General features: G+C 49.1%; 3 protein-coding genes and 1 long non-coding RNA gene across 5 annotated transcripts; 1 reads left to right on the top strand and 3 right to left on the bottom strand.

Annotated features, from left to right (window-relative positions):
* Positions 1-2,128: 2,128 nt before the first annotated feature.
* LOC118726588 lies at positions 2,129-26,410 on the bottom strand. Its single transcript, XM_045586052.1, has 6 exons — positions 24,650-26,410; positions 16,369-16,565; positions 7,503-7,627; positions 5,731-5,766; positions 4,572-4,790; positions 2,129-2,366 (listed from the first exon to the last, which is right to left on the bottom strand). Exons 1-6 carry the CDS (start codon positions 24,715-24,717, stop codon positions 2,145-2,147), a joined length of 867 nt encoding a protein of 288 aa, XP_045442008.1. The 5' UTR covers positions 24,718-26,410; the 3' UTR covers positions 2,129-2,144.
* Positions 3,349-20,518, top strand: LOC118726575 (RNA-binding protein 7-like). Of its 2 annotated transcripts, XM_045586271.1 has the most exons (5): positions 3,349-3,353; positions 4,030-4,040; positions 17,511-17,521; positions 19,504-20,007; positions 20,244-20,518. In XM_045586271.1, the coding sequence occupies exon 4, from the start codon at positions 19,526-19,528 to the stop codon at positions 19,916-19,918; it is 393 nt and encodes a 130-aa protein (XP_045442227.1). In that variant the 5' UTR covers positions 3,349-3,353; positions 4,030-4,040; positions 17,511-17,521; positions 19,504-19,525; the 3' UTR covers positions 19,919-20,007; positions 20,244-20,518. The 2 variants fall into 2 exon arrangements, with proteins under 2 accessions (XP_045442227.1, XP_045442226.1); XM_045586270.1 differs by lacking the exons at positions 3,349-3,353; positions 4,030-4,040; positions 17,511-17,521 and having other exon boundaries at positions 19,162-20,007.
* Positions 26,411-43,538: 17,128 nt separating the features above from the next.
* LOC118726296 lies at positions 43,539-45,206 on the bottom strand. Its single transcript, XR_004990266.1, has 2 exons — positions 44,875-45,206; positions 43,539-44,804 (listed from the first exon to the last, which is right to left on the bottom strand). It is a non-coding gene; the product is annotated as an uncharacterized LOC118726296 (long non-coding RNA).
* Positions 45,207-48,291: 3,085 nt separating this feature from the next.
* LOC118726295 (NADH dehydrogenase [ubiquinone] 1 beta subcomplex subunit 3-like) lies at positions 48,292-48,758 on the bottom strand. Its single transcript, XM_036450825.2, has one exon. It carries the CDS (start codon positions 48,707-48,709, stop codon positions 48,407-48,409), a length of 303 nt encoding a protein of 100 aa, XP_036306718.1. The 5' UTR covers positions 48,710-48,758; the 3' UTR covers positions 48,292-48,406.
* Positions 48,759-55,165: the final 6,407 nt, after the last annotated feature.

Here is a 55,165-nt window from a genome sequence, read left to right as displayed (position 1 = left end):
CCCAGGAGGTGAGGAGAGGAAGGACAGCCACAGCAGAGGGAATCCTGGATGCAGAGGTAAGAGTGTAAGGATCCAGGACAGCCAATGGCGAAGAGAAGTTGGTGTGAGCGGAAGAGCAGGGATGTGAGGCTGGGGAGTCGGAAGAGGGTGCATGGGAGAAGCAGGGGGTGAGGCTGCTACAGGGGAAGCAGGGCCCTGAGCGACAGGCTGAGGACTTGGGCTCTTACAGCAGCAACGGGGAGCCACTCCAGGTGTGGAGAGACATCCATGTTTGTGCTTCAGAAAAATCTTTCTGAACAGGAGAATGGTTCTGAGGCCATTGTAAATGTAGAGAAAGAATAGTGAGGGCTAAGGCTAATCATGGAGGGCGGATGGAGAGGACGAGCATAATTCATAGGAAAGATGCTTAGAAGGTAGGGGCAATAAGTGGGACACACACAGGGAGAAGGAAGGAGAGAGATGGATGTGAAGATAGATCCCAAGATGTCCAGTTCCAGCCCAGCCGGCGTGGTTTGGTGGTTGAGCGTTGACCTGTGAACCAAGAGGTCTTGGTTCAATTCCAGTCAGGGCATATGCCAGGTTTCAGGCTCGATCCCCAGTGTGGGGTGTGCAGGAGGTAACCTATCAATGATTCTGTCATCATTGATGTTTCTATCTCTCTCTCCCTCTCCCTTCCTCTCTGAAATCAATTTAAAAAAAATATTTAAAAAAGAAAAAAGAAAAAAAGAAAACACCAGATCAGCCTGGGAAATGCTGCTAAGCTCGGTTCAGGGTCCACTCGGCTTACCGAGGCCTCTGTCCACACCTTCATTACTCCTGGAGGGAGGACAATGAGGCCCAAGACTCAACGCGAGCCTTCCCTTTCCTGGCATTTCCAGAAAAAGAAAAAAAAGAAAAAAAGGAAAATACCCCAAAGCTTACTGCCACACAGCAGCCCTCAGCGATTATGGCAATTGCTCAATTATATGGTTCTTCATGAAGGACAGATTACAGGGTTCCTTCGCTGAAGGCTCTGTGCCCTGACCAGATAAAACTAAATTAAAAAAAAATAAAAAAAATGCCAACGCTGGGCATTTTCGGAGCGTATGGCAACATTTGGTTCTAGTCAGCAAGAAACAGGAACAAAGCACAACAAAATGGCGGGGGGATGTTCTGTTTGATTTTGCTTCCTAAGGATATGGAAGGTCTGAGACCCAGGTATGCTTTTAGCAAGAACAAGCCTCATTTGAAAACACCTGCTGTTAATCAGATGATAAAAGTGCAGGCTGTTTGCATGCTCTCTGTGAGCCCGATTCCAGCAGTTCGTTGCTAGGTCTGTGTCTTGCCACCTGGTGCTCAGGTTTGCATAGAGATGGTGACATTTACATCTCCAGTCCAGCCCAGAAGAACAGCCCTGTTCTAGTAAACCACACGGCCCTCCACCCAGCGCCCCACTGTGGCAGATATGAATGACTTTCCCATCAGCCATTGTCCTCCTTTCCTTTCCTGAGGGTAGAGCCTGCCTCCCTGTAAAAACCCAAGATTTACCTTCCCAGCTTCCTTTGGAGCTATGGTCTGGGCAAGCCTTACCAACCTGGCCAAGGAGAATTGCCAAGAAAATCTGTTGAGTGGTTCTTGGAAGAGGTTCTCCAACTGCGTGTGTGTGTGTGTGTGTGTGTGTGTGTGTGTGTATGTATGTAGCACATTGAACACTAGAAGGCTGAAGTCTCTGGCATAGGGGAGAAACTTCAGACTTCTAGCGTTCGATGTGCGCATGTGAGGATGTGGTGTTTGGCACAGTGGCAACCATCTTGTGACCACGAGGAACTCATCCTGAGGTTATCATCCAGCTCTCTGGGGGACGGTAGACCAGAAAGATGGCCAAAGTGGAGTCCTTGACGTATTGAACTGTAACCATTCCTGCCCCCTACCTGTAGACTCTTGAGAAAAGTGTCCTTGTTGCAGACTCCATTCTAGTTGGGCATTACAGCTCCTAACTGTTCTGCCTTCCTCCAGATGTCCACACAGAGGCATGCTGGTGGGACTCTTCAATTTATCTCCACATTGGGTTTGAGAGTGTTTCAGCATTCCCAGTTCCCCGGGATTTTAGTGATTTTTTAATGCAAAGCCTTGCAGCAAAGGGCCGGAGAGGAGGTATGTAATTTTTATTTTTTCACGTTATTAAATTTTGTTGCTTTAACTATTGGGGGGAATAAAGGTGTTCTAACGTGGCTGGCTGGTTTCTCTTTCTCGTCCGCTCCCAAGCCCAGCTCTGTGGAAGACAAAGGCAAGTCTCGGAGAGTCCTTTCGTCGGTGCACGAGATGCCCATTTTGCGCATGTGCAGACTCATGGGCAGGTGTTGGGGAAAGACCAGCCTTCGCATCTCCTGTAAGGCAGAGAACAACGGCCATGAAATAACGTGTGGCGGGCGGGAGCACCTGTTCCAGCGCAGCAGGCTCATCCTGGCCCTGCTGCTGGCTGGCATGTTACTGAGCAGGCCTCATCTTTTGCTTCCTCGTGGATAAAACAATGTTAGTGGGTTAGAGGTCCCAAGGCTCAGGATCTGGGAAATCTTTGGCACTCTACCTGGCACATAGTAAGACCTTAATACACAGGGGCCATTGCTCCCAATACATGGCCGTTCTGCTCTTCCCTGGTGGCACTGGGAGTTGAGAGGGTGTCCCTACATGCAGGCTTTGCTCTTCATCATGACCTTGGGGTTGAGTTTTGCAGAAAGCAGCTCATATTTGGAGAGTTCTTGTCTGCTGAGTCTATCGATGTATGGAGCTGTTCTTATTAATGTGTCATTGTACTTGTGTCTGCGGCATGGTTTTGGCTCATGACTCGGTATCCCTAGCAGACTAGAAGCTCCTGGGGGGGAGGGGGGGGGGCGGGTGTAGGATGGAGATTTTCATGGCTAGATCTGCCGGAGTTCTCAGCTCCAGGCTGTGTACATGCCTAAGGAATGTTGGCTAGTGAATGGATAGACGGGCAGCAGCTGTGACATGAGGAATTGGGGCTGATTTCTACAGTAGAATGTTCAGAGAGCAGTCCTTCTAAACATGGCTGTGCGTTAACATCATGCCTGGATAGAATGACCCCATTATCTGGTTTGTGCAAATTCCAAGGGCTCGAGACTTTCTGTTTTAAAACAACAACTGAGGGATTTTCTGGGACTCAGGACTTTTAGGGTCAAAAGATGGGAAATTCCAGGAAAAGTGTGAGTCAGTCCTGGGGAAACTGGGCGGGTTGGTCATCGAATCAAGAGGCTTAAAAACATGCTAATGCCTGGGACCCGCCCCCAAATTTCCTGATCTCACTGGCTCTGGGTGAAGATGCACTGCCTGGGCTCCTATGCGCACCGGAGCTGTGAGTGGGTCACAGGCGGCCTGAACAATGGCCCCCTCAGACTTCGGGGTACTGACGGCGTGAACAGGGGCGAGAAGCACTGACTGAGTCATGCTCCATAAAGGTGGTGAAGAGAGAATATGTTAAAAAAGAAAATTCTAAGGCATCACCCAAGACACTCCAAACTGGGACCCTGCATTAGGACCAAGCTTCCCCAGTGATTCACTTGCACACCCAGGTTTTAGAATCCCAAGAACGTACAGCTAGAGTACATGTACAGTAGAACATATGCACAGCTAGAACATATGCACAGCTAGAGTAGATGTACAGCTAGAGTACATGTACAGTAGAACATGTGCACAGCTAGAACATATGCACAGCTAGAACATATGCCAGCTAGAGTACATGTACAGCTAGAACATATGCACAGCTAGAGTACATGTACAGCTAGAGTACATGTACAGCTAGAACATATGCACAGCTAGAACATATGCACAGCTAGATCATGTGCACAGCTAGAGTACATGTACAGTTAGAATATTTGTACAGCTAGAACATATGCACAGCTAGAACATATGCCAGCTAGAGTACATGTTCAGCTAGAACATATGCACAGCTAGAACATATGCACAGCTAGAACATATGCACAGCTAGAACATATGCACAGCTAGAGTGCATGTACAGCTAGAGTACATGTACAGCTGGAGTACATGTACAGCTGGAACATATGCACAGCTAGAACAATACTTCCAAAAAAATGCATTTGGGAATGGTCGCACTTGAATTGACTTGGGCCCAGAAGGTAACAGGTGAGATAATGGGATGGAAGGGAACCATCTTTCATCATCACAGAATCCTCCTTTCCCCAGACTTTTCTCTCCCCTGGAAACAGGTATTTCTGAGCATCACAGCTGCCTTCAGATCGTCCTCCACCGCGGGCCACCGATCTTCAAGTCGGCTAGAGTTAGCCTCTGTGGCCAATGAGGTTCTTGTTCTCCAGTCCCTGCTCCCTCCTGCCCTGGGAGCTCACAGCCAGCAGAAGCGGGATGAGCTATTTCTCTGCAGAGGAGTGAGAAGCACAGATGTTTGTGAGGGTAAGCCGCTGAGTTTGGGGGAGTTGGTTGTGCAGCATTTGCGTGGCCAGAACGGACTCACCCATCCCACAAAAGGGGAAAGATTTGGCGTAGGTCACCGGTCTCACTAAAGGACTTGGAAACCCTCCCCAGAAGAAAAGCGAGCTTACCATGGTGGCCAGGGCCCGGAAAGGGGTGAAGACCTGCCCGAGCTGGTAGCATTTGTGCACGTTGATGTCCCCATAGCGACTGCGACGCTCCTTCCAGCCAGCCAGTCTCTTCTCCGTCTTCATGTCCAGGAGGTTCCGGAAAGGGCCCTGCTGGGGGGAGAGGTGGGGGGGCGCCACAGGCACCTGCGGTGAAGAGCCCAGAGAGCGCTTCCCCCCACCTCACACAGCTAGAACATATGCCAGCTAGAGTACATGTACAGCTAGAACATATGCACAGCTAGAACATATGCACAGCTAGGGTGTGCCAGGGTGTACTGCTTAAAACAGGCACCTCCACTTCACACCTCTCCTGCTTTAGGCGGACCACCATTTGCCTTGGGAGGTACTTGGTGGTCTATAGTCTTGGCGGGTAGAGAAAAGAGCTGTCGGCTCCATGAGTTGCTGGGTCTGCACAGCAGATTGGGGGGCAGGCACCGAGTTCTATTCAGACTGTGCCACTCCCTGTGGGACCTCGACACACCACCCACCTCTATGGTGGCTCAGTGGCTGAGGTCCTTCCCGGCCTTGAAATGGCATGGTTCGTGGGACATGGTTTGTGGGACACTGGCACACCAAGAATGCCACCGACCGAGGCCATCCTTGCTGAAGGCTGGAGGCGGGCTCCGACGTGTAATTGTGTGGCGCAGGGCCCTCTCTTGTGACTCTAATCTCACTTCTACTAGACACTGAGGAGCAAGGAGCCCGTGTGCATTCCACTTGCAGAGACACTGGCACAGGGTGCCCAGGGGACCGCCCAAGCCAGAGAGCTTCCTCGCACAGCGCCGTCCCTGCTTCTACCGAAGGCTCCTCCTGCTGGGTGCCCACGGCTGCTCTGATGCTTGCTTTCAACTGATGTTCCCAGTCCCTAGCCACCTCACCCTCACCTGCCCTCTCTCCTCTGGCCTCACCTCTCTGGACTAGCCATCGAGGCCTGCAAACTGTCCATCGGTTTCTGCAGAAGAGAAGGTGCCTCTTGCTCTGCCGTGTGTGGCCAGAGGAAGAGTGAGGTCCAGCCTAATTCTTGGCCACAGGGCCCGCCCCCGACATGCTCGGCTCCCCCTTGGGTGCAGAGGAGGCACAGCAAATGCTGCCTCTCTCTGCATATTGATTCTTTTTCTTATTTTTCAATCCTCCGCAAGGATATTTTTCCATTGATCTTTAGAGAGCGAGTGGGAGAGAGGAGGGTGAGACATAAGGAGAGAAACATCTATGTGAGAGAGACACATGGACTGGTTCCTCCTGCACATGCCCTGACCGACCCCAGGGACGAATGAACAAACGAGATATGTGCCCTTGACTAGGAAATCGGACCCTCGACCCTTCGGTCCTCGGGCCAATGGTCTAACCTAGGGGTGTCGAACTCAATCAGAGAAGGGGCCAAAATCTAAAATCCAGTCTGTATCGCGGGCCGAATGGTTTACTGAACAGTCATAAACTATCATTGTGATGGAAACGCAGTGGAGTGCAGTGATGACAGCGCGGTGCGGGCCACATTGCAAGGCCTGGCGGGACGGATTTGGCCCGCGGGCCTTGTGTTTGACACATGTGGTCTAACCACTGAGCAGACCTTCCAGGCAGGGAAATGGTTGGCAAGGTGGTGGTGGAAGATGGAGACTGGCCTATGATGGCCGAGTGGACCCGCTTTCTCTCTGAGACACCTGGGGAGTGGGGGGTGTGCTGAGGCGTGGGCGGCCGGACACACCGCAGGAACCTCATCCCAATTAGAGGGTTGGACCATTTCCTGCCTCCCACACGGCAGGAAATGAATGTGTGTTGGTTTATTTCTCCCAGCACTGCCCGTAAGGATGCCAGGCGGGCACTGCGATGGCAGCTCTGGAGGCAGCGGGCACAGAGGAGCTGACCAACATCGGAGGCCGCTAGGGACTCTCTCCCACGGTCTCTGTCACCTTCTCTTGCACCCAGTTTAATTCACATGGTGCTTCAGGGTGCCAGGCCCGACCAGCCCCGTCACTCTGGACCGGGCTGGAGCCGACAGAGAGCAGAGCCGTATCCCGTGAAAGATGAGAGAGTCCTCCACCCTGGACCCTTCTGTCTGCTCCTTCCCGTCTTGTCATGGCGCCTCTCTTTAGGAAGGCCGTCATCACCATCGTCACCACCAGGACATTCCCCATAGAGGAACCAAAATCCGCAAGCACCTCCTCTCCTGCCAGAGCAGCCCTTCTCTTCCTCTGCTGCCTCCCCTCCTCATCTTTCAGAATTCTGATGTTGGCTTCCAAGGAAGTGTGTGACAACCCCCACCCCCACCCCAGTCAGAGCCAGCTCTTCCTCTGGGCTTCCAAACCATCTCCCCCGAGAGTCTGTGTCCCCCACCTGACTTACTTCAAGGTCTCTCTACCCAACCATGTCCCAGCTACACCCCAGGGTCCTCAAAAACAGAGCCTGCGTTTCACCATCTTGGATGGATGACATGTCACGTGCTAAGTGCTCAACAGAGGTTTGTCACGTGAGGAGCAATCGAAGGCCACGTCTGGGTTGTAAGCCAGCAGGGAGAGAGGATTAGATTGCCACCAAACTTCCCCCAAATGTCTCTTTCACACAAAGAGGAGCCTGTGAACCAGAGGGTGAGGCTGGGGATGAGATCTCATCTCACTCAGCGGAAACAGAGCAGCCATTGGGGGAGAACAGAGGCACCCGGGGTGGAAGAGACCATTCGGGACCTCAGAAAACTGTCCGAGGACTTCTTTCCTTCTTTCGGGGAACCCTGATGAGATTCACACCACATCATCTCTCACGCGGAGGCAGGAGGTGATGGGGGGGGGGGGGGTAAAGAGAAGCCATCGGCACCTCATTGCTCAGCGCACCCCCCTGTGGGGCACCGTCTCACCTCTGTCTGCCTGGCTGAGGGGAGCAAGGGGCCCTGGGAAGACTCACGTCGTGTATTTGGAAGTCCTTGGCCACGGGAGGAGACAGTTGCCAGCTTCGTCCCACAGCTTTGGAGCTTGGACTCGAGATTAGTGGTGGATACACAGGTCCCGGGGGCGTCGGCAGCTTCCAGTCTGTTCCGAGGAGACAAAGGCCACGTTGGAGAAGCCCACACCCAGTGCCCGCATCTTCCCCGCCTGGACCAGGGTTGACATCGCTGGATTTGACCCCAAAACATAACAAGCAAGAGCCTCATGCAGGAGGAGGCAGCCGCTCAGCCCAGGGCCAGGCGTGGAAGCGCTTGTTGGGACCCAGACAGAAGCCGCAGGACACTCTGATCTGCCCTCTGGCAGCTGAGGACGTGATGGGCAGGCTGGGCCTTGCTCGTCGCAGGTGAAGGAGGGGAAGTTGCTTTGCCAAGGCCACAAGAGTTGGGTTGATCCTGATGCCGAGGGGTTGACTGAGTAGAGAAGCTAACCAAGAGCTGACTCCACGTGGCCGTTTAATTAGGTCAATTAAAGAACGAGTCCTGCGGCCCTCTCCTTTTCCTGCTTTTGTGCAGAATTATCCTTTTACTTTTGTGCAGAGGTCAGCAAACTCTCTCTGTCCAGGGCCAGATGGTTGTTGTTTTTTTCTTGTCATTCCTGCAGCCATTTATCTTTTTTTTTTTTTAATTTATTAAGATATTATATGCGGGGGGGGGACAATGTCAAAATATGTACACAAATAATAATTTAATAAAAAATATATATATATTTTTAAAAAGATATTATATGTATACATACCTTACCAACCCCCCCCCCACTCCCAAACATGCCCTCCCTCCCCATAGTTTTTCCTCCATTGGTTATGCTTGTATGCATGCATACAAGTCCTTCGGTAGATCTCTTATCTCCCCCATCTCTCCCTATCCTCCCCGCTGTAATTTGACAGACTGTTTGTTTCTTTACTGTCTCTGTATCTTTTTGTTCATTAGTTTATAATGTTCCTTATTATCCATAAATGAGTGAGGTCATGTGGTGTTTTTCTTTCATTGACTGGCTTATTTCACTCAGCATGATGTTCTCTAATTCCATCCATGTCGCTGCAAATGATAAGAATTCCTTATTTTTTTTATAGCAGCATAGTATTCCATTGTATAGATGTACCAAATGGTAAATACTTTAGCTTCGTGGGCCATGCGGACTCTGGTGCAACTATACAACATGGCAACGATGCAACACGACGGTTGCAGCACAAAAGTAGCCATTGAGAACATGCACATGAGTGGGTGTGACTGTGTTTCAATAAAGCTTTATTTGTGGGCACTATAAAGTGTCATATAGCTTTGGTTTCCTTTTCAATCATTTAAACATGGTAAGTCCGTTCCTACTTCGCAAACCATCCAAGAACAGGTCGCAGAACGCATGTGGCCCGTGGAGTGTGCTACCCCCTGCACTGCTGATGCCACAAGACACTTCCTGTGGCCAGGAGACCAGTGCTGGCTTCCGAAGTGGAATCGTGTGTTTTGAAGTCTCTCAGCAATGCCAAGGTCCGTGTGCAAACTGGACATCTGACTCTGATCAAGCCTTAAACAAGCAAAGCCCGGGCTGGCCGGCCCAGCGCCATGACAAAACCTAGGGACCTTGAAGTCAACCAGTTCACATTCTAGACTTGATGTGTGACCACACTTAATACCAACTTAGGATACAAGGCTCTCTTCTATTAAACCAGAAAATGGAGGGAGGGAGGGAGGGAGGGAGGGAGGGAGGGAGGGAGGGAGGGAGGGAGGGAGGGAGAGAGGGAGGGAGGGAAAAGGAGGGAGGGAAGGGAAAAAAGAGGGAGGGAGGAAAGAAGGAAGGAAGGAAGGAAGGAAGGAAGGAAGGAAGGAAGGAAGGAAGGAAGGAAGGAAGGAAGGAACCCAACTCCTAGTGTAAGTGAAGTGTCCATTGTCCCTTAGTCATTCATTTCCGTGCTGGCTGACACCCATTCCACCTCAGCTCAGTGCCATCTTCTTCCTGTTGCTGCCAGACAGTCACCTCCCGCAGGTATCCGTGAAGAGCTACTTAACAGCACGTCTGCATCCCCAGGTTTCCTTTGACATTTTCCTCCTCCAGCACAACCTTCCCCCACGTTTTGGGAGCCGATGTGGGAGCCTGGGTGGGAGCCAGGGTGGTGGCTCGGGAAGCTCCAAGGCCTGAAGTGAAGCTAGTCTCTTCTCTCGGAATTTAAAAAGAGCGTGGTGAGCCTGGCTCCACCTTCCCGGGGTGTGAGAGGAGGAATAAAAACATCTCAGAATGACCGTGTGCTCCCAGCCGGCGATGTGCCTCAGTGGCTGAGCGCCAGCCTACGAACAAGGAGTCGGGTTGGATTCCCAGTCGGGGCCCAGGCCAAGGAGGTGGCTCCATCCCCAGTGTGAGGCATGAAGGAGGCAGCCAGTCAATGATTCTCTCTCAGCACTAAAGTTTCTCTCTGTCCCCCTCTCCTTTCTCTCTGAAATCAATAAAATCATATTTTTTTTAAATGGCTCTGTGGGGGCAGCCCACACACGTACTCTTTGGGGTCATCCTGGAAGGCTGACATTTTAAAACCTCCCTTGGTGGGAGGGGGGGTGGGGCAGCACAGCCTCTCACGCTGTCCTGGCCACAGTGGACGCTCAGTAAACGCGTACAAAACAGAGGCGAGGGGGGCGGAGGGGGGTGGAGAAGATTCTGTCTGAACAGGGACTTGGGTTTCCTTCCAGCTGAACTGTCTGGGGTTGTGTCTGGGGCTTTGGAGGAGCCTGTGAGGTTCGGGGGCAAAGTTCCCCTTCGGCCCGGAGGGGAGCCGAATCCCGTCTTCACGGCAGACCACACAGGCCCTCCGTCAGCAGCTGCCGCCGCCCGGCGTTACCTTCCACAGGGACGCAGCCGCCGTGGGCTTTGCCAAAGCCTCCCGGTCCATGGCGTCCGCTCAGTGCTGCCCTGGCCACCCCTTCTCCGGGGACCGGCAGGCAGGAGGAGGGACCGGCGCCCAGCCGGCTCAGGATGCGCCCCTCGGTCCCCGAAGGGTTAGAGGGGCTGGGGGAGGATGAGGCTGCTGCTTCCTGTTGCTCCTTTTCCTTTTCCTTGTGAAATAAGGATAGCGCTTGGGGGGTTTTCAGTTCTTATCTTTGGGAGTGATTTTCCTTTGGGAGGGGTGCTGGCGGGGGAGGCAGGAAGGCATGCTGAGAAGAGGCTGCTCTCTGGGAGTGATTAAACCCCGAAGGGAGATGCACGGGGTTAGAGAAGACGGAGGACGGTTCGGAAATGAGTCTTCATAACCGGAGAACGAGCTCCATGCTCTCCATCCTCCTGCATACCCTTCGGAGGCCGAGGTCCTGCAGAGCTTCGAAGGCCCGCCCCCGGCAGGAAGCTTGGCCCACAGTGGGTGCTTCCTGCGTGTAGGCGATGGAGCAAGCACTGAACGAGCAAGCAGAAAGCAAGCCGGGCACCAGCCGCTTTCTGGGCAATGTGGGCATTTTTAATCTTTTCTCAACGCTATCCCAGCTAGTAGGTGAACTGTTTGCCAAAGGGGCCCTCACCGTTTGACTCAGTGGATAGAGTGTCAGCCTGTGAAAAGTCCTGGGTTCGATTCCGGTCAAGGGCCCATGCCTGAGTTGCAGGCTCGATTCCCATTGTGGGGTGTGCAAGAGGCAGCTGATCAATGATTCTCTCTCATCATTGATGTTTCTCTCTCTCTCTCTCCCTCTCCCTCTCTGAAATCAATAAAAATATATATATTTTTTAATGTCAGAGTGGCTTGAAAAGGTGTGATGTGTGGTGAATTTCAATGTCTTTGCTGGGAGGCAATGAAAAAAATGCTTCATTGCCCTCGTGTCTCTTTGGCATGCATATTCTCAGCGGTTTCTCTTTAAGCGGATTCAGCTTCCAGAGCACATGTGTCAAACACAAGGCCCGCGGGCCAAATCCGTCCCGCCAGGCCTTGCAATGTGGCCCGCACCGCGCTGTCATCACTGCACTCCGCTGCGTTTCCATCACAATGACAGTTTATGACTGTTCAGTAAACCATTCGGCCTGCGATTTAGGCTGGATTTTAGATTTTGGCCCCTTCTCTGATTGAGTTCGACACCCCTATTCCAGAGCATTCACGCTCTCATCCCCGGGGGAGTGTTGTTGGAGACTCCGCGAGTGAGGGGCTTAAAAACAACTCCAATGCAAGGACACACCCCAGGCCAAAGGCGTCCGAGCTTTGGCGGACGGGAGCTGGCCAAGCCCTCCAGATGACCCAGACATGGGCAGCGACGGCTCAGAGCCACTGGGCGGAAGGTCGAGTCCATCCGTGCCATCAGCGGTCGGAGCCGGCAGCGCTTACGGGTGGACATGATAATCCTGTGGGCTGCAGTGTTTGAATGAAGTCAGCACTTTTTCTTTCCAACAGTGGTTTTCACAGGCCGAGAAAGCCCTGAGTCTTTGTATCCAAAAGTCATTTAGTTGGGAGGAAAGCTTTCCGGCTGCTCGCCAGCTCTCGGATGGAGTGTGGGAGAGGGAAATGCCAGGGTTGGCATCATTAAGTTCCCAATCCCCAGCTCCTGCTCTGGGGCCTGCCATGGAGCAGATGCTCAGCAATGCTAAAACAATGACTGCAGCTGCTGCCGGCTGGTCACATACGGTTACCGTCACTGCCTCATTAGTCTTCAGAGCAGCCATAGGAGACAGGAACCAGCAGCACTGGCATTCTAAGGTGCCCCGTGGTATGCTTTGCCCGTGTTATCTTCTCCGAGTGAGTGTGGGTAGGGCCTGTGAATATGATGGGGTGTCACTCCCGATTATCTTACATTATGGCAAAGAGGAAGGAATGCCGAAACCGGTTTGGCTCAGTGAATAGAGCGTTGGCCTGTGGACTGAAAGGTCCAGGGTTCGATTCCTGTCAAGGGCATGTACCTTGGTTGCGGGCACATCCCCAGTAGGAGGTATGCAGGAGGCAGCTGATTGATGATTCTCTCTCATCGATGTTTCTAACTCTCTATCCCTCTCTCTTCCTCTCTGTAAAAAATTAATAAAATACATTAATTAAAAAAAAAAAAGATGAAGGTATTCTGCAAGTGTAATTAAGGTCTCTGACCGGTTGACTTTGGATTAATAAAAAGGGACCTTCTCTTGGGTGGGCCTGAGCTCATTAGCTGAGTCCTTTAAAAGAGGAGTGAGAAGTTATACTCAAGTCTTGCTGGCCTTGCCTTTATTTATTTATTTATTTATTTATTTATAATCCTCACCTGAGAATATGTTTTTGTTCATTTTAGAGAGAGGAAGAGAGAGAGAAAGACAGAAACATCAACGTGAGTGAGAAACATCAATTGGTTGTCCCTCCCTCCCCCATGTACCTTATGGGGATTGAACCCACAGCCTAGGGATATGCCCTGACCGGAAATCGAACCCACAACTTTTCAGTGTATGGGGTGGTGCTCCAACCCACTAGACCACCCAGGCAGAGGAAGCCACTGTCAGTTCCAATGCTGCAAGTAAATGGATCCTTCCGTGACCCTGAGCCTCGGATCAGACCCTGAGCCTCGGACCCCTCATCTACAGGAAGTGAGGTAAATGCAGGTGTGGTTTTAAGCTGCTGAGTGTGTGATGGTTGGACACATGGCAATAGCACACTAACGCCCGTGAGGGAGTCCGGTACAGAGAAGCTAAGGGCTTGGCCGGGGATCCACAGTAGGTAGCAGGGGGGGGGGGGAGGTCCCATTGGGGGTGGCTATCAGTTGCATGGATTGATCTACTGTTTGCAGGCATGTTGCACAGGACTGCCAGCGTACATTCCCAGGTTGCTCCTTCTCTCAATGGCTTCACGACTGGTGGACTCAAGAATTATTTAGTGCCTACTATGTGTCTGGCTCTTCGTGGCCAGACTACAGCCTCTAAGATCTCTCCTAACGTTGTGATTCTTTTGATGCTCTGAGTCGGATGAGTTCCATCTTACAAAAGGAAAAACAAAAACCAAGGCCCTAAGACCTGGGACGAGATGCCCAGAGCCACACAGCATTCTTCCTGAGCCTTTGCTCCATCGACTCTCCTTCCTTTTTCAGACATTTGTTCTTTCCAGAAGAAAACACACACACACACACACACACAGCGTTGGGCTGGGCTCACCCATCTAGTCAGGGTGAGCATGCGCAGGCAGGATGCTCAGTCACTCGATATTGGTCTCAGTGATGTGTTTTCCTGCCTCCGGCAGATTGGAGCAAAACCTCCCTTTGATCTGCAATTCCCCAAGTCTCCCAGCTACCCCGGAGCAGAAGCGGGTTATAGGCAAGGGCTGTGGTTCACATTTCGTGCAACACGTGGCTTTCTGACTGGGGAGTGGCTGCGGGTTCTTCACATACAGTCACTCCCGCTATTCCTGCACAGAAATTCCTCACATTGCTGTGGAAGCTATTATTTTTTAAGTATTTCTGAAAATCTCTCTTTCTCTCTCACGCATGCACACACACACACACACACACACACACACACACACACACTATACTACTTCACTGCCAATCTTTACATCTGATGTGCAGGGATCTTTCCTGCCAGGATCTCTTGCCCTGCACACATTCCGTGGGTTCAGGGGTCTCCTGGGGCACAGAGGGCCATCGGCCTCCTGCAGCCAGGCATCCCACAAGCCAGCAGGCACACCCGCTCGGGCCACCTTTGACCTTGTCACGTGCCAGGCCTACAAGATGCAGTGAGTGCCACTTGGCAGCTGGGTGGGACCGCCTGACGCTGGCCAAAGCATCTGTTGGAAAACTCGCTTTGTAATTTCCTGAGCCTTTCGGGGTCAGAAGTGGGTAGGAACCCCCCAACGGAAAGAAAGTGCTGATCACTTCCAAGTGGGAGGGAAATCAGAAACACATGGGTGCAGCCTGTGGATCCGGAGCTGCCTGCTCCCCGGACACATGTTCCCCGACGGCCACAGCCCTGCCCTCTCGGGAGCCAGCATGGACATCCCGAGGTCTTTACTCAGCCCAGACGGGACCATACGTGGGCGGGGGCGGTGTTCCGGTTCACCTTCCCCCAGCAGGGCTCTCTGAGGCTGGAGCCCAGGGGGGGGCTGGAATGGGCCCCTGAATGCATTGCCTGTGCGAGTCTCTTTGATCTTCTTCATCGATGGCAGCTGCGGAGGTATTTTCAGCACCTGAAACAGTGCCTGGCACAGAGTGGGTGCTCAACAAAGTCACTGAACGGACGGACTGACGGACGATTCCATTCCTGTGTCCTCGGCACTCTCTGCAGCTCTTGTCGCTTCACTGAGTTTATATAAAAGGTTGCTTCAGGAAACTAAGGTAGCTAAGCCAAGGGAGCTTTGACCTGTCAGCACAGTGGAGAGGACTATACTTTGGCAAGGCTGGGAGAGTGAGGGGGAACCCAGGGAGCGGGGTGGGGGTGTCTGCAAAAGCTGTTGGCCATGGGCAGAGCCTCAGAGTGTCTGAGCTGGGAGGCAGTTTCACCCAAGTTCACGCTCATTCTGAACTCCGTGTGCACTGGCTTCACTAAGATAAAGGGTCTCTCTCTCTCTCTCTCACTCTCTCCCCTCGCTCTCCTACTTTTGCAGCATCTTTTCTTGCCCTGCGATTCTCCTTCATTGCTGGTTTCCGTCCTGGGGAATAAGACCAGGCTTTGCAAAAGGTTCATTTTCCAATCTTGGTCTTACCTGGCTTACATCGTCACAGCTTTCGTTGGTCTGAATGACTCCAACCAAGAAGACCATGAGGGAATTGGAACTGATTTTCAAAAAAGGTGAGCATGTGGATGTGACTAGACACCCTTTGTGTCTCTGTGAATGGTGCTCCGGAGGTCATTAGGAGAATTGGTGTAACCCCTTTGGCAACTGCAATTTGTCATTGCGTTTAGCACTTGGAGGGATAGGTCTATGCTAATGACCAGAGTTGCACCTGCTGCTGAATCAATGAGGCTTAAAGATAGCTTTCCACCTAAGAAACACCTTCTGGCTTTCCCCTCCTCGATCAGCAAGGCACACTTAGCAGATACTGTACATATGGTTTGTGTTTTTTTTGTGTTTTTTTTTTTGCAAAAAGTTTGATTTCTTTAGCTCGAGGCACAGGGGAAATGCAAGGATGTGTTGCCTCTGCTGGTCACGAACAGCAAGGCTACTTCCCAAGTCCAACTCCAGGTCGGTAAATGGGAGCTCTGGGAGCCATGGCCAAGGGTTTTTGTTCCTCCAACTCGAGATACCTCATTGGCTGGCGGCTGGTCCCGCCTTAAAGGGATGTGCCCGGCCCTCAGGTGTGTGCTTTGCTGGGCTTAGAGACTGAGCCCAATGAGGAAGGGCCCGACTCCACACAAATAAAGGCAATGAACGGGGTAAGGCTTTGTGGGCCCTTGGCCAGAAGCAAGCCATCCCCTTGGAGACAGAGCTTTCCACTGTTCCTTCCAAGAGCCAGATTCATGGAAAAGATGAGGCTGACCCTCAGGCACCCAGGACTAGTATGTGGCTTTGACATTGACATGCACAGCTTTTGGCTTCCCTGGGAGCAGTTCTCTTTGGCCCAATACCAGATGATCCCTAAATCTGAGCCTAACCAGCGGTCAAGGACAATAGGGGGGTGGGGGCATGAGTGGGGGGGGGGGAATAGAATGGAGCGTTGAAGACAAATATGTGATATCTTAATCAATAAAGAAAATAATTTTAAAAATAATAATAATAATCCTTAAATCTGGAAATGAGAGCTTCTGAGGCGGGAGTTGTCTTAGATGGCGGCAGCTCTGCAGAGCTGCTGTGTACACGTTTGTTTCCTCTCACCTCCGCTCCGCCCCAGGCCCAGGAGGCTCCTCCCCCGGGACCCCGTTTCATAAAACCGAGGGACGCTGGCAGGTGCCCCAGGACTGGGTCCCTAGCCCTGGGCTGGCCCTACCTTTGGCATCTTTCCGTGCTTCTGTTTTGCTGACGGGAGGGCCTTCCTCCGTAGGCTGGTCACCTCCTGCGTCCTCGGTTCTGTCCTCGGGGATGTGGTCGCCCTCGCCCTTCTGCAGCAGCTGGCCATGAGGCGGGGCCGGGCCTCCAGGCAGCTCCTCGTGCTTCTTGTTCTCCTTCTTCCTCTCGTGGGGAACTCTAGACATAAAACAATAAAATAGAAAACCACACCCTCAGCTGTGATGTGTTGAGGGATGCAACAGCCCCATGGGAGTGGCCCCGCAAGTGGTCGGAAGAGGAAGGAGCTGAAGTGGGACCCCCAACTTCGTGAACATGTATTTAGTCGGGAAGGAAAAGAAATGGATGCTTTCAGCTTATTTTTGCTTATTCGCATACTAGAGGCTGGTGCACAGATTCGTGCCCCGGTGGGTCCCTCGGCCTGGCCTGCACGCTCTTGCAATCTGGGACCCCTCAGGGGATGTCAGAGAGCTGGTTTTGGCCCGATCCCCGCAGGCCAGGCCGAGGGACCCCACTAGCGCACAAATACGTGAGCTGGGCCTCTGGCATGCAAATAAGATCTTTGGTTAATCTCTTCCCACCCTAGTGTGGGTTCATTTTTCTCCCCTGAAAGCCAAAGAAACTTAATCTGAAAACTAGCATCCTAAAGGTGAGAATTCAAAAAGAACAATTAAGTATTCAGAAATAACAGTGTCCCTAGTTGCTCTTCTCAGAAGATCCATCTTAAGCACTCTGTGTGCTGAGTTTTGTGTTTTGTTTTTTTTAGAAAAAACAAAACTCTCCAGCTTAGAACGTCTGCTCTGCATGTGATCACTGATATCTCCAACTCTTCTGGCAAGTTATAACACTCAAACTGGCAAGCCTGAGTGCCCCGTTCAAGGATCTTTAAGTGGGAGAATGAGGAGAGAACTGAGAGATCTGAGAAAATTGAGAGAATGAGGAGAGAAGCTAGAGATGAGAGAAAATGGAGAGGAGGAGGCTTGATCAGATCATCTTATTAGATCAAGTTGGTGGTTCGGCTGATTGGATTGGCCCTGTCCCAAAGGCCTAGGCTTGCCCCAAAGACCAAAACTCAGAGCTGAACAGAGGAACCCCAGTCAAAGGGCAGAGCCTAGGTCTGCAGAGACTTGTGCTCTGTTAGGAAAGTTTTCCTTCATTTGGTTAGTTATAGGAGTAGAGAGAGAGGCTCTGAAGAGATAGCGGAGCCCAACCTGGAAGAGCTCAGCCCCTGAGAGCCAAGCTAGCCCCAAAGGGCTGAGAAAAACCCTAAGAGCTGAAGCTAGTCCCACAGGGATGATGAAGTTTGATTAGATCAGGTGATCAGATTACGTTGATTGGGTCAGCTGACTGGTCTAAGCTGATCGATCAGCTGATCGGATTAGTGTTGGGTTGCTTGTGTATAAAGTTGTAGCTAAGAACAACCATGTGTCAGACTCAGACAGATATGCAAATGAGTGTGGTGGGCCCAAGGACTTCTTTGCTCAGGTAAGCTTTGTCTTGTCGAAACGAATAGGGGCTTCCCGTGACTGCTGGGGAGCTGGGGCGACCACCCCCAGAGCCCGTTCCGGCCCATAAAAATTACACTCAGAGAATGTCAGAGAGCCAAGAATGCTTTTCAAAGGGCCCCAAGTCAAGCAGCCAGTGGGGGACGGACCAGATTGCCACCTGTTTCAAATTAAATGTGTTTATTATCTTTGCATGCCGCTCCCCAGCTCAGCATAATGAGTTAGAAAATATCTTCTGGACTTTAACGGGAAGCATGTTTTTGTAAGTTTAGCTGTTTGCTTTCACAATCAGGCAGTGGCATTCCCCTCGCTTGGACTCCGCTGTGTGCTTTATTGGAGCGGTGGGACGGTGTTTGTGGGCTCTGCTCATTCAACACTCATTTTCTGTCCTGTTATGCCTCAGGCTCTCTGTTGGGTGCTAGAGTGGGAACAACATAGTTAGTAAATACAATATATAAGTGAAGCAACTGTTGTTTATGAAGGGAAATAAACAAGGGAGACAGAGTATCAAGGATGGAGTCGTCAGAAAGGTTCTTGGGCAAAAGAGTTAGGAGCTGAGACCTGAAGGATAAGAAGAAACCATTCAAATAGGATCCGGAAGATGAGTATTCCAGGCAGAGGGAACAGCAAGTGTAAAGGCTTTGAGACAGTGAAGGGCTTGTAATAATTAAGGAGAAAACAAGCCAGAGTGGTGAAAGGGGAGAGGAGAGAGAGAGAGAGCCATGGGAGGAGGCTGGAGAGAGGCCAGAGTCAGGTCAGGCACAGCCTCCTAAGGAACGTTCAGGATTTCAGATTTTTATTCTCAAAGCAATGGAGAGCCAGAAAGGGGTGTGAGGGAGGGGGGGACACCATGGCAGGTGAGAGGTGACAGTGGCCTGCCCTGAGACAGCATCACTGGAGATAGAGAGGGGAAGAGGGAGGATCGAGGGGGTTTGGAGGTAGGCTGGACATGACTTGCTGATGTGCTGGTGGGAGGGGATAAGGGAAAAGAAGACTCAAGAGACCGGCTGATGTTCTGACCTGAACAAGAGGGTGGATGATGGTGCTACTCAGAGTGATGGGGACTTTGGGAGAGGAAGGTGGGGAGTGAGAGTCCATGTTGAACTAGTTCATTGGGGACACCTCCTGCTTCCATGTAGAAACAAAGAAGTCCCTTGGCAATAAGCCTATTGGAGAGGCTCACTTTTATTTATTTATTGTTTTCGATTTAAATTCTTTATTGTTTCAGGACGTGGGCTTTCGAGAGCATGCAGTGAGAGCGCTGGCGGTGACCCCTTGGCCTCTCACAGGAGTGGTCAACGCCGAGATGGGCAACCTGGAAACTAAAGTGACCGAGGAGCTCCTTTTCGAGCTTTTCCACAGGCTGGGTCAGTAAGAAAAGTGAAAATTCCAAAAGAGAAGGATGGTAAACCAAAGCAGTTTGCATTTGTGAATTTCAAACATGAAGTATCTGTTCCTTATGCAATGAATCTCCTTAATGGAATAAAACTTTTTGGAAGGCCCATCAAGATTCAGTTTAGATCAGGAAGTAGCCATGCCTCACAGGATGTTAGTGTGTCAAATTCCCAGCATCATGTTGGAAAGTCAAGCCCTCCCTCCACCTCTCCTAACAGTCACGAAAGGACTGTGGATAACATGACTCCATCACAACAGACAATTCAGAGATCTTTCTCTTCTCCAGAAGATTTTCAGAAACAAGCAGTGATGAATGACGTTTTGAGACAGATGCCATATGGTGGGAAGTTTGGTCCTCCACATCTTGATCAATCAGGATTTTCGCCACCAGTTCAGTCACATAATCATAATTATAACCAGTCTTCAAGCTTCCAGTGGCGTCAAGATACACCGGCATCACTGCGTAAATCCAGGCAGAGTTCTCATCCCTACCTACTAGACAGATACCACAGTCATGAGCAGCATTACAGAGGACACAGAGACGGTTACTTCTATGAAGTCAGGAATCGCGATGGCTGGAGCCATGACCACGATAACAGAAGAGACCGAAGTAGAGCTGGAAAGTGGCATTAATCTCGAAACTAACAAGTGTCCAAAAGACATTGTTTTTAATAGGGCCCTTTGGACTAAGTTGGTCTGGAATGTTTTGTTAACTGTACAAAGTGCCGAAACTGGTTTGACCCAGTGGATAGAGCGTCGGCCTGCAGACTGAAGGGTCCAGGGTTCGATTCCGGTCAAGGGCATGTACTTGGGTTGCAGGCACATCCCCAGTGGGGGGAGTGCAAGAGGCAGCTGATTCATGACTCTCTCTCATCGATGTTTCTAACTCTATCCCTCTCCTTTCCTCTCTGTAAAAAACCAATAAAATATATATATATTTTTTAAAAACTGTACAAAGTAGTTTTATAAGTTGCCACGTTTCTTTATAAATTTTTTTTTAAAACATCGCTATAGTCTGATACAGAAATGAGAAGACTTATGATTACAGTTTTTACATTGATGACCTTTCACCTCAGGGCTTCATAAAAAGGAAAGGGTTTTATGCAAAAGAAAGTTCCACAATTCCTAATCACTTTAGAAATTGAGGAAAGCACATGTTGTATGGATTGGTTGTATCATAAAGCAAATATTTTAATGATCTGTTACCTATTGTATTGCAAGAACCTGCTTATTGGTGAATCACATTTTGTGTATATGATAGAAAACATTCAAGTTGGTAGTCTAAAATACGGTAGTATTTTGTTAACAAATGAGAAAATGTAATTTCAATGATTCGTTTTTCTAACATTTGAGGAAGATTATTGGTAAAGTTTGTGAATAACCATATCGTTTAACTTCATGGAAAATGTAAGTTCTGTGACATGCGCTTTGAGTTTTTCCCTAATTGGGTATCAAGTGTAAATCTACACTTCCTGTTTCATTCTAAAATATTAGAATTTTCTCATTAAATCGTGTTTGACTGAATAACTGAAGTCACCCAGGAAGTTAAATATCTCTGAATGTATTTTTTTTTAATTAAAATTTCAGTGTTAGTGTAAATTCTCCTTTTCAGGAAGAACAAAAATGCAAATGCAGGGTCAGATAAAAGGATTTACTGAAAGTATGTTTGTCTGGGAAAAGGTTCACAAAGCCTTTCAGTGCTGCCTCTATTACTCAAACTTTAAAAATTTTACAATGTTTTAAAGTGGCCAGGGTATGTGTGCAGGGACACATTTTATTATAGGGATTGTACATGTAGTCTTTATGTTTGAACATTTGAAAGAGTTAAGTCTTACACATTCTGATTTTTAAAATTTTTAAATCCTGTTAAAACTTTTATGTATGTTTCCCTTTAATTGTAGAACTTGTTTATACAAATTCCCTCCTTGATATATTTGGATCCTTTTTAATAACGAGCATTTTTGTACTGTTACTTTTTTATATTGAAAACTTATTAAAAATTCTTTATTGTTTAAAATAGTACATGAGTCTCCTTTTCCCCCCATTGACCTCTCCCCGGCCGCTCCCACCCCCCAGCACATGCCCTCACCCCACTACTGTCTGTGTCCGTTGGTTATGCTCATATGCATCCATACAAGTCCTCTGGTTGATCTCTTCCCACCACCCGCTCCTCTGCCTTCCCTCATAGATCGGACAGTCTGTTCAATGCTTCTGTGTCTCTGGCTCTGTTTTTGTTCACCAGTTTATGTTGTGCAGAAAAACCTTGCTTTTGATTTATTGTCTTCAGTTTAGAAGTCATGATAGAAACATTTGGGAGAACATGAGATGGAGCTAGGCACAAGCCGGGAATAAGAGATGACTTAAGGGCCGGCAATAAATCTAGTGAGTGACAGAGCCTATGGGAATACGTAAGCCTGGGTTCTCTCCTCTGCAGCATCCAGTCCGACCAGACCTCATTCCTGCGTCGGAACAAGACTGCTCGATGAGATGTGGGTGCCGGGAGTCTGAGAACCGGGTGTGCTGAGAGGGATATCAGGAACTTTAAGAAAGGAGGACGAGAATGATGATGCAAAGAGAGGAGGAAGTACATGGGACTCTCAAGGCGTGCCTAGGGGGTGATTTAATATTGTCCTGTGAGTTTCAGCAAGTGGAACCCATTTTTTAAAAAGCCACTCTAAAAATGACATGTCTCTGTAAATCAGATTTGGAAGAACAGCCTGAAATGAAAAGAGACACCTCTTAGCATTTCCTCGGCCGCGTCTCTGCCTCCCCATTCACCCTCAGCAGGTTCTGTTGACTTTTCTACCAGCCTCCCTCTTCCGAGCACCCACCATCCCTCTCTTTACTCTGCTTATCGCCTTCTGTTTGGTGTTCTAGCAGTGCCCGGGGCGCTGATGGGAAGCAAATATTTGGGCGGTGGGTGAATTCGCCTACAAAGCAAAGTGCATTGTGTCGAGGTTGTCACCGGTAACTGACCTGGAAGCACAGATTGTCCCGTGGGCTTCTGGTTTGCACGCATGGCGTCTCGGGGCTGTACCGGGGGAGCTGTCTACTTTTGATAGAAAGAGTTGACGTGTTGGGGTCGGAGATGCTGGAGCTGGCTCCGGCGCGCTGCTGTTTTCTATTTCGTGGCTTCAGGCTTAGGACTTGCCGTCCCTGAACCAGGTGACTTCACCTGAGCGTGTGGATAATGCTCTAGATCAGTGGTCAGCAAACCCCGGACCAGCTGTCCGAGTGTAGAGGTTGAAGTTCAGCTACGGAGCCACAGGGTTCCTCTTTTAAATGCTTAGGTCAGTGGTCGGCAACCTCATTCATCAACAGAGCAGGAGCCGCGACTCAGGAGCTAAAGTGCAGGCTGCTGTGGAGACGAAGCCACACGACACAGGCGAAGGTCTTCGCTTGCTACCTGCCTCGTTGACGCCGGTGCCCACGCACGGCCCGTCATGTCACTCTTCCTCACCTTACAAACATTAGGGTTGTCTGTTTGACAGGAAACACATCCGGGCTCAGTAACCCTGTGAAGGCCGGGGACACACTTCACAGCCAAGGGTAGAGGGCACTGGGGTGCTGGGTGCTGGGTGCTGGGCGCTGGGATGGGATTTAGCAAAGGTTGCAAACTGGAACCTCCTGGTGTGCTAACTTGAACTCACCCATTGTTTAAAGTGAAGGAAAACGTTAAGTTGAAACAATTAAATTAAAACCTGGAGGCCGTCCCTATGCAGTGTGGATGACAAGCCTGTCAGGTGGCACAGGGCCTCTCCATTCCGTGTGTGGCTCGGATGCAGGTCCCAGCCGCAAGGTGGCATGTTGAAGCCACAGCGAGGTGCACCTCAGGTGTTGTGAAGTGAGAGGGGGTTTTCTAAGGTTCTAGAGGTTTCCTTGAACATACAGACAGCCAGGCTAGATCAAGCAGGATCAAAACCCTGGTGCCCAGCAGGCAGAGGAAATGACCTGGAGAGATTTCTACCAGACCGGAAGAGGAAGTAGAAAGCGTTGCCATGAGAGGTGGGAGGGCACCTCTGCCAGGGCAGAGCCAGTGTTGAGCATCTCAGCTTGGTTATTGAGAAGTAACTGCCTCTCCCCTCAGGCTTCCTCTCCCGCCACCCCCCCAGGCTTAAGCAAAAGGGGGGCAGGGGCGGATGAGGCATGAGAAGCCCTCCCAGGAAGCCCAGAGGCTGGGGGAGAGTCAACACATCTTGGCTCATTCTCTGCTTCCACTGTGTGTCCCAAGGTTTGGAGGCAGCGAGACAGCCAGAGTAGCCCAGAGTCCCTTGTGTGCTCTGGTTAGAGGCCCCCAAGGTGTTGAAGGTAGACCTTTGGCCAACGCAACGAAGCCCAGGGCCTCAAAGCTCGGGGACCTGATGATTTGAGGGGTCACAGGAACTTTGGGTTTTGACAGGAGATGCCAGCAGGATGCTCAAGGACAGCAAGATTAGCCACACCTAAGTCAACAGCAGCCCGGGACCTTTAAGCACAAGACCAGTGTGTAGCTAAGGACCCCTGCCACAAGGGTAGTTCAGCTTCCTCCACGCCCAGATACCTCGTTGGGAAGGAGGAGGGAACCAGTGACCCCTGGAGAGAGGGAAGAAACAGCCTTTGCGTTGACCGGGTCTGTCCCTGAATGAGGCTGGGTTCATCTCAAAGTGAAATGTTTCCAACGAGAACAGAGGAAGTTACCCTTAACTGGTGGTTTTTACTTTTCTCTGACAGTAGAGGCACTAGAGGCTCTAGAACAAGAGGATGCTGGGAAGGGAGTGTCACTTTTTTCAACATCCCTGAGTGATCTATGGAGAGGTTGATGCCCTCTCCTTAACTTCCTTACTAGGTTGACTCTCTACGCTGGACTTTTTACCTTTGAACCACAGGGTCAAAATTTGGGGTGGTGAATGAATTTCATCTAATACAATGATTCCTTTTACCCATTACATTATTTTTAATATGATAACATGGAAGGAAATAAATACGAAAAGAAAAATATCCATAGATGCCCTCTCCCCTACGGCAGTGTTTCCCAAAGTGTGGTACGCGTACCCCCGGGGGTACGGGAAGAGTTTGGTGGGGGTACGCGTTGCACTGGAGTTTGGTGGGATATGCACTGCACTGTGCTTAGCTGCGCCTAATTCTACGTTCTCATGAGTACGAGGGGTACTCAGCATTACGAAAATTATAGAAGGGGCACACATATGTCAAAAGTTTGGGAAACTGGCAAGGACGTGCACCTATATTTTTTTTTATGGTTTCCTTATCCATGTTATTAAAATACTGGCTGACGGATTGGCCCACGACTCTGACTCAGAAAGACTGTGCTGCTACATTGAGCGTGTGTCCCAGGCCCAGAGAGGAAAAGGGAGATGAGCTGATTACCTGACATTGTCACATGGCTTCAAGGTTTTGCTTACTTGGGAGACCTTCCAATGCGTGAAGTTGGACATTCTTGGATGCTGTTCAGATTCAATAGTGTTGACAGGATTTCACTTTGTTTCCTACTTCTTAGCCTTTGCCCTTATTCAAAATCCCAGGACTCATGGGCTTGCCTCTCCATCCTTTCTCTGGTATCCTAGACCCCCATTCTGGGGCTCTGGACTTCTTTGGAACGTTGACATTGTGATATTCTCGGAAGAATGTTACAGATGGAATCCCTGGGTCTTTCTAACTGAAGTCCTAACGAAGGGACTTAAGCTGTGCTTAGCTCTGCATGCTCCTCCCCGCTGCCCGCTGTGTCCTAATGCCCGTGTCATTGTAAGAACGGGTTTTACTTGGACTAGGAAGTGAGCCGTGAAGGAAAACACATTCCCCTGCTCAGATGTGTATTGCTCTTGATTGGGACGTAGATGCTGCTCTCAGCAGGTACTTGATCCACTTGCCTGGAACTCTAAAGGGACATGGTCATACCCACCCACATCCATGAGTAGCAAGATGCCTGGTTCAACAAAACCACCTACCAGAGTTCACTTAGATGTGATGTTATGGATTGCGAAACCTACCGTGGGAGAGGAAAGAAGCTGGTGTTTTGAGGGGCCATTCTGTCGTCTCCCCACATGTTCCCAGGGTGGTTCCCTCAGTCATCCACAGGGGGCAGGTGTTTTCAGAAGAGCCTCGGATGGTGAGGGCGTGGGAACCACATGAGAAGCGCTCAACATGGGTGGTCATGCGCCTGTGGGCTTTTCAACAATGAAGAAAGAGGGGGCAGTTCTCAGATGAGCCCTGGGGAGGAAAAGGAGAGGATACTAAGTAAAACCCAGACACAAAATTTATGAGCAAATAGGTAAAATAAGACTTTATGGGTTATTTTTTTCCCCACTGAAAACTCAGCTTTTTTTTGTTTTGTTCCTGACGTCCGCAATATTGGTTTGCCTGGCATTACCAGATGTTAAATTACACTGACTGAATAATATGGGGGAAATCAGATCATGAAAAACCAGGTTGGCCTTATTTTTCATTTCTATCATGACTTATGAATGATTTATCAATAGAACCATTTTTGGTTTCCAAATATACAAAAGTATTTTGGGCTATTTGGGGGAGGATATAGAGTTCTCATAGTATTGTATTGAGGGGTCAAAGAATATAGTCCATATGTTTTGTCAGTTCTTTGCTATTTGTTGAGATATCCTTTATGGCCTAGTATGTGTTCAATTTTTGAAATGTTTCCTAAAAACTTGAAAAGAATGCAGATTATTTAAGAGTTGAGATAAAATTCTAAATATGTGGATTTTACAAAGTGTCTTAATCACGTTGCTCAACTATCAAACATCATTATTAATTATTTGATCACTTGATCAACCAGTTTGTAACAGATGCATGTTAAAATAGCACTTTACAAAATTTAATTTTTTGTAGTTTTATTGACTTTCACTTTATATGAAATTACTGCCTTTGGAGGTCAGTCAAGTATTGACAATTTTATACGGCTCAACCTAATATTTTAAGGCTATATTGCTGATATTTGTTGTCTTTAGTTTCTTATGCTTTTCTGATATACTAGTAGTATATGATAACCTTTCTTGTTCCTAAATAATAATTTTTTCTCTTCAAGTCTATTCTATTTGACACTTACATGATTAGAACATTTTTATTTTGATCAGTATTTTTCTAGTATAAACTACGTATCTTTATTTTAATATTATTTTTTCTAGTTATTATAACTTTTCTTTGCCCTGCCCCCCTGATTCCTGACTTTTTCAGTGAACTATGTCTTCTTTTATCTACTTATTCCCTCCATCTACACTTTTGGGAGCTATATATTCTATTTCTATAATCGTCCTACCGAAAGTCTCAACTCTGATGACTTCATTTTTCTCCCAAGTAATCTCACCTGAGCTCCAGGTGTGTTCTAGAATGTGTGTAAGAGACACAGAAAGAGATTTACACTAAAATTGTACATTTTTTCTTCTACTTAAAAATATCCTTTTGCATAAGATGATCAATATGTCCATTAAACATTATTACGCCCTAGTCATTAAACAAGTTTCCAAACGATTACTATTTGAAAACAACTATGAGCTCACATATGTATGGGAAATAATCATAACAGATTTCTTGAAAAAGTAATAATTCACAGATGATGTCATTCATTCAACAATATATTGAGTGCCAACCTGCACTGGGCACCGTGCCGTCCATTCCAAGTAAGGAAGTTTCATCATAGAATGGTGCAAGTAAAAGGAACTGTTTTTCTCGAATTTCTTTTTTTAAGTCACTTGATGATTTTACTGATTTAGGAGAGTAGTTTAAGTGCAAACATGAGGGCAGAAACAGAGATGATGTTCCCAGTTACCAAAGACAAAATGTTCCTTCACTGTTAAAGTCTAACAGACTTGAACTAGAAATGAATCATTTATGATGATCTTAAAAAACTCTATGGATATACATGGAAGGAAAATGCAAAGCATGAATGTGTTTATTTGACTTAGAAAAGGCCTACTGGAGAGGGGCAAATTTTATGGTGCATTCTTTTATTTAGTGATCAGAGATGAATGATTCTTTTTATGAAACCATATATAATCTCTAAGTGGCTTTCAAGGGGAAACAAAATTCACGTGAAATAATGGAGATTTGGGTCAGATTTTCCAAAGAGGTAAAGAATGTCATTGATAAAACTACTGGGACATCCTCAGTGCAATGGGGCAACTGGGCCCCAAAGAAGTAAAAAATTTGGGGAACAATAAAAGCATACATGGACTGTGGTCAATATCTTAATGCTGAAAAGGTTTGGGAAGATTTTCTTCAGATTGATCTCATCTAGAAGGGAGAAAAGGAAGTGATGTTTAATAAGCATGTGTGATGGTATTGTCATGGTATGGGTGATACACACATGCACATACTCTTACACATGCATACATGTTAGTTATATGCATTCATATTAGGTTACACACATTATATATTTATAATTAATATCTATATACATAAAAGCCCAGTGACGGAACGGCAGAATGACCAGAATGACCAGTTGACCAGTCGTTATCATGCGCACCGACCACCAGGGGGCAGACTCTCAATGCAGGAGCTGCCCCCTGGTGGTCAGTGCACTCCCACAGTGGGAGCATTACTCAGCTGACTATATGAGTGACGCTCCCATAGCAGGAGCAGCAGCACAAGGGTGGGTCCACAGTCGCTCAGCTGACCAGGATGAGTGGCCGCTCCCACAGTGGGCCGATTCCTGCAGGCCCCTACCAGTGCACGAATCTGTGCACAAGGCATCTAGTTTAATATAATAATTAAAAATATAATCATTGCAATAAACCTGTTTGTATTACTTGTCCATTTTAATGGCAAGGAGTGGAAGACTCAGAGAGTTGTCCATGTAAGATCGTACATGAGAAGAATGGTGATTTGTGCTGATGTCTATCAAATTCCAGAGACTGCTGCTTTTCTGCTCTGTATTAATGTCCAGAGATTATGCCAACTAAAAACATTAAAATCAACTGGTTTTTTTTTATATACTCCTCCGCTTACTAGGAAGGTGACATGGCTAAATTCCTTAAGCTCTCTGGACTTCATTTGACCTTTTTGTAAAATGGGGATCACAGCCATCTTACTGCGTGTCTAAAAAGCTCCCTGAAAATTCAGTGGAATGACGAAGTCCATGTACTGATTAAACTGTGCAAAGTAACATCCCAAATGTCATTGTGAAAGCACTGCGCAAAAATAAGAGCCCGCTGTTTTCATGATTGTGCAAGGAAACCAAAGGAAACTGCCTAAATTTAGCCAGTGACTTAAGCAAGATCAAAAAGAACAGCAAAAATACTTTTTTTGTTGCAACTTCAGGAAAATACAAATTAAAAACCTCTTTGTTTACAACAGTGGGATGTTGATACTGGTTGCAGCCGAGTGCTGGGTACAAGGGATTCTCACTACTTTTGTGTTTGAAAATTTCCATCATAACAAAAGCATTAAAAAAAAATACTTCCTTGTTTGACTCTGAATAAATTGGTTGGGATGGTGGTTAAGAACAAGAACTCGGTGGCCAGATACCTGCATTCAAATCTTACCTCTGCCACGGATTAGCTGTGTGACCTTGAGCAAGTGACTGTACTTGCTCTGTGATTAATGGCCTCATCTACAAAGTGAGGATCACCATCGTACCTCCATGAAAGGCTCGTTAGAATTAAATAGGTTGATTACCACTCAGTAAATTATGTACAAGTATTTCAGAAGTAAAAATCTTTCGGGTTCTGAATAGATACTATTGTTTACATGGAAGAGAGGCTCAGGAAGGTCGACCGGCTTGCTCAGGTCACAGTTAGTAAGTAGCTGTGCCTGGGTTTGATTCTGGGTCTGAGTCCAAAAGCTTGGCTGTGTGGGCTGTGCTGTCTCCAGTGGGGACCTTGCTGAAGGAAGGTCCTAACCTGGTGGATGATAGATATGATACGTGCCCGGGGACGTAAGGGTACCTTGGAGACCAGAAGGGTTCCTGAGGTGGGTCCATTTGTAGGAGGCCCAGAAACAAGTTCTTCATAGAGGCCAGCAGGAGACACCCTCTGGGGACCCCGCACTTCTCTGGAAGGGCTCTGAAGGGAGTCAGAATTCCAGAGTGAAATAAATTTTAAAAAAAGAAGTAGGCAGCCAAAACCGGTTTGGCTCAATGGATAGAGCATCAGCCTGCAGACTGAAAGGTCCCAGGTTCGATTCCGGTCAAGGGCATGTACCTTGTGGGCACATCTTCGGTGGAGGGTGTGCAGGAGGCAGCTGATCGATGTTTCTCTCTCATTGATGTTTCTAGCACTCTATCCCTCTATCTTCCTCTCTGTAAAAAAATCAATAAAATATATAGAAGAAGAGGAGGAGGAGGAAGAAGAGGAGGAGGAGGAGGAGGAGGAGGAGGAAGAGGAAGAGGAAGAGGAAGAGGAAGAGGAAGAAGAAGAAGAAGAGGAAGAAGAAGAAGAGGAAGAAGAAGGCGGCAGATCATGTAGCCTGCCTCGGGCACACATAAGGGGAAGAATGTTAAAAGTTTACCATCATCTCCTCTGGGGTAATGTTATTGTTCTGTATGAACCAGGTGGTTGTGAGGAGTTCTGCACGTAAGAAGTGTTGATTCCTCATGGTGTCAGGAGAAAAATGATCACGGGTTGGTGAACACTCACCTATTCCTCAAGGAAGCATTGAGGAAAGCTTAGCTACGTTGACGCATATAGATTACGCAGAAATCTTCAGTCCTCCTCGGTTTGATTGAAGTACATTTCTGAGGTTCCACGCTAAGCAGTTCAATGCCACACTGTGACGCTGGGATGTAAGCTGTGGGATTCTGCTGAAGCCTCGCATTGGGTTTTAATGACCCTCTGGAATCTGGTGGCCAGTCTCCTGTGATCTCTGAGAGCAGAGCTGTAATTAACATCAGTATGCCCCCTTCACAAAGGAGCTTCATGGGCATGTTCCCATGTGACCGCTCCCACAAGTCTGTCTGGGGAACTACAGTTACCTCCATCCTGGAAGCGGGAGAAACTGAAGTCCAAAGAGATTATAAGACCCAGGTACCACAGCGTATGGTAAGGTCCAGGCTATGAGCCCAGGTATTTACCTAAACACTGGAGGTACTTTCATTCTGCTCCATTGCGTCTGACCCAAAAGTAACCAATGTATGAGAGGAAAGATTGGCTCAGTTCTTTGGTCTGCTATAACACAATACCCTTGACGAGATGGCTTATAAACACTATTTTTCATAGTTCTTGGAGGCTGGGAAATCCAAGATCAAGGTGCTGGCACATTTGGTGTCTGGTGAAGACCTGTTTCTCAGATCAGAGATTGCCATCTTTTATATATATATATATATATATATATATATATATATATATATATATATATATATATATATGTGTGTGTGTGTGTGTGTGTGTGTGTGTGTGTGTGTGTGTGTGTGTATATATATTTTAATTGATTTTAGAGAGGAAGGGAGAGGGAGAGGTAGATAGAAACATCAATGATGAGAGAGAACCATTGATCAGCTGTTTCCTGCATGCCCCCTACTGGGGATTGAGGTTGCAACCCAGCATGTGCCCTTGGCTGAAATAGAACCTGGGACCCTTCAGTCCTCGGGCTGACACTCTATCCACTGAGCCAAACCAGCTAGGGCAAGACTGCCCTCTCTTTTGCTATGTCCTCAACTGGCAATGAGGGCAAGGGAGCTCTCAGGGGCCTCTTTCCTAAGGGCACTAATCCCCTTCATGAGGGCTGCACCCTCTCAGCCTAATCATCTCCCAAAGGCCCCACCTCCAAATACCACCACACTGGGTGTTAGGACTTAACGTATGAATTTGGAGGAAAACATGACCATTCAGTGTACTGTATGGATGCTCATAAAAACAGTCCTAGTGCATGGTAGGAAATATGAGTCTACAAGTAAATGCCAAAAAGATACTTAACTCGTTAAATTTTTTTAAAGAACAGCAACTCTAGATCCTTAGGGGATAATATGCAGGTCATCATTTTTCACCAGCCTGCTAATTTTCCCCCCAGGCAGGTAGGCAGCTTCGCAAAGTTGTTCAATGGAATGGTTTGATAGGTCAAGAACAGATTTTCCAGTTGGGGGGGGGGGGCCCCACTCCGAAACTACCAAGCTGTGTCATCTGACAGCTCTCAGGTCAGTCAAATACAGGAGGAGAAGCCTGCGGATTTTCGCAGTCCATTAAAATGGCATTGCAGGAAGGAGGTAATGAGAATCTTTCCTATGAAATGATAGCTCCTGAAATGTATGTAAAAATAGTGAGTATAAATGGTTATGGGAAGGACAGCACAAAGGTTCCTTTTTCACCTAATCGCCAATTAATGTCACTTGTAAGGAAGCCAGCAGTCGCTCCTGAGCTCCCTCTGTCATCGCACATCTCTCTCTCTGAGAGGGACACGCGGTGACTTTCTGAAGCAGCGACCGCCTCCACGCTCCCCATGACGATTTCTCCATCCACCTGGCGGGAGCGAGGTCAGGAAGTGAACAGTCGCCCACAGCTAAGATACACTGAGCGGCCAGATTATTATACGTTCAGAGATCATCATGGAGTGGGGGTCCAGCCAGCCTGGCCAGGGGGAGGGACATGGGCGGTTGGCCAGCCTGCCTGCCGGTCGAACTCCCGGTTCGAGGGGACAATTTGCATATTAGCCTTTTATTCTATAGGATATACTCTGAATGGCCAGATTATTATGCGTTCAGAGATCATCATCATCATCTGGCCGCTCAGTGTATTTCTCGTGTAGAGCTGTCTTTCCTTCCAAGGAGAGTGGGTCACCACCAAGGTGTTCTGGAAAGAGCCTAGAGGAAGAGACTAATCCCTGTGCCCAGAGAGGACAGGTCCCCCTGCCCGGCGGGCTGGGTGGGCACCCACAGCCCAGCACTATAATGGGGCTCTGGGGGTCCCCTCCCAGCGGAGCGCGTGCACGTGGGGGCCCTCGCCAGACTGCTTTCTGGGGTTTTCTTCTCTGGCTCCTAATGACGGGGTCCAGCAGAGACACAACAGCCAGTCTGTCCTCTCACCAGTGATTTTGTGGTTCGTTTCTCCCACCTTACCCACTCATTCTTCCCCTCCGCACACTCTGGGAATTACTGTCTTTTTCTCCTCGTGTTTACGCTGATTACAGATTGGTCGGTCTTGTCTCCCAGGCACCCCCTTTGGAAGGTGGGGGTGGGCCCGGTCACTGCCCATTATCTGGAGTGCCTACGTACAGGGCCTGGGGGCCCCGGGGGTGCCTGTTTACCCACGGCCCCGGTTCCCCTCCTGCCCCCTCTGCGCCGCTGGGAGCTCGGCTGACCAAACTTCCATCACGCCTGGCCCGGGCAGGCCAGGTTGAGGCCGCGCGTGGATGATACCTTCCTCCGTGAGGCTCTGTCAGTGAGCGGGACGCAGCCTGCGCCTCCGCAGCCTCTCCAGGCCGAGCAGGCGTGACCGCGGCCGCCTCCAGCCTCGCCATTCACGCACTCACCCTGCTGAGCCCAATTAGCTGTGAGATGTGTCATCAGCGATTCCTTACTAATAATCCAGCGCTGAATGGGGTGACTTCTTCTTTAAAAATGAATGTGTGTGAATGCAGAGTTATTTTTATAATCACCCTCTTCATCGTTTATGTAGCATTGCTTAGGAGCGTGAAACTTGGTCCTTTCCACCCTTTTTGCCTTCTGATGCACATCCTCCACCCCCCCTGGCTGCCTGCCTTTGCACTTGAAGCAGCTCTTTCCTGAGTCTCCAGCTGCCCTCCTCCCCCATCAGATTTTGATTTTGCAGTTGTCAAGCGTCCTCAGTGCACGAGCCAGCTCCTTCAAATCAGTCTCTCTCTCTCAGCTCCTTCAAATCAATCAGAGTCTCTGTCTCTCTCTCTCTCTCTCTCTCTCTCTCTCTCTCTCTCTCTCTCTCTCTCTCTCTCTCTCTCTCTGTGTGTGTGTGTATGCCTATTGGTTCTGTTTCTCTGCAGAACCCTGTCTAATATCTCTCTGCAGTCTTTTTTGTTGTTGTTAATTCTCACCCAAGGAGACATTTTTTCCCTCATTGATTTTTAGAGAGAGTGGAAGGGAGGGGGGGGCATCAATGTGAGAGAGACACATTGATTGGTAGCCCCACACACACACTCCGACAGGGTCCAGGGATCGAGGATCAAACCTGAAACCCTTCAGTGCTCGGGCCAACACTCTAACCACTGAGCAACCAGGGCTCCCTTCATTCTTCTTCCTTCTTTTTTTTTTTTTTTTTTTTAATTTATTGAATTTTTACAAAGAGGACAGGAGAGGGATAGAGAGCTAGAAACATCGACCAGCTGCCTCCTGCACACCCCCTACCGGGGATGTGCCCTCAACCAAGGTACATGCCCTTGACCGGAATCGAACCTGGGACCCTTCAGTCCGCAGGCCGACGCTCTATCCACTGAGCCAAACCTGTTTGGGCGCTCCCTTCATGCTTCGGAGCACTATTCAAGGTCACATCGCTACTCAGAGGCCGAGACCGCTCTTCCAACCAAGCCTGCCTGACTTCACACCCCATGTTCTGCTCATCAAATCTCACATCGCGGGGCCCAGGGGAGGGCTTCTGAAAAACTGGAACTAACTGGCATCGCGGACTTCCTGTTGGTGTGGAGATTCTAATGGAACCAAACAGGGGACCGAATGAAGAGTCAAGTCACTGGGCTCCCTGCCTCGCTGGGCTGCGCCACCAGCCGGCCTGGGCCGCGGGGAGAGAGAGCCCAGCCTCGGGCTCCCGCAGGCGCAGGTTGGCTGGAAGCAGTGTGACCCGGTCCCTCTGAGCCGCGTCTCCGTGGGAGGAGAGATGCTGTTTCTCTCCACCCCAGGTGCCCGGATGCTCAGCTGGGGAATCCATTGCCCCTCCCCAGACGCCCAGAGATGCTCTGCTTTCCATTCCTCCCCAGTCTTTCCTGGCAGCGGGCCCCTATCCGTCTGAATGTGGGACTCAGAAAGCAGGGGGAGGGAGGGAGTGAAGTCGGGGTCCGTGAAAGAGAGGACAATGACGATGATACAGCTCTGCCTGCTAACCTCCCCCATTGAGGATCAAGAAGCAGGAGGTGCCCTAACCGGTTTGGCTCAGTGGATAGAGCGTCGGCCTGGGGCTAAAGGGTCCCAAGTTCGATTCCAGTCAAGGGCATGTACTTTGGTTGCGGGCACATCCCCAGTAGGGGGTGTGCAAGAGGCAGCTGATCGATGATTCTCTCTCATCGATGTTTCTAACTCTCTATCCCTCTCTCTTCCTCTCTGTAAAAAATCAATAAAATATATATTTTTTTAATCAATAAAATATATGTATTTTTTAAAGGATGGTAAGAGAGTATCACAGACAACTTTACACCTATAAACTGGACAACTTATGTGAAATGGACCAATTCCTCAAGAGGCTCAAGCTACCACAAAATCTGAAACAGATCATTCGAATAGCCCTGTGACTATTAAGAAAATTTCGTTTGTACTTTAAAAACCCTATAGAGAGAAATCCTTAATTCTAGATGTTTTTGCTGGTGATGAGTAGCAACTGTCTAAAGAAGAATGAAAACCAATTCTATGCAGCCTCTCCCTGGAAAAATATAAGAGGAAACACTTTCAGATTAAAAAAAAAAAAAAGGCTGAGGTGATTCATCAGCTTTCATTTTATGAAGCCACCATACTAAAACTTGGTGAAGACATCACAAGAGAGGAACATTCTAGGCTCATCTCGCCTGCAAACAGATGTAAAAAGCTTACAGAGCATGACAGCAGAGCCAGCTCAGCAATGCGGGTCTGTGCATTTGCATCCAGGGCTGCGGCTCTGTGGTGACATTAGGTCATCGCAGTGCAGAATTCACCGTGGTAACGGAATCAAGAGTAAAACCATATGGTCCTCTGAACTGGCGCCAAGTGAATTTGATAAAATTCAATGCCTAATTCACGAGAGCTGGGAAACCTTATGAACTGGGAAACCAATCTGACACAGGTAATCCATAAAGAACTTACGGAAGCAGCCTACTTAATGTTGAATGATTGAAAGTCCCTCTCTCCCCTATGTCCCCAGGTCAGGAATGAGACAAGTCCCCTTACAATTACTTCTACCCAGTACTCTATTCAAGGTCAGTGCAATAAAGCACTTAAAAAACACATAAAGAGGCCATAGCTTGTTTGGCTAGTGGATAGAGCATTCTATTGAAAGGTCAAGGGTTCCATTGCAGTCAAGGGCATGTACCTGGGTTGCAGGCTCATCCCTAGTCAAGGGAGTGCAAGAGACAGCTGATCCACGATTCTCTCTCATCATTGACGTTTCTCTCTCCCCTTCTCCCTTCCTCTCTGAAATCAATAAAAATATTTTTTAAATAAAAAAAAAAGATTAGAGGCCCAGCTAGAAGTGTGCTGAGAGGTGGAGAGGGGGGAGTTGAGGATGGATACCCAGCCAGTCCCGAGGCTGTCTTTTGCCCCTTTCGGCGGGAAAGTAATTCATGTCCAGAGACTAAATGGGGGTTTTCCACACTCAAGAAGCGATGGCATCAGAAGACATAATTGTGTGCCTAAGAACTTCTTTTTCCCTTCTTTTCCGGAGTAGACTCTTGGAGATGTTGGTTGCACCTGGACTTCCTCTTCTCCATTCCTATGGCACTCGCTCCCGCCCTGGATGATGCTTCCTACTTGGGAATCCCAGTGGAAGAGCAGGCCCCTGGGCTTCCAGGATCTGTGGGTGGGGTCTCAGGAGATAAAGCAGCTACGTGTTTTGCAGGACAGGTAGGTCTACTGCACATCACCTACATCCGGGCATTTCTGGGCCCATGGAGGGCTGTATTTCCTTCTCCTTCACCTCAAGCTTCCTTAGTTCACTGCTCAGGCCAGGACTGGCCGCTATAACAGCAGAGCAGGCCAGAGACCAACCGTACCCCTCGCCATATCGTCTGCATGTCACACCAGCGTGGCCCTAAAACCCTGGGATGGAACAGTCCCAATGTCTAGCCTGGCCAGAACTGTGGCTGTCCCAGACTCACACAGTCAGCGGGGTCTGGTATAGGGCAGCGTTTTTCAACCGCTGTTCCGCGGCACACTAGTGTGCCGCGAGATGTTGCCTGGTGTGCCGTAGGTGCAGACAAGACAAGAATTTTATAATTTTTCACTATTTTGTTTACTTAATATTTCATAATAAAGTAATTATAAAATATTTTCTTTGTGTTTATTTGATTCCTATTCAAGAGAATTACTTTATATATAGTCAATATAGGCACAGAGTTAAATTTTTTAACATTTTCTAATGGTGGTGTGCCTCGTGATTTTTTTCATGAAACAAGTGTGCCTTTGCCCAAAAAAGGTTGAAAAACACTGGTATAGGGTGTCTCTTTGAGGAATCTGAGCAGACCAACACAGTACGGGGGACCAGAGGAGGAGGCCAGCCAGCCAGACACGTAGAAGTGGGGGGGTTCCCTGCTCCGAGGGAGACCCGGGGAGATAGGACTCCTTCACCATCATGGTCTCCAGGCACGTGTGGGAGGGAATGTCCTAACCTCAGCTCCTAAGAAAGGAGAAAAGCCGTCATCTCCACGGGGTTCTGACTGTGATCGTGCTGAGGCATCCCTCACTGTGTTGCTATGCAGGTCGCCACTCTCATCTCGGACCCTGTGCTAACGGCTCCCGCGCTCAAGTTCCTTTGGCTGAAGATCCTAACTCCCTTCGAGGAGGCTATGGAACCACAGCACCCCGAGCATTAGATGTACAGCAGCGAGTGGGTGGACTGTGAGTCATGGCAATGACAAGCCTTTTCATTTGACGGCCAAGATGTGGGGGCAGAGCGGGGATAATGGTTTCGGAAACAGCCAGATGCTGATGTTACCTCTGCAGGAAGGGAGACAGCAGGCGGTCCCTGGCAGTGGTAGGAGGCAGGAATCAAGAATGGGCTTTTAATTTCTTATCTTTGTCCATATCACTTAATGAATAGTGGTCGAGTACTAGGTATATTATGACTAGGTTCAGGGGAATATTAACCTAAACAAAACAAGAGCCCTCCCTCAAGAAACACTCCATGTAGCTAGGAAGACAGACATGTAAACAGTTAAAATGTCCTGTGAGGGGGTGGATGAGGGAAATACAGGCGGGAATTGTGAATTCTGCTTGAGATCAGGGGAGTCTTCATTGTTTCTCTGAACGTGGAGATGTTTGAACTGAGCCTTATAAGATGGGTGGAGGGGAGAGGATGTGCAAAGGAATGATTATAAAGGCCAAGATGTGTCACCCCGGCCAGGTGGCTGAGTTGGTTGAAGCATTGTCCTGTTCATCAAAAGGTTGTGGGTTCAATCCCTGGTTGGAATGTATATGGGAGGCAAATGATCAATGTTTCTCTCTCTCTCTGTCTAAAAATCAATAAAAATATAACCTGAGGTGAGGAAAGAAAGAAAGAAAGAAAGAAAGAAAGAAAGAAAGAAAGAAAGGAAGGAAGGAAGGAAGGAAGGAAGGAAGGAAGGAAGCCCACCCTGGCCAGTTTGGCTCGGTGGATAGAGCGTCGGCCTGTGGACTGGAGGGTCCCAGGTTCGATTCTGACCAGGAGCATATTCCCAGGTTGCAAGCTTGATTTCCCTCCCCCCCCCCCAGTGGGGGGCGTGCAGGAGGCAGCCAATCGATGGTTCTCTCTCACCATTGATGTTTCTCCCTATCTCTCTCCCTTCCTCTCTGAAATCAATTTTTTAAAAAAATTTTTTAAGACCAACATGTGTTTAGGGGACTCCAGTAATTAGCTAAGGCCAGGCAAGAAGAATGTTTGAGAGAGTGAGAAAGAGGAGAGACGTCCCGTGTGGTTCAGGGTGGCAGGAGTGAGACAGTGGGGCAGATAGGGGAGCTGGAGGGACATGCATGGGTGAGTGGTGTATGATGAGGATATAGTCATAGACCCTGTTAGAAGTCCCTGTTGAGAAACTCATGGCCCCACTGCTGCATTCACCACCCAATGCTGTAGATCGAAGGTGTCACTCCTCCAGAATAGTAAAATATGAAAACACACACACAACGAGGCATTAGGACCATCCATCTATCCATCCACTTCAACGAACAATGCTGAGTACCTACAAGAACTCTTTCTCTAGGGATGGAGAAGTACAAATGGACAGTTACAGAACAGTCATGGGCATGCGAAGTACAGCATAGGGAATGCAGTCAGTCATACTGTCATAACTATGTCTGGTGCCAGGTGGATCCTAGACTTATCAGGTGGATGGATGGCTTCATACGTTCTATAAGTGTCTAACCATGAATATATAAATTAAAAACACACAAAGTGAGGCCGTCAACAAGGAGAGAGCTATGAGTACCCCAGGCAGCAAGGATATTTCATGACTATCATTGATAATTGCAATAATGAAGGTGAAATATGACCTTCATCGAACCTGCTCCACGTACATCAATTCTTCTCTACAGCCCAGCGAGGTGAAGGTTAGGGCTGTTGAGTAACTTCTCCGCATTACCCTCCCCATGGGTGGCCCGTTTAGACCCGGAGCCCAGGCCAGCGGGTGTAAATGCCGCATTTGTAAATGTGTTGAATGACCAAGTCTGTTAACTGTGGAATCTCTTTCAATCATGCATTTCTGTTTTCTGAAAGAGAAGGCAGATGCCTTCCGGGGACGCTTGCTTGTCTTCCATCCTCAACTTGACTCCCCACGCGATAATACACAGCACCTAGTGAGCGGTGGTCGGCAGATGAATGTGAGCAGAGAGGGAAGGCATGCGTAGGGGGCATAAGTGAACATAACGTGATGAGCTGACTCTGTTTTGTGGAATCAACAGGACTCTGAGGGTTTTGACTGCCAGGAGGTAACTGTGTTTATACCTCGAATAAGAAAACCAGGCCACACCATGAGGGTGGCCTACGTCCACTGAGGAGGAATAGAAGGTTATGAGTTTTTCTTTTTCTTCAAATCAGCATAATTCTTCATTAAAATTTTTACCTTTCAATACAGTTGGCACTTGAGATCATTCTGCATGAGTTTTGGGTGTACAGTGCAGTGGTTAGACACTCAGACACTTCACGCTGGTCCCCTGCAGCTTTGAGCTTTTTGATTGTGCTTCTGTGTAGACCTCCTCTCCTGCCTCCATTCCAGCAGAGATGGTCCCGGCCTGAGAGGTGAGGCCAGGACTCTGTGAAACCACTCAGACCACATGTTTACGCTCAGACTCGGCTGATGACGTCAGCCAGGCTTCAGGAACAGTTGGTTGCCAAAGAAGAAGGCTCACCCAGCCAACACCTGAAGGCATGAGACCCCACCCAGCCGGCCCCGGACACCCTTCTATTATACATGCGATCTAAGGCATGATGAAATTGTGTTTGCTTTTTCCCTCTTCGGGGTTTTGAAAACGTGACTCTACCCAGATACAGATTTTAGAGAAATGAAGACAAGCCCCAAATTTACCACATCGCTTAACCCCACCCAAGCTTCTGTGTTTTCTCGATTTTAGTTGGGGATAATAACTGCATCCTCTTTAAAAAGTTTTTTGAGAGGATTTGATGAGAAAATCGACATAGGCACTTAGGAGAGGGCCTAGAACACAGCAAAAACTTGACCAATGATGAACGATTATGGAGGTCTCTTTTTAAAAATCTTCATCAATTAGTTGTGATTCTTTGACCTGTATCCTTTTCCCTCTTTAAAACATCCTATTGGCTTGATTTCATTTTCAGACCTTTTCTCTCTCTGTAAGGGCGTTGGAGTGTAAAACATGGTTAGAAACAACTAGACAGGGAAGGTAGGGGAGGGTGGGGGTAAGGGGGAGAGATCAACCAAAGGACTTATATGCATGGATATAAGCTAATCAATGGACACAGACAACAGGGGGGTGAGGGCATAAGTGGGTGGGTTGGAGGGTAATGAGGAATAAGGACACGTATGTAATACCATAATCAATAAAGAAATTAAAAAAAAAAGAAACAATTAGGATTTCTTCTTTTTAGTACCATGTTCTAGTAGACTGACCAAGCTGCCCTGGCAACATGAGGGTGAATCAGGATGGTGAGCAACGAGCCTGGGCGTCTTGGCATGAGGTCTGTCCCCAGGTGACCGCACCTGGGATCCTCCAGGTGATTCTAAGGCACCACACCCCGAAGGCGGGAGGTGCCGTGTTTTCTCTGAGAAGGAAGAGCAGCCTGGAGAAAACACTCTCCTCGGTCTCCCGGTGGGAAGAGCACCAGGCAAACTCCACGGATAGCGAGGGCCCACGTTAGCAAAGCCCATGTGCTGCATCCTTGGAAATCGCTGGCGAACCTGCCCTGGAGCTTCCTGGATGGCAGGCGAGCCCACGGACGTCTGGGCAAGGTCCTCGGAGAAGGGCTGCCGGGAGATCCATGACGTGGGGACTCCACAGTGTCCCAGGGAAGCTCAGGGATTTGCAATAGTCGAAGCATGTGACCCCTGGGAGAGCGGATAACAATAGCACAAGGCTGTGTGGGTGAACGCCACGGGCCAGAAGGAATTTCAGGTGGATCTCAAACTCTTCCTTTTATCACTCCTTTTGTAGTTTTTCTCCTTCAGCCAAGTGTCCCAACGTCTGTGATGCCTGCGACTGTTTGAAGGCTGGCGGAGAATGGAATGACCTGGTTCTCTGAAATGTGCCGGACTGGGAAAGGGCTCCACATAGAGACTGGAGATGTAGTGAGATAGCTCAGAACGTGGCTGGGATGGGGAAGAAGACTAGCAAATGCTACGTTTTACTGAGAGCTTACTGTTAGGTGGTGCACCGTGTGCTTTGAATGCAGGATCTCATTTAATCCCCACGACAAGTTGGAGACAGGGGCTGTGATTGTTTCTGTTTTGTGGACGTGGAAACCAAAACTTGAAGAGGTGGCATCATCGGCCCCTGGGCACACACCTAGTTCACAGAACTGAGTCTTCAACAGGACCCTCTGCTGCTGGAGATTGTACTCTGAACCATGAAGCTAAAAAGTTGTGACTGTTAACGTGACTTAGAGAAATATCAGACCAAGCACATTTCTTCAAGAGCGCACCTACATCTGTGATGAATGTCCTTGACTCTGCCTCATCTTCCGTTAGGAAAGGGTTCGCATCTCATTGAATTTAGTGCCCCTGCACCTGCGAATTGGTCCAGCTGACAACCAATCAGTGTTTGTCAGGTGACCTGACGAGTTGTGTGTGACAGCTTCGGAAAGCTGGACTTACCAATGAAGAGATGTTGCCATGTGACCTCTCTACCAGAACCACAAAGTGAAGACAAGTCTTATTGACGGTCCCAAAGCTCATGGAGAAGCCAGAGAGAGGCCTAGCCAGTTTGGTTCACAAGATAGAGCATCAGCCCTCAGACTGAAGAGTCCCAGGTTCAATTCCAGTCAAGGGCATGTACCTTGGTTGCAGGCTCGATCCCTGGCCCTGGGCTAGGTGCGTGCAGGGGGTGGGGAGAGCAACCAGTCAATGTGTCTCTCTTATATCGATATTTCTCTCTGTCTGTCTCTCCCCCTCCTTTCCACTCTCTAAAAAATCAATGTGAAAATGTCCTCAGATGAGGAGTAACAAAAAAAAAAAGAAGAGATCTAGCTGGTTTGGCTCAGTGCATAGAGTGTTGGCCTGCAGACTGAAGGGTCCCGGGTTCAATTCCAGTCAAGGGCATGTACATTGGTTGCGGGCACATCCCCAGTAGGAGGTGTGCTGGAGGCAATTGATCAATGTTTCTAACTCTCTATCCCTCTCCCTTCTTCTCTGTAAAAAAGTCAATAAAATATATTGAAGAAGAAGAAGAAGGAGGAGGAGAAGGAGGAGGAGGAGGAGGAGGAGGAGGAGGAGGAGGAGGAGGAGAAGGAGAAGCAGCAGCAGCCTAGAGAGAATCACCCATCATGGCACCATCACCACTGCCCAGCAATTTTTTCATTACTAGAGGCCCAGTACATGGATTTGTGCACGGGTGGGGTCCCTCAGTCTGGCCTGTAGGGATCGGGCCAAAACCAGCTCTCAGACTTCCCCTGAGGATGGTTCTCCGGTGACGCACCCCAGAATTGGGCTCCCTCCTCTCTGGTTCCAGGTGCATCAACCGAGAACCACAGCTGCCAAGTCACCACAGCTCGGCAGCTCCTGCATTGAGTGTCTGCCCCCTGGTGGTCAGTACGCATCATAGCTACCAATCAAACAGTCATCAGTCAGCCAGTCACTTAGGCTTTTATATAGAGAGATAAGTCTATATGTTTTTCTGGGCACAACTCAGAAAACTTCTACAGAGTTTTAAATCTAACACATACAGTGACATTCAACCACTTATTGCCATCACATAGGGTCATTGCTACAAAGTCACTGGCCCCCAAAAGACTTCAAACTAAGTATGTGCCTCTCTCTTCCTAATTCCTGTGATTATGACACACTACCAGGGGTGGTACAGAAACTTCAGCTCTGGTGCAAAGCTGCCCACTCTTTGAGGCCAATGAAAGGATGGAAGGGAGTATCCCTAAGAGACAGATAGGGGTTTTTATTTTTTATTTTTTTCAACCATAAAAGAATTGCTGCCTCCAGGTTATAGCTTTGGTTTGGAGAGGGGTGAAGAGCTGAGCAGTTTTTAGGAATATCCCAGTCATCAAGTTGCCTTTCAATTTGTCTTTCAAGGGACTGAAGGTCACTTCCCAGGATAGTTCAACCTATTTTTATTGATTTATCAGGGGAATGGGAGGTTCCCCTGATGCCAGAGATGGAACAGGTGGAGGGGTCCCAGGATGGCTCTGGGTGGCGATGCCTGTGTGCTTTGGAAGGGATAGGACGGCCCACCAGAGGGAGGCGAGGGCACTATTTACTCTACTCTCTGTCCGTCATTTTGGGCTTGGGAGACTGACACGAGACTTGGCTTTTGTCAACCATTAGAACGCCCCGGAGACCACAAAAAACCAACGAGCTCTAACACTAACTCAGTAAACTCCCCAATGGCTCCGCACAGCAGGAGGCGGGGTCACTGCCTACACGCCCAACCCTACGCCACCAAGAGATGGGAACTGTATTCAGCGTTGCCAAATGGTACTCCTGGACATTGTTCCAGCGACGTTCACGGGTACCCCCTCTTGGAAAAGGTCGTGTATATTCCAGTGAATTTGAAAAATATGAGGTTTGTTTTCTACAGGATTCCTCAGGGCTTCTCATCTGCTATCCCAAACTGTGTGTCTCCCAGGAGAAGACTGTGGGTGTATTTTAAAAGTCAGGTTCTAGCCGGGCTGGCGTGGTTCAGTGGTTGAATGTCGACCTATGAACCAGGAGGTCACGGTTCGCTTCCTGATCAGGGCACATGCCTGGGTTGTGGGTTGATCCCCAGGGGGGTTGTGCAGGAAGCAGCCAATCAATAATTCTCTCTCACTGATGTTTCTCTCTCTCCCTCTCTCTCTCTCTCTCTCTCCCCCACCCCCCCTTCCTCTCTGAAATCAATAAAAATATATATTTTTTAAAGCCAGGTTCTAATATAAATGGTAGGTGATGCTTCCACTTCCTCTTGGGTTAGACCAGGAGCACATCAGAGACACATTGCTTGAAACCGCAGAAACACAGACGTGGATTTGTGTCCGTGTGCGAATGCGCGTCCTTTAGAAAAGAGCCAGACGAATGCCTTATGTACCAGGACAGGATGAGTGATGGTGGGGGCGGCAGGCTGGGGAGGGAGAGCCTCGGGGCAGAGATTTAGGCACGTCAGCACCCCGATGGCAGGTCCAGGCCCACAATTCTGACTCTGAATCCCTGGGAGACCTTCCCAGGGTCACTCCACAAAGCTGGTTCTGCTGCCCATAGCCAGCGCTGAAATTTAAAAAGTAAAGGCATCTCAAATTTTCTTACAAAACATTACAAGGCTTCAACAAGCCCATGCCGCCAAATGCTTTGGGCTTGTGGTCAAGGACACAGCCTAATGACAGGGTAGGGTCCTGGCCACCGGCAGGATTAACAGAGGGGTTTGCCCAGCAGGCATCGAGTCTGTCCGGCCAGCACTGCAGGGAGCTGACATCCTGGGGTCGGGGTGAGTCATGCCCTATGGGCACAAACACCCGGGGCGTGCTGTGTCCTTGGGCCAGAGTGGCTCACATCCCTGGAGGCTTGAAAAGAAAGAAAAACCTAGAACAATGAGCCGGTGACCTCTTTTCTGCTGCAGATGGAAAGCAAGACACATTGGCCCGTCAACCTTCAACCACAATGCTAACCTCCTCCTTTTCTATTAACCCCGGGGTGTCCTATTCATGGGGGGAGGCGGGGAGTTGGGGGGAGAAAATGAGATTGCCCAAGTAGCTATTGGCTCAGATCATGCTAACGCCTACCAAAGAGATGCGACTTCCAAGAAAGAACACATGGAAAAAGTGATTTTTGTGGTGGCAAGCTTGTGAACTCTGGGCATGGAGGCAGTATCCTCTGTCCAAATGTTATGCTTCCCTTTGGCGTTGCTGAGTCATCGGGTTGTCTTGAAATCTGAGTTTAAAAGCCTGTGAGGTGAGGCCTGCAGCAAGGAAGCCTCTTTTGAGTAGTGCAGGGGCGCCACCTGGAGTTCTGTGTGAGTACTGCAGCCCGCGCTTGGCTGATTCACAGCTCTGAGATGTCGTGAATGGAGCTGGCTCCCTTTTGCAACAACAAAACCTCCCAGCCAGCCCAGCATTTGCTATGGCAGCCCAGCAAATCACACAAATAAAATAAAATAAATAAAACACACACACAAAACAGACACACACACACAAACAGGTATTTCAGTAGTTCCTACGGCAGAGTACCAGGGTTCTCCAGAGAAATGGAGCCAGCGGTGTACACAGGCACACGGTTGAGAGATTTATTTTAAGGCACTGCCTCCTGTGGTTGCGGGGTCTGACAAGTTCAGAATCTACAGGCTGCACCTCCTGGAAGAAGTTGATGTTACCATCTTGAGGCCAAATTTCTCCATCCCCAGGAGACCTCACGCTTGTTCGCGTGGCCTTGAACTGACTGGCTGAGGCACACCATCCAATCTCCTGCTCCTGTCCCGGTCACATTCCTGTGCGGAAGTCCAATCCCCCTACGTCACAGCGTTGACTGTGTTTAGAGATAAAACCTTTGAAAAGGTGAGTAAGTTAAAATGAGGTCGTTAGGGGGGGGTCCTCATGTACTATGACTGGTGTCCTCATATGTCCTAGCTGGGTTGGCTCAATGGATAGAGTGTCTGCAGGCCGATTCCGGCCAAGGGCACATGCCTGGGTTGCAGGCTCAATGCCCAGTAGGGGGTGTGCAGGACGCAGCTAACCAATAATTCTCTCTCATCATTGATGTTTCTATCTCTTCCTCTCCCTCTCCTTTCCTCTCTAAAATCAATATTTTTTTTTTTTTTTAATAGGGGCATGTGAAGAGAGCAGACCACATGGAAGGAACTGCGGGTCAAGGAAACAGGCCTCAGGATAAACTCACCCCACCCGCACCTCGATCTGGGTTTCTAGCCTCCGGAATTGTGAGCAGATAAACTTCTGTGGAGCTGTTCCAGGATTCCAGGGCAGGAGGAAGAGGGAAACGGAGGCAGGAACGTTAAAACAAGGCCCAACCGCGTGGGCAGTCTGCAGCCAGCTTGTCACTAGCCAGCCACTGTCTTCCCCAGCCCAGAACACAGAGCCAGGGCGCAAAACCTCCCTAAGGAGAGAATGCAGAACGGGAGGGGGAGAGAGAGGAGGGGCGAAAGGGCCGTTTCACTCCCTAAGCAGAGAAGCCAGCAGTCTCCAGCCTTGGCAAGCTCACATTGCCAGGTGCTTCTCCTGAATTCTGGGAAGGCCCCAACCAGGTAACAAGGGACCGTATACTTCAGCAGAGGAATCGCGAGACCTCCAGGCAGGAAGGTACGTGACGCCTTAGGCTGCCACCCACCCTGCTCTTCAGATTAGCTGAGAGCTGTCTGTGCTTCGTACGCATGCTTCCATTGCTTTAACAAACTGGCTTTTCACAACGCTGTCAAGGTCTCTCGCATAAATTCATTTCTGTGAGAAGACAAGGACGGAGGCTGGGAGCAGCCCTCTCCCACTGGTTGGGGGGCGGGGAGGGCTATGAGGTGGCACTTCGCTGGGGCAGCCCGGCAAACCCATACCCCAGGGTGTTTCCGTATTTCTTCCACCTTAACTTGCACGCGTGTAGAACTGTTGTGCCGCTGAGGAGAATGTCAGTGATTTGGGGTTTGAAATTCTCTCCGGTTTCCAGGAGGATGCCATGTAATGTCACCTAACAGGTCTGAGTGCGCATGGGTAGCAGACAAAGGCTCGTTCTCAGGCACGCCTTGGCCTCCCAGGCTTTCTGCACTCCCGGGAGTCACAAATGTATTTAAATTATTACAGTACAACCCCCCCCTCCCCCGACACACACACACACACCAATGTAATGGAAATGGCAGTTCTCTGAAGCAATGCTTTCTCGTGCTGAGGGCCGGCCAGGACGGCCACGGGGAAGTGTGTGCTTCTGGCTGCTGTGCCTGTGGTCTGAGCGGACCCTCTCTGAAGCCTTGGTTCAGGGCCGTGCCTTTTGTGTCTGTGACTAAGACACGTCCGTCTTAGACGGTTCAGGTGGCTAATAACGGGATACCACCGATGGGTGGCTTTCGAACAAGGGGAATGTTTCAGCATCCGGTGAGGGCCCAAGTTCATAGATGGTCAGTTTTTGGGTTGTTTTTGGTGTTTTTTTTTTAATCCAAATGCGGTATTGGGAGGGTTTCCAGCTCCCCCTGGTGTGAGGCCTCGCTTTCCCTCCTGATGGCTGACCCAGGACGGTGGAGCCACCGACACGTGACACTGCCGCTGGTGCCTAGCTGAAGCCGGGGGCGATTTACAGCATCCTGGGCCTCCTACACCCACGAAGTAGGGATCGGGATCTGCGCCAGGCGCTTCTTCTCGTGTCTCCTCTCCTCCTCTCCTGAGAGGGACGGAGACCCTCAGCCAGAGGCCTGTTGTCCTGGGGAGGCTCCTCGGTGGTCACCTTGCTGTGCACCCTCTCAGAGCACAAGGGGTGAGGGAGCTCCCTGAGGACCCTCTCCTAAGGGCACGGCTCCCATTCTTGAGGGCTCCACCGTCATCACCTAACCACCCCTGGGAGACGTGCCTACCCATGCCAACATGTCAGGCATTAGCATTTAACAAATGAATGGGGGGGGGGGGGTCACAAACATTGAATTTATAGCAAGTACAGAATAAACCATCTGACTTTAATAAAATAGAAGGAATAACTGTGATGAGTGTCATCATTAATATTTACTTGAGCCCTAGCTGGTTTGGCTCAGTGGATAGAGCGTCGACCTGAAGACCGAAGGGTCCCAGGTTTGATTCCGGTCAAGGACGTGTACCTTGGTTTCAGGCACATCCCCAGTAGGGGGTGTGCAGGAGACAGCTGATGGATGTTTCTCTCTCATCCATGTTTCTAACTCCCTATCCTTCTCCCTTCCTCTCTGTAAAAAATCAATAAAATATATTTTAAAATAAAAATAAAAGCTGTTATGGTGGACAAGTCACGTCCTAGGCCGGTACCTTCCCTGACAAAGGTCAGTCTTTACCTTAACTGAGCCTATTGCATATCATTGCAATGTCAGGCATATTAGCATAACCAAGGGACACAGACACTGGGGACGTGGGGGCTTGTTGTTGGGGGTGGGAGTGGCTGGGGATGTCAATGGGGAGGGAGACATATGTAATACTTTAAACAATAAAAAGAAAAAAGAAATGTCAGGGTAATGTGTAACTTCCCTTTTTCTGGACCCCTCAGGGCACAGCCAAAAGCCCTGGGCGCCAGGAAGGAGGCCACAGATTCCTTCGCTGTTATTGTTATCATGTTGTTGTTGACTGCTAACTATCCTGCACCCCCTAAGTAAAAGAAGCGTGTGTCTATCTTTTTTTTTTTATTAAATTATTATCTGTGTACATATCTTACCATTGTCCCCCCCACTCCCATACACGCCCTCCCTCCCCAGAGTTTTGTGTCCATTGGTTGTCCATATGCATGCATAAAGTCCTTCGGTTGATCTCTTATCTCCCCCAGATCTCCCTTCCCTCCAGGCTGTAATTTGACAGCCTGCTTGTTGCTACTGTCTCTATATCTATCTTTTGGTTCATCAGTTTATAATGTTCTTTATTATCCACAAATTAGTCAGGTCATGGAACATGTATTCTTTATTAAATCTTAGTAGTATTATTTAAGGGACAAACACACAGATGAGTAGGCTACAGTGACTAACAGAGTTAAGAAGTCACTAAGATACTCCAGGTACTACCTTCAGTGGTGCTTCTTATCTTTATTCTGGGACTCCAGGAAATATTCAACCCCGACAGCGACCACAAAGGCAGCAAACCCCCATTTGAATCCTTTTAGCACTGCACCAACAAAGGTGGCATTGTCTGCAAAGCCACCCGTGTATCTCCAAGCTTCGTGGCGGCCCCAAGGACCCTGGAGCCCCCGTGCCGCCAGCTTCTCCTGCACAGTTTCTAAGGGTGTCCCTTCTATCTTCCATTTTCCATAATCCGGAAGGACCAATTTACCATGGCCATGCCCATGCCTATGTTCATGTCCATGGGCCATGTCTGACAGCAATCTGACCTCTCAGGACACTCAATAGTCAACCCTCCAGCCCTCATTTTATTTTTTATCCAATCCCAGGGGTTCCCTCCTTCCCGCTCTGCTTTCTCCCGCCTCCCTCATCTATCACCAATGGATTTCGGTAACCCACTTACGTCTCCTCCTTTGATTGTAATGTCTAAAACAAGATTTAAAAAAAAAAACAAAAAAAAAAACAAAAAAAAAAAAACGGCCATTCTTGCTCGCATTATCCCAACCCATTGAGATTCTGCTTCCCAGCAATGGTCAACATGCCTGAGTTGCTGCCCTCGGTGTCCAGTAGAGGGCAGCCCATCAATGATTCCCTCTCATCAGTGATGTCTCTCTCTCCCTCTCCCTTCCTCCCTTCCTCAATAAAAATACTTTTTTTTTTAATTCATGGTACACACTCCTCCCAGCTCCTCCTCCCCAAACCACGAGGCGCAATGTCCCAGGACAGTGACCCAGAAATAAAAAGCAGTTCCGTTCAGTACAGGAAGCACACACGGAGTTCCTTTCGAGTTTAGCATTTTTAGAACGGCATCCAAAAAGAGGATGTGATGGTGTTCTTTTTTTGCTGTGTGTGCGCATGTTAACGCCTCTTTTTTTAAGTTTTTTGTTTTGTTTTTAAATATATTCTATTGATTTTTTTACAGAGAGGAAGGGAGAGGGATAGAGAGCTAGAAACATCGATCAGCTGCCTCCTGCACACTCCCCACTGGGTATGTGCCAGAAACCAAGGTACATGCCCTTGACCGTTATTGAACCTGAGATCCTTGAGTCCTCAGGCCGACGCTCTAGCCACTGAGCCAAACCGGTTAAAGCAAGTGTTAGTACCTCTTAAGGCCCTTTCAACCCCCCGGTCCACACATTCTCATTTTCAGAGGAGATACAGGGTCCGATTGTTTTTTGGAAGAGAGATAGATACATAGAGCAAGAATTCCACAAGGAGCAGTGCCCTTGGCGGGCACGGATCTGTCTGTTGCTTCACTGGTGTTTGGACGGAACAGACCCAGGAAGGCCCCTTCGGCCAGCCTCCGCCCCTCTCCTGTCTTATCCAGTCACCACCTCAGAACCACCTCTGGGACCAGCCAACAACACACTGTTGTTGTTTTCTACCTTAACTCCTATTGCCGAACGACCATGAGCTCCCACATGCGTCAGAATCACTCCACCCACCGAGGTGGAGGCTGCAGGCAACCGCCTGGCCAGCCTGCCCCTGGGCCCCCCACACCTACCTCTCTCGGCCGGGAAGACGTGGCTCTGGAAGGCTTGGGCCGCTTCTGCGAGTTGGCAGAGAAGAGGCATAAGGGCGGTGAGCGCGGCGGCCGCATTCTCTTCCAGGACGCGCTGAAGCCGCCCCCAAGATGAGTGGGCAAAGCTCAGGACGCCGTGGAAGCCGCCCAGGCCCTTCGGGAGCTGCCTGCCCTGGGTTCTACCCGCGCAGACCCTCAGCTCCTGACTTCCTGCAGAACCACTTCCGGGGTGAGGAGGTGGAACGCATCAAGAAGATGGGCGACACCTGCCTCACCTTGCAGGCGGCCGGCCCCAGGCTGGGCTGAGCCAGTATCTCTCCCAAAGGCTCCTCCTCAAGCACGACCAGGAGCCTTTGGAGCCCGGAGGCCTTGGAGGGGCCCCTCTGCATCCCCCTGGCGTCTGGCTTTTACCTGAGCCTCAACCGGAAACTACTGGCCATTCTTTTAACCACCCTGAGGCCCTCACCCAGGCATCGGACCAAGTGAAGCAATAAAGCGTTTTGCAGAAAAAATAATAATAAAATTCCACAAGGTTGAGTGGAGACAGAGCATTCCAACACTCACGTTAGAAGCCAGCTCCTGGGCTGGTGCACCATCACGTGGCTTACGGGGAAGATGACCTTGTTGTCGCTGTTGCCATGACTACACGCTGCGCTGCCATTTCCTGGGAGTCGGATGGTTACTGTGGGCGAAGCTGCCTGAGCTGAGGTAGCCGGGTCCTCAGCGGCTGCAGGACCTGTTGGCTCAGTCTCTCCTCTCTGCTCTCAGGCCACCGAGCTGTTTTCACGGTCCCATGGCAACGGAATTGAGGCTCGGCTCTCCTGGTGCCGGGAAACCGGCCAAATCACACCACCTGTTTGTTGTTGGGCCCTAACTGGTTTGGCTCAGTGGATAGAGTGTCGGCCTGAGGACTCAAGGCTCCCAGGTTCAATTCCAGTCAAGGGCATGTACCTTGGTTGTGGGCACATCCCCAATAGGAGGTGTGCAGGAGGCAGCTGATCGGCGTTTCTAAATCCCTGTCCCTCTCCCTTCCTCTCTGTAAAAAAAATAAATAAATAAATAATTTTTTTAAATGTTGATTGAAGCAACATTAGTTTGTCACAAAAATGTCCCTTCACTTCAGTCACGTGTCTCAGATCCCTCCTAAGTTCATGTACCTCGTGAGTCTCCTAGAAGGCAGATATAACCCAGAGCATTTCACTCACTTTTTTGAGTAAAGACTTTTTTTTTTTTTTTCCTTTTTGGCCAAGCAGCTGGAGAGGCCATTGTCCCAAGAACCATTCTTGGGGGCATGCTGCATTACTCCAACCTGTACCTTACGACCACGTCTTCCCTGCTAGCTCTCCGTCCCAGAAAAACACCCTGTCAGCTGGGGTTTTCAGATGCAACTTTGTGAAGCAGTTCACAGACCCCGTCCAAGGATCCACCCGTCAGGGTTGGCCTGGAATGGCTCCTTTGTCTGTGCTCTTGGTCACCCTCCGGTCACAGGAAATAGATTGAGGGTTTCAGATCCTGGTCCTCCCTCCTCCTCTCTCTCAACCTCTCTTTATCAGAGTCACAGAAATAGTTCTGAGTGTGTTCAGACATAAAAATAAAAAATAAAAAATACATAAATCCCCCCAAGCAAAACCAGATGCCTTGCCTGTCCGGTGGCGTTGGCAGCTCAGAACTTTTAGGAAAGGTCCTAATTCCAGTCCCCTTTCCAAAGGGGACACTCGAGATGCATGAGCAACTGCTCCGAGGTAGAAATATGTGCTTCTGAATAAACCAGCTCTGAACTTTGCAAACTGCCCCATCGTTGCATTTGAATGCATTTCAAGCTGTCAGCTCCCAGGAGGCCAGGATTAAAATCTGGGGAGCGAGACTGTTTCCTGCCCCGCTTCCCTGATTGGCGAGGGCTGATGCCTCACTACAAACTAGGAGCCCGAATCTGCCGCGGCGGTTTCCGCCTGTGACCAGGAGATGGCGCCATCGGAAGCCGTATGTCTGCATCTCAGGCCTTTCTGCTCTTCACACAGAGGTCAAAGGTCCAGGGCAGGACTAGAAGACCGAGTACTGTCCAAGACCATAATCCAAAACCGGAAAACGCCTCCAGTTCTTGGGTGTGTTACTTTGGGAGCACTTGGGCGGATGCCAGAAGGCCTGTTCATGCCTTTTTCCAGCCACGGCTTCGTGACTCCAGTCCCTTGACCTTTCTCGCTGCCCCGGAGGAAGAGAAACTTCCTGACTCGTACAATTGGACCGTCTGACCGTGCCTGTTCTCACGGGACTTAAGAATTGGAGGGGGTTGTTGAGGACATGTGGTCCAGGCCCTCCCCAGCGCAGGAACTGACCTCATTAGGAAAGACGCCATCTATTTTGATAACCTCAGTAAGGTCAACAGTTCGTTCATCTACTCAGCTGCCGGCTCCTTCTCAGACCTACAGGTGCCGTGGTCGGCAAACGGCGGCTCGCGAGCCACATGTGGCTCTTTGGCCCCTTGAGTGTGGCTCTTCTACAAAATACCATGGCCTGGGCGAGTCTATTTTGAAGAAGTGGCGTTAGAAGACGTTTATGTTTAATAAATGCGGCTCTCAAAAGTAGGGGAGGGTGGGGGTAAAGGGGAAGAGACCAACCAAAGGACTTGTGTGCATGCATATGGGCCTGGCCAGTGGCCATGGACAACAGGGGTGAGGGCATATGTAGGAAGGGGTTTGGGATGGGATTGGGGGGGATGAGGACAATTATGTGATACCATAATCAATAAAATTTTAAAAATGGGAAGCCAAAAAAAAAAAAAAATTTTTCAGTCGTTCTCCTGTTGACATTTGGCTCTGTTGACTAATGAGTTTGCCGACCACTGGTTTAGGTGGGTTACTGCGCTTGACTGCCACCCTCACACTGTTTATGGAGTCATTTATTCATTCACAACTCACTCATGACGCAAATATTCGGTTATTTAATCAGCTGGCTTCAATGAATGAAACGGGTCCTGCGCCTTACCCTACTAAACCCTGCAGCCAATCCCTGACCCCGTTACCCACTGCCTCCTCTGCCGCTGCAGGCAGGGAAGCGGACCCTCAGAAAGAGTGAGTCCCTTACTGGTATCCAAGGAAACACAGCTCCTAAGTGACGGTGGTCGTGGCAGGGGCCTGACTCCAGGGTCCTACCCTGAACTGTAACCTTCCCGGGTCTCCCCAGGTGTGCACGGACGGCCCCTTGGGGACCCCGTCTTCGCACGCCGCCGCCTGAGCGTTCTCCTTGGGACCCTGACAGACACGCCCGGCTCACAGGGCACCGGATGGGTCTTCCGCTCTTCACTCCTCTGCCTCGAAGCTGCTCCTGCTCTGGCTGGTGTTCCCTGGTGGTTAGAGCGTCGGCCTGCCCACCGAAGGGGCTTGGGTTTGATTCTTCTGAGCTAGAAGACTGAGGAGCCCCTCAGCCTCTGACTTCCATCCCCGGTCAGCAGCTTCCTCTGATCGCTGGGGTCATGTCCGGACTCCGAGCCTTTCCCAGGGTGATTCACGGGGTTGGAGGGCAGGGAGGGAGGGAGAAACACACATTCACGAAGCCCAGACTAAGTCCACCCTTTGTATGTGTTATTTCATTGTATCATCGCTGGAAGGATTGTATCGATGAGAAGTAATAGGCTCAGAGAGGTCAAGTAACTTATCCAAGGCCACACAACCACGAAGTAGCGGGAGATAAGGACACAGCTTGTCTGACCAAGAGCCCATGTGATGTCCACTGTCCCGCACTGCCTCCCAGATCAGGGAAGGGGCTCGGGAATCTGCACTGTGTCCCACCTGGGGCTGGCTATCCTCGTTTCCTTCCATAGAACAGTAGTTACAGGCCTGCTGTTAGAGCTTAAAATTCACTAGAGGCCCGGTGCACGAAATTCGTGCAAGAGTAGGCCTTCCCTCCGCCAGCTGCCAGCATTGGCTTCTCTCTGCACCTGGGCTTCCCTCCGGCTGCCAGCAGGCACCTGGCACCCAGGCTTCCCTGGCAGCCTCATCTTTCATCTGGAGGGTCGTCTGGATGTCCGGTCTAATTAGCATTTATGCTTTTATTACTATAGACTGTATTAAGGACACTCATACATTACTATATCACACATTTTAAAATATTTCAACCAGCTCTGGCTGGTGTGGCTGTTGGTTGAGCACCATCCCATGCACCAGAGGGTCGCTGGTTTGATTCCCATAGGGACACATGCCCTGTTGTGGGCTCCATCCTCAGTGGGGGGAGAGGGGGATGTGTAGTACAGAAGGCAGCTGATCAATATTTCTCTCTCACATCAATGTTTCTCTCTACCTCTCACTTTCTCTAAAATAAACTTTTAAAGGCAAAATTCACTATATTTCAGTTTATACTATATATACGATAGATTTCCTTTACAACCTTATGTGTTTTATCTTAGGCATTTACAAACATTATTCCAAAAAGGGGCTCACAGACTTCCCCAGACTGCCAAAGGTGCCTGCGGCACAAAAATGGCTCAAGACCCCTGGGTAGAGACGTGCAGGAAGCATTTAGGGCTGACAGGGCACAAGGTCCGACTTTGCTTCAACAGACTGAGCGGAATGAGAAGAGCAGACAAAACAGGAAGAGGAGGTTCAGAACTAGTGAAGTGGGTGATGGGCCCACAGGAATTCTCTGTTCTCTCTACCTGTAGGTATGTTTGCACATTTCCCAATAAAAAGTTCTTGTAGCTCTTTTCAAACATTTGCGTGTGACAAGGTGATAGTCCTTAAAGGTAGATAAACAAAAGATTATAAACCACACCTGTGCTTCTGAGGCTACCCAGAGTAACCACCATTGAGTTTGCAAACGTATACTTTGAGTTGGCTTTTTTTTGTTTTTGTTTTGTTTTGGGTGTTGATCTTTTCATGCTGATGAGCGGATCTCTATTCTCAGTTCAATGCATACCAGTTAGTCGGTAAATAAGTAAATAAACAGTGCCTTTGCCTCTCTTGGCTTAAGGGTCTGGGTCTCAGAGACGCCTCCAGTTGCGCTGGATTCTTGTCTGGGGGCTCATTTGTCCAATTTTTCTCCCCCCTTTTTTAAAAAAGTATTTTTTAAAATTGACTTTAGAGAGTAAGGAAGGAGAGAGAGAAATATCAATGATGAGAAAGCATTATTGAGGGTCTGCCTCCTGCACGCCCCACACTGGGGATCGAGACCACAATCCCGACATGTAACCTGA

This window comes from Pipistrellus kuhlii, unplaced genomic scaffold (assembly GCF_014108245.1).
Source record: "Pipistrellus kuhlii isolate mPipKuh1 unplaced genomic scaffold, mPipKuh1.p scaffold_m20_p_22, whole genome shotgun sequence".
Taxonomy (NCBI): Eukaryota; Metazoa; Chordata; class Mammalia; order Chiroptera; family Vespertilionidae; genus Pipistrellus; species Pipistrellus kuhlii.
The sequence above is the reverse complement of the archived record's forward strand: the minus strand, read 5'-3'. Positions and strand labels throughout refer to the sequence as shown.

Bases quoted from the DNA above. Each gene is read 5' to 3' on its own strand.
- LOC118726575 (XM_045586270.1), top strand. From the start codon at position 19,355: ATGAATCTCCTTAATGGAATAAAACTTTTTGGAAGGCCCATCAAGATT.
- LOC118726588 (XM_045586052.1), bottom strand. From the start codon at position 24,717: ATGTCCAACTTCACGCATTGGAAGGTCTCCCAAGTAAGCAAAACCTTG. The intron at 7,628-16,368 runs GTAGGGCCAGCC...TCCTCGGAACAG, and splicing joins AGCACGGAAAGATGCCAAAG to ACTGGAAGCTGCCGACGCCC. The intron at 5,767-7,502 runs GTGAGTCTTCCC...CGCTCTCTAAAG, and splicing joins AGGACTTCCAAATACACGAC to ATCAATGGAAAAATATCCTT.
- LOC118726295 (XM_036450825.2), bottom strand. From the start codon at position 48,709: ATGGCCCATGGACATGAACATAGGCATGGGCATGGCCATGGTAAATTG.